Source organism: Perca flavescens, chromosome 9 (assembly GCF_004354835.1).
Source record: "Perca flavescens isolate YP-PL-M2 chromosome 9, PFLA_1.0, whole genome shotgun sequence".
In the NCBI taxonomy this organism is placed as follows: Eukaryota; Metazoa; Chordata; class Actinopteri; order Perciformes; family Percidae; genus Perca; species Perca flavescens.
Window position 1 is genome coordinate 14160093 of NC_041339.1, and position 72089 is coordinate 14232181.

A 72089-nucleotide genomic window follows, 5' to 3' on the forward strand; every position below is an offset into this window, starting at 1 on the left:
TGGCCAAAACATGGGGGTTAGCAAACCCTCCAAGGGCACAGTACTGTAAGGCAAGACAAATAACTTATTATTTTCCAGGCTTGTACAAGGCTTTATCGCATGAGTTCTCCTGAACCATTCCAAAATGGAGAGGGATTATCACAAAACATTGCATTAAAATCTCCTTTCTCCCCTCTCCCTTGTTATTTCATTTTCCATCTAAAATGAATCTGTGCCCAGCCAGGCTCAAACACAACATTAAAGACCTCATGCTATTCTAACAGAAAACGCCAACCCCCTCCTCCCTCTCCCTCCTTTTTTTCCCCCTCTGTGCCTTTATAACCCCCCCCCCTCATAAGAGTACACTCTGCTCTGTAGGCAATGGCACTCTCTGCTAAGCTACCCATACAAAATAGATAGGCTTCTATCCCTCTATTTAGACTAAGGAAATAGCTGTGACCTTAAACACACCAAAATTCAACCCCAAATCCTCATTGTAAAATGTGAAAAGACTGTTAGCAGAGCCATGAATGCAGAAAGCATTTATATTTTATTTATATAATGTATTATAATCTATCATTTAAATTATTATATATTTAATATTTGAGTACATTCAAATGTACCTCATTCTTCTATCAAATATATCAATGATACTTCTAGAATAAATGTTTAGTAAATTTCCTTTTTCAAACATTATGGGTCACTTTTGGAACGCATATCACAGGAACAATCAGATCACCAAAAAAACTGTGTCAACCAACTCTGAGAAGCATAAGCAAACACCAAGACAGAATAACAAATGGATTTACTTCCAGGTAGCCAAGTGATGTAAAACCTTTCAAAGTGTCTTCAACCCTCAACACCCCTGCCATTATTCTCATGCCTCCAGACATGACACCGTCCACAATCTAAAACAAACCCCCCACAGAGCTTAATTTAGTCCATTTAATGAAATACAGATGTAGTGTATAGTTTCATTAACAAGTGTCTTAGTGATGAAATTGGTCCATGTTTTTCCTTAGACCTCACAGTACATCTTTCCATATCTGTCCCTGCTCCAGGCACCTATTAAGAGCAAACATATTCAAGAAAGGTCATGGAATAATGGCACTTCTAACATACTGAAAATATAATATACTGCAAGCCGTAATGAATGTTGCATTAGTGTAGGAAATCAATCCATTTGAAAGGCTCTCTCGGGCAGGGATTAAGGGGGAAGAAGCGGAGACGGAATAACACCGAGGTGAGTTTGTTGTGTGGACACTAACCTGCAGCAGAGCGTGGCCTTGTCGGCATCTGAGATTGTCAATCTCCTTGGAAAACCAACAGAAAAAGAGGAACAGAGAGAGGAAGGCAGTTCTCCTCATCCTGAAGTCAAGGCCCATAGCGCCTGTCAGTAGCAGTTGAGCTGCTGCATCTTTTATGAGGAAAGCCCTGTTGCTTATTACAATATTTACAGACGTTTAAAGATTGCGAAGCAAGTGTTGTTGCTGCATTAGCTTGGCTCAGTGGCCTTCGCTCACTAGCCCTGACAGACGATTTTATTCTAGATTTGTTCAATCGAACCACTGCACACAACTGCCAGGGGTTTTTCTTGTGTCTCTGTGTTCACGTATGGAATAAATTCCTCCTTTTATGAAACTCTTTAATGTCATTAACAACCATGCAACGCTTACACTGGCACAAAGCCTAAGCTCTGCCGATGTCTGCTAAATCAGTAATATCATCACAGAGAGTGTTGTGTATGTGCCGTCCATGTCACTTCTACAGCTCTGTTTATAGTCTGTAAGTGAATTTATCCCATCTGTTTCCCCAGGGGGGATGCTGTCCTACAGCAGTGCCGTGATCTTTGACACTTTCCATAAGGCACACGCAATATGGAGACACGTAGATGCACTCTCACTTCCATCATGTCAAAGAGGAGAGAGACGCTTCAACAAACCAGAGCTTAGTTTCATCAATGCTACTGTCTTTCAGCTACCAGCTCACATAGGAAAACTATGAGTCTCATATTAATACCATACCATTTTGGTTTGATGTCTCAACTACATCTGTTTCCTTCATCTTCTCTTTTTTTTTTTTTTTTTTTTATTGGGAGGGCAACCCACAGAGAAACGTTATCTATCAGACTAGCTCTGAGGGAGGAAAAAAAAATACAAACTTGAATACATATTTCATTAGATTATTCTTTGATTTAATGTGCTTCTGCTTGGCTGGCGTCTACAGTAATATCTCTGGTCCATTTATAAATGCATTAACACAATGACACCCGACACTAGCCTAATATTGATACCCGGGCTGAGTTGGCCTATCAGACTGAAGCAGCGTAGGGATTGTTTTGTCTGTCTGTCTGTCTGCTTGCTGTGCCGAATCACACCTGCAGTAAAGAAAGAAAACAAATCTTCCTTTTCCTCATCTCTCGTTTGAGCTCATGTTACTTCACTGCACGTGGGAAGATTAGTCAATCTCAATCAAACTCATGGGATACAATCTGTCCAGACAAACAATTCAACAAAAATCTCCACGGAAACAGATTCAGCATTGCTCCGAGTGCTTTGCATGTATACGTCCACTTTTGCAAAGTAGAACTATCCATTTGAACACAAAAATGAAGAAAAAATACTAGACAAACAGCAAGCTAAAAATAAGTGTACAGATTAAAGCTTCGGTTCTGCATATATGCATGTGCATAGACGTGCAAGTGTGTGTTTTGCATGTGCTATAAGTGGAAGCTAATTAGAGCCAAAGGGAGAAGTTTTCACAGTCTGTGATAAATTCAACATCAGGAAATCCTCTACCTATTAATACCAATTGGGCGACAATAATTGGCAGGCCATCGGCAGCGTGTGCAGAATTAATCATTTGAAGAGCCAGACTAGACTGAATTTTTAATTGGCGGAGGCAGCCACTGTTTAGGGAGGCAACCAGCTGATCACCCAAGAGACTGCTGCTTCAGACAATGCACATTTGCTAATCCTCTTGAGTCAAGTTATTATGGCCATGCATTATTATCACGCTTTACAAACTAATTCCATGTTTTCCCTCATGGATTACCAAGAGGGGGAAAAATAGTTGCATAAGAAAAGAGGAAAATAATCAACACACAAAGCGCAATGTGGATGAAATGAAAATCAAAATGACAGAATAAGTGCAGTGACTACAAATGCACAACACTTAGAATGATGACAAAAATGTGTGTGTGTTTATTCCTCTGTCCATCAATGTATTTGTCAGTCTGATTGTGGCTCTTTGAGGATGTTGTTCCAGAGTTTCCATCAGGATCCGTACTCATAATCCTTTTTCTGCTTAATAATATGATTAACTATAAAATAACCTCATCAGAGATCATTGACATATTAGGGTTTGATTATGTATTGTTAATTGTGTGGCCTGGATTCATTACATTTTAAGCCTAATGAAATGGCCCTAAAACATAATGACTGAACAGTACTTAAATGAATTTGTTGTTTGTAAATTAATGAATACACATAAACAGATTTACTTTGAGAAGAACATTTAAGATTAAGCGTCTATAGGTTTTACTCAGATCGGAGAGATAACCTTATCTACTTGCATTTAAACAAGCTAACGTTTTGGATTTTTGGCTGTTTATCAAATGGCAAAAAAAACTTGTGATTGACATACAATGCAATACATATGCAATAGATACAAGTTCACAGCATTGTGTTACACACTTTTATAAAACATTGGATTTCACTTTGTTCCACAGCTCTTGAATTTAACACCCGGGCATACGTGGTGTGATGTATATCTATAATCATAATAATTGCTGATAGTTATTATGATAATACAAGAAAACAGACAAAAAACTTTTCAAATGTAAAAAACTCTTAATAGGTGAGCAAATAATTCAATATATTTAGTATTAGCAGTGCTAATGCTACTGCTAATACTAAACTACTGAATGTATTCCATAGCTGTAATTGTGCCATAATGTTTCACTTAAATTATACACAGATCTATCAAAGCTCTATTTTCTGTCTATGGAAATACGTCTAAGAGCCTAAATTGTCTTTTCCCTGTCAACATGATCAGGCGACAATCACTCAAGAGCTAAATACTGCAAACAAAGTTGTTAAAAAAAGAGCTAAATACTGCAATCATTATGCAACACAGGGCAATGGTATTTTAGTATATGTATGCACACACATGCACACGCAACCACATACTGATGAATGCCAAATGAGTGCTACACTGAAGAAATGTCTTCCCTTCTACATACTGACAATTAAGAGCGTTAGCCATCTAGCATGAGGCTTCATGAAATATGTTGCTAATATAAACTATGATAGCATAATCTAATGGTACATGAAACCTTCATAAACCTAAACATAACATTTTTTTCATCCAAATATGATCACAGAGATTCTGCACACTATTTTAGATCACCAGCTAATTGCAACATGAACATACACATCAAAAATAAAAACCTATACATCTATTTCCTTAACTTTAATATTTAATCTTATTTAAAGGTATTCGTTATTGTTGCAATACTGTGTCTTCTAAAACTGCAATCAATTCCAGAATGTCAGTCATATTAATGAATAGTATAGGGCAAAAAAACAAAACAAATATCAATCTATTTTTGATACAGCCTCAATACAAGGGCTTTGTGACATGCAGACAACCTTTGTTATGTTAACACATCAAATATGTTTTGATGGTGATTCGATATGTCATAGAAGACATTGTTTGCAATGTTTGCAAATGGCATTTACATTACTGTCACAGATTGTCAATGGTATTTTCTAAATGTCACTGCAATCAAAGGCTTATCTCCTGTACTAACATCCCTCAAACATAAACAAGTGCAAAATGGGGAATGCAAAAGTGGGGGAATTGAATTTGGAAAGAGGCTTTTATTTTTACCACAACTGTGACAAAATGACAGTCATGTTGTTTGGTCTGTGACATGACATCTATAGGGCAGTTTTAGAAAAAGAATAGTGTGTCACAACTCTTGTTGGACAGTGTTGGTTTTTCCTCTCTTTGAATCATGAATGTGGTGTTGTATAAGCTATGTTAAAACTTATGATTACAATGGAAATAATAATTATGATACTGGTCACAGTCATTATTATCATGGAAGCGTAAATGTCACTGTGATTGCTTCAGCAATATACAGCCCTCTCGAGAGGTTAAAATGTGCAACCTGGTTGAGTGCAAAAACAAACGTAATCAACAAAAGGAAAGTTGGTTGTCAATGATGATGAAGATGAAGATGATGATGATGATGATGATGATGATGATGATGATGATGATGATGATGATGATGATGGCGATGATGACGTCTGCACTGCGTGCATGGACTGTGATTGTGTGTGTGTGTGTGTGTGTGGGGGGGGAGACCACATATTGTGAAATGTTTTTCCCACCCAGGCAGTGATCTACACGCACATCCTTGATAACTAACTTCATTACGGAAGGTGGAAGTTGTCACAGTGTGCAGTGAGCTGAGTGGATGTACACCCTCCCGCCTCCCTCAGCCTTCCATTTCAGCACAGGCAGCGCAGCATCACTCTCTCTCTCTCTCTCTCTCTATCTGGCGACATCCGTCATCTTGCGACAGTTCTTGCGCCCTTTGGAGACATTTGTATCGAACTGATTTCACTGGGTTTGCACGCAGCCCCATTCGCACATGGGGAGATGTTAAAAGAAAGCGTACGGGATGAATAAATGATGCCGCCCTCCGCAAAAAGACGGGACTGGCTGGCAAGGGAAGGCTCTTTAAAAATGCATCCTTTCCAAGCGCCTCTGCCCCACTTAAGAGCGTGTTAAGGAAACAGCAATAAAATACAGAACATGGCCAACACAGTTTGTCACCCTATCATTCGCGGTACTGCAAGCGCAAGCTTTTGCTTGTCCGTGTAATAAAGAAATATGGAAATACAAATGCTCTAAAATATTAGATATGAAGAACTTTATGAGCAAAGCACTCATAACTGGGACAAAATAGCAAACCTTATGAATGTTAGATGAAAGTAGGCTATGATGCACATGATGAATTGTTTACAATAGTAGACTAATATATGGATAAAGCATGATCAAATGTAAAAAAAATAAATAAAAAATAGCCTAAATAATAAAAAAATATTTTTTTCGCGTTTCCATTTCAACACAATTGAGATCAAAGGGTACAGGAAATAATAAGCTATTATTAATCTTTATATGGGCCTCGCAGCCATTTGAGGGGGCGACACGTTACCTTTGTGCATGCCGGTGTATCGGTCCTTGAGAACTGTCAGTTCGTGGATTTTCCCAAACTGTTCAAACAGGGGTTTCAGGTCTTTTTCTTCCAAGTTCCGCGGTATCTGCCCGATAAACAGCTTAATGGCATCTTGGTCTTTCATGTTGCCGCTCTCCGGATGAATTGAAATGGGTTCTGACCCGTTCATGGGTTTCGGAAATGTGATCTGAGGGTACTGGTGCTGATGTGGGATAAGTAGTAGTGGTTGTTGGCTCGGTGGTACCCCCGGTCCGGTGAAAACCAGGCTGGAGTAAGCGGGCTGGAGCTGCTGTGGATGGTGCTGCCTTCTTGTTTCAGTCTGAGTGAATCTGGCCATTCTGAGCTGGGAGCAGAGTGGATAATAATGACAACACACACACACACGAACACGCTCACTGTGAGAGAGCAAGCACTCAGCTGGAAACCAGGCTGACTTTCTATCCGACACAACACACACACACACACACACACACACACACACACACACACAGTACGAGGCAGGCAGAGGGGGGGTGATAGCGGCGGAATAAGCGCACAGGAGCGATATTAGACGCTCTGGAGCGGCACCCAGCGTTACTTATGAAGTACTTCATCTTAAGAGAGGCAGCGATGATTGGGCTCTGAGCAGCTTCTTCTTTTTTTTTTAACATGACTGAGCAAGTTTGTAAAACACTTTCCTTCTAAATAGTGGGGAAAGAAGGCAAAATAGCAACACCACGACAATGGAAAATATTCCTTAGGCCCTTCTCACAGCAGATACTTTGACGTGTCGTAGCAGGAACAACACAGGTGTGTGTGTAATGACACCAACAATGGCTTCTTTCTATCTAAGTGTCCCATTAGGCCATGACAGCTACCATTAGGTTTATTATTTACACCTGAGCATCATGTCTTTGATGTAGCAAATTGAAATGCTGACTAAAGTAAAATCTACAAAGTTGGATAAAAATAAATTGACACTTTTGTAGATACATGAAGTAAAATAACGCAATATTTCCCCCAGAAAAGAGGTGGAGAAAAGTCTTGCAATGTTAAAAAAAAGTATATCTTTGACTGTGCAGTTCTGCAAGTGGTAATCCATCAGTTCCCAAGTCTTAATGACACAAAGTGGCATTTGGGTGTTAAAATCCAACTATAAATGTATGAAATACAGAGGATTAGTCACACCGAAATTAGGCAACTTTCCAACTAAGGGTCTAGTAATTATCTTAACAACTGCTTTTTTTAAGATAAATTGAGGTTGGATGCTCATTTGTTTCTTGAAAATCACAACTTTCTGGCTTCATAGTTTGACACAATCTGCTTTAACTAATCTACGTAGCTGTGTTAGAAAAGGAGAGTGGTGAATACAGGCTTTTGCTCCCTCTCCTGGAAGTTTTTTTTTAGACCTGTTGCCAAGAACAGGTGGGTATGCATCCAACGGTTTAAAAAGTACAACAATATAATGTCCTTTCTTACCTCAAAGATACACTGTGCTTCTTTATTTTTTTTAAACTTGAGGTTTTACAGTACAAATACAGTACATGCCTCTGCTACTCTGAATGATAGAAAGTAAAGATACTGTAGGGGACCATGCATATTGTATAGTATATGCTGCTACAATTAACACATGCACTATTTCTAAGCGAATGGTATTGCTATCTGCAATCTGTCATTAGAATGAGTCAAGGGACCAGCAAACATTAACCACAATTAGCAGACTTACTGTAAGTACTTTTCAAATAGCAAGCAAGCTAATCCCCCAAGAGAGGGTTTATTTGCTTCATTTGCCTTCCCTTTGCAGACACTGTCAATAGCACTTAGATCCAAATCCATCATTAAAATAAAATTCTTATTTAACTGTTACTGAAAGGAAAACAACAGTGACAAAAGTGATACACAACAGGCAGCAGATTTTGACTTGCAAGTTAGCCACAAACCCCCCTTTAACTTGAACACATCCGCTGGACAGATTTCTAATTACAGCCTATTTAACAGTGGATTAAATAAAGTGATATACACTTGCTGTTGCTGCTGCTTCTCTTACTGGGAGGGGGGCAGTACCACAGGGGTCCCCTCCCAGAACTTTGACTTACAAATGGCTGCATCTCTGTGTGAAGAGAGACTCGCCTTCAGCTGCCTCCGTTGCTCTGAATTCAGCAGTACACCTGTAAAGCAAGGAGAGGCTCACACCCAAAGGGCCTTGGAGTGCAGATTGTCAACAAAGTTCAAGGTTGAGAAGTTTGGAGAAAGACACAGGCTTTCCAGAGTCGATTGCTGTTTTCACTGGGAGGGAAGTGAGGATAATTTCAGCTCTATTGAACTCATGCTCATAATATTTCTTTCTGCAAAGCTCAATAAGTGCAAAGAGTAGAAGGAAAGACATCAGCAGGCAGGGGTACACACTGACAATACCAGTCAATAAAACAGTGGGTGGTGGCTACACAGACACAGGGCATTTTTTATTATAAACTTGCTCTTCAATGTAATTCTTTGAAACAGTAGGTCCCAGAGTGCCGTGCGAGATGCAGTTGCTCAAACTGTTTGTTTTCGATTTTGCGCTCCCAAGTCGCTTATCCTGTTATGCTGAATGTGGCCGGCCATCTGCATGGGAGTTGGCAGGGACAGGAGTCAAAGTAGATGTGCTTGGCGGAAGGCTCAGCATGTTAGCCCTCTTACATCTGTATTGAGAAAACAAACAGGGACGCAGTGCAGCTCATATTGAATAAGAGCGCTGAGCTGTCATGGCGCCGGCTCACTGGACTCTGAGGGAGGTTGAGTGGCTATTTTTAGGGATGTGGTCAACACAGGGGGAGGGGTATTGAGAACTTCCACTTCATGGTTTTTTTATTGACCAATGCCATTAGTGTTTCGCCAAGCTGAAGGCAGAGACAAGAAATCAATAAAGGTCACACTATTAGTGCAAACTAAAAGTTACATACAATTTAACTGGCTGGCGTTTATTTTGCTGCTTGTTAACCAGTCTGGACCCTGAGAGGGAAGCAGACTGGCTTGATCTGTTCAGCTTGGGAAGTCTGGAAGGCCCAGAGGGAGACAAAGGCAGCTATGGGAGTCATTTTGCATTCTGTGTGCACTTGTAGACATACAGTCAAGACAGGCAGGCAGGCAGACACGCTCACACACACACACACACACACACACACACACACACACACACACACACACACACACACACACACACACACACACACATACTTCCTAATTACCCAAATTCAACATTACTCTCCACATCCAGTTACTCACTTGCATATTGTGCAAACACAGCCATGCACATAGGCACAACTAGCATGCAGTGAATATGAGCACACACAATTTAACTTGCCATATGCCATCCAGAAGTTGAAGTCTGTGAGTGAATGAGGAACTTAACAAAACAATATGTGCAACACTTTGCTGTTATGGGGAAGCTTCTTCTCTGCTTGGCCTGGCATGGTGAAGTTCCGAAAGTGTAGCTGAGGTTTAATAAGCGGTAAGAGTTGGAGGTGTCCCCTGGTGCCTAATTCACCATTGCACTCTGGTTATGCATTGCAAAGCATGCTCGTTTGACTGTAAAGCATTGTTCAAGAAAATTAGGGTGTGATGTGATGATGGCATATCACACTTGAGACTTGAGTTTTATGGACCACTGACTTAACAGGCTGATGAGATGTGGTAAGAGCAGGCTGAACTGGGGAGTTATTGTGCCGCAGCTTTCTCTTTAGGCCTTCCCTGGTCTGAAAGAAGTGTAGAGCTCTTCGGTATTGATCAGAGCTTTTCCACTAGATAACACTCCAGCTTTTCTTACCTGATACTGGTCCTTTTAAAGGAATACAGTGTGTGTGATATACATTATGTATAGATGTTCTCTTTGTGGAGTGTAAATAATCAACAGACATGTGAATTTAAAAGCACAGAAACTATTTAAGCATTTGAACACCCCATTCTCACATTTTTAATTCCTATTAGAACAGGGAATAGGGAAGATAACTGGCTCTTGCATTTGGGCTCACTGTAACTAGTTGTCTTCTCCATGTCTTGTTTACATATGAAGCAGGTTGAGGTGCTATAAAAATGATAAAAATAAAAATGCTCAATCCACAGCGAAATGCATACAGCCCATATTCATAAACTATACCGAGCCGTGAGGACTTCCGTACGGTTGTGATGTCACAACCATATTATATATAGGTAGAAAGTGCAGCCACAGTGTCCGTTACAGTCATTCCCTGGCTGCAATGTCAGTGTAGAGATGCTGAGAGGGATGACCCGGAAATGCTGACCAATTAAAGCAGACTGGGCTTTTTTGGGAGGGGGCTTAAAGAGACAGGCGCTAAAATGGCGTGTTTCAGACTGAGAGGGAATACAAGTATATTCATGCACACAGTATAAGAAAAATAATGTGTTTTTGAACATTAAAAAGCATGAAAACATGTTCTAGTAGAAACCCCAAATACAAGTATAAACCTGAAAATTATGGGACCTTTAATAAGCATGTGCTAAACTATGATTACACTGTGTAAGTAAGATTTTGAATGCTGTACATTTACTTGTAACAGAGTATTTATAGCTGGTGGTATTGCTACTTTTACTTCCCTAAAAGATCTGAGTACTTCTTCCACCACTGCTGATTAGGCTCAAACTTTGACCCATAATTGTGGGTGTGGCTAGCAGGTTATTCTCGGTCCACGGAGGGCCGCGAGGCAGACAATTGCCTCAGGGGTTGCAGGACAAGAGAAAAGCAGGAATGATTGGAAATAATGAGCCAATTTTGACATATTGAAAATTAATTTTATTATCCAAAAACAGCCTCTAAAAGAATCCCACGCTGTGATTGTTGCAGTTTTGTTGTACAACAGAGAAATGGTCAGCCTGAAGAGCAATCTTGTCTTTCTCGCTAATCTAAGTCACTGCTGTGATCTGAGATGAAGACTGCTGCGGTTTCAATATTAATACAATTATCTCCAGAAACACATCATCACATCAACAGACTACACAATGTGCACACTCCTGTGCCCCTCCCTGCATCCCTGGCTCAGTCTTGTGCATTTTGTAGAATTAATATGTCTTCCTATCATGCAAAGGTATATGGCTGAACAGAAGATACAGAAAAGTGTGAGGATGTGTTCAGGTTGGTATGTGTTTAAAACCATCAAACAAAATGATCCAGGTTCCGACAGCAAAATCTGCATATATATCTGGCCAAAATGAATATAAATCAGTGCTAGAATAGTGGAAAGCACACAATACAAACAACAGTCAATAGCCTACTATAATCTCCACTGTAACAAAATTACATGCAAAAAGGTTGCATTAAAAATGAATTGCTGACATTAGGAGAAACTCATAAGAGGTAAAAACAGGAGGGTATACATCAAAAGGGCATCACTATCTTAGCATTATGCTGAAACCCTGATGAAATATAAATTTCAACTAAACACAGATTTAAAGAAAATGGTTTCCTTGATGATCTTTTGATTATATTGATTATTTGGGAACTGCATCGCTTTAGTCCCACCACACAGCAATATAACAGCACATCCGCATTTATACGGAAATATCTGTGCTCTTGATCCAAGGTTTTATTTGTACTTACATTTGCTAACCACCAGATGGAAGCTGTGTTCTACTTGGATTTCCCCTTCCAATCCTAACGCTCATATAAGGACACCCGTGTCTAAATGATTTACTAAACTGTAATATATTATTTCCAGTTCCCCTAAAGCTGTGTCTTGAATCTCACATTCCATGCCACATTTAATAATCCATATCGACAGAAATCATTCTCATACAGAAAGTGCCAGCCAAACAAGCAGAGCTTAGCAGATAGCTCTGGATATTTGGCCTCCTTAGTCAGCTGCTTATCTCTCTGCTTTGGCACAGTGTATGCGTGTTAATAAAAGCAGCTGTTGCGGGAAACTTTTAAATACCAAAGTACATGTGTAGAAAGACCTCTATTATAATAGTATCGGTGTAAGAAGTGTTAGTATTCAATTGCATAAGCAGTTGTGAAGTGTGTTTGGATCTGGTGAGTTTGGGCATATTGAGATGAGGCTGTTTCAGGGCCACTGAACAGCTGCTGTATTCAGGCCTCAAGGAGATACAGCACTCCTCCCACACATATGTCAATGTCTGACTGCATGTTTTTGCAGATTCATTATTTCTGTACAATCTATGGGTCATTCAGGAAATTGTATTTGTGACTAACCCATTTCAACCCATTGGTCACAATTGTGACCGAAAAAAATATATATATTTATAAGCCTCTAAAAATGTTACTGGAGAATTTCCCAATACTCTTTCAGTAAATATTGAAATAATAGAGTGTTTCAATGAAATGTGTGCAGTGTCAAATGTTTTGAGTAAATTGTCACATGACCAGAGCTGTTTACTTCCTGGTTGCACCTTGAAAAGAGGATGGCTGCCTCAAAGCTCAAAATAAAAGGTTAGTAAAGTATGTTAAAATAAACATAGGAAAAATATTTTTTGTACACATGCTCTTTAAGTTGTCTAGTTATGATATATACATTTGTAATTATTCAAATGTGTTTGGTGTGTTTGCAGAATGAGTAAACATGTTAACGGTCACAATAGTGACCGGTGGGATAGAATGTTGTATCTAGATGCACACATACTTCTACACAAACAAAAGTCTTGTCTTATCTTACCTAAATTTTTTCTTTACTTTAAGTGAAGTCCTTGACATGTTGGATCTAGTGATTGTGATAGTGATGAGTCGGATGTGGCCTATGACGGGGAGATGGGCCATTTGCCAGCCAGGATTTTAAATGCTACCCTCCCTCCCCCCACCAGCCCTCCCTTACCACAGAACATGGAGAGTACAGGGCCTCTATAAGGCGTACCAGGCAACCAAAAGAGCCAACCTCTTCTTCACTACCGTCTACTGTTGAAGAGCCAAGCTCTTCTAGCCACCAAAGAGATAAGACTGAAGAGCCTCCAACGTCCTCACACCACCAGACTGGCCAGTCTGAGGAACCTTCAAAGTCTTCTAGCCGCCAGAGAAGCAAGTCCAGTAAAACCTCAAGGTCCTCTAACTGCCAGAATTGTGGGTCTGACGAACCTTCTAGCGGGTCTTCTAGCCACCAGAGGGGACAGCCAGAATGGCCATGGGCACAGCCATAGGTGGTAAAAAATAAAGACAGAGTGTTCAAACGATCAAAGAGGCCGACCAACGTTAGCTTTCCTGAATACAAAGTATACAGCCCAAATGCTGCTGAATGTGTCAAACAGGGCTGTCCTGATCCAATGGATGTTTTCCTCCTAATGTATCCGCCCACCCTAAGAGAGATCAACGTTAAAAAGTCCAACCTCTACTCCACCCAGACCAAGGCCAGGCAACTGAATATGAATATGGAGGAACTCCTTACATTCTATGGGATCTTACTGGCATCTGGCTACAGCACTGTTCCAAGAAGGCGTATGCACTGGTCGCTTGACATTGATGTACATAATGAATGCATTTCAAATGCAATGCGGAGGAATCATTTTGACGAGATCATGGCCTCAGTACATTTTGTTGACAACACAAAGATCACAGAGGACCCATTTTTCAAGGTCAGGCCCATCTTCACCGAGCTCAACAAATCGTACAAAGTCATGTCATATCCAGACTGGCTGGCTGTGGATGAAAGCATGATACAATATTATGGCCACCATGGATGCAAGCACAAGTACAATTTAAAATGTTTTATTTTAGTTACAAATAAATGTTTCAATACATGTTATGCTAAAGTAATGCTGTTGCAAGTTGTATTCAAATAAATACAAAATGTCTCAGTGTTCATACTGTATCAGTGTGGAAAGTCCCAAGTTCTTGATGTAGTAAGTATTCTGTATTCTGTTTCAGTGATTGCTGTCAGAATACCCTTATTTTAATAAAAAAACAATTTGAGCAACCTTTAATTGAGAATACACATATTATCCCACCGGTCACAATTGTGACCGATAATAAAACAAACTTTTTCATCTACTTTTCTCCATTTAAAAAAATAAATAATTCTTGATTATTTGAAAGGGTTGCTAATAACACATGATTTGCATATTTGCATGTCTGGGGAAAATTTGGGCTTAAATGGGCTAATTCCTGCATGAATGACACATGAATACAGTGTTGCCTTGCCTTGAGTACTTTACTTTAACAGGATTTAGAAAGCACATTTCCCTGAAAAGAAAACAACATGCTACCACCTAGAGCAGTGGTTCCCAACCTTTTTTCCTTGGCGCCCCCCTACTCATGTCTAAGAAAAGCTGTGCCCCGAAACCGAAGTTGAGGTAACTCTCGAGATAGAGCCTTAGTTTCTTTTTTGATACAGAGGAGTTATCAGCACTGTTACGTTTCTCCACCATGTTTCATTCATAAAATAGTGATGCCGTGGTGGCAGGAAAGACGAGGATACAACAAAATATTTAGTTTTCTTACAGACTTTTGTATACATTATATATTCTAGTGTATTATCATAATTTGTTTAACGTGCAAATATTTTTTTTTTTTACCTCAACCTTAAACCAGATAAAGACTTGCGCCCCCCCGTGATCTTTGTCGCCCCCCCTGGGGGTGCCCGGACCCCAGGTTGGGAACCATTGACCTAGAGCATTCAATACACTGATTCCCTCAATAATGTTTTCTGCAATGATGTTTCTTCAACTGTCCCTAGTTTGAGGCTGCGTGTGTATTTAAGTGCATTGTATGTAGAGGTCTTTACATTTTGTACATTGCAATGTACATACATTAGGAGGACAAAACTATGAAGCAGCTGCAACTTGCACTTGTTGCTTGTGACTTTGTGCATCCTTTGTGCTCATTTCTTTTTTTTGAGCCAGAAACATTGCAAGTGAGAAATGGACTTCACTCTGACTTAGCGTAACACAGGATTGTAACAAAACTCTGAACACAGCAGACTTGATAATGTAAGATGGTGTTTCATGAGCACAACTTTGTCCTTTTTATCATGTAGGCGGCATACAGTGTCTTCAACTACTAACAGACCTTAATATTAAAATGTGCTACAGTCTACATATTGCATCAAAACAACAAAACCAGATGTAATTTTGAGCTGAAGCTCTGCCGTGGCTGATTTCCAGACATTACCATTCAGATGGGAGAAGAAGTCCCTGCAGCATGTGTGCGGGCCAGCCCTAAAGCAAGGACTGCTCTCTGCATGGGGCAGACTATCTCCTGTAAGATGACATGTTTGAAGCGATGGTAAACTTGATAGCAGATGCTATTGAAAAGCCTCTGATGTCACACAAAATATCAAATAATTCAAAAGAAAAAACAAATCACCATTCAATTTTATTTCTTGAAGGAGGTGCATACAAACCAATGAGTATTCCGTGTATATGCAAATGATATCAAGAAGGCCAAAACAATGTCAACACAATATCACTTGCGCATGGCTGAGGTTGCTAGGCGACAGTGGCTGGTTAACAACAGTGAAAAGAGTAGTTTTAACAACCTGGAAAAGCTGAAAATACTGTGAAGCTGCCTCGCTATGTTAAAACAGTGAATTTAAACGCCAACAGAGCATGAAGGCACATGAAAGATGGGACCAATCGCAACCCACTGAACTGCGTAAATGAAAAGACCTGTGAGTCACAACGCTGCTTACTGGCACGGATGAAGAAAACTGAAGTTATTTATTTCATCTACACCTGCTCTGGGTCAAAATTGGTCAAAACGTCTGTGAGAAATGCCTTTCAGTAAGATAATATCATTAGTAATGCCAAATGGCTGGTTAAAGCGGCATTAATGACCACAGCACTATAGTTCTGTTACACCAGCTTCTGGCTAACATGAGCATCCGAATGGATGCGTGTTTCTGATACCTAATAAACTCCAATATTCACTTAGCTTTTAGCTTTGGTTTAATTCCCAGCTCATTTGGGCGTTTTAGCTGTCTAGATGACTCTCTTCGCCCCTTGTCTATTAGCTTTAGCTGATCCATTTTTCACTGCACAGAGTTCAACCAGATTGTCTGAGTGTAACTGGCTCGGAAAGAGAAGAGCTCAAGTTAAAGTAAGTGACTGCTGAATGCTTTGACTTGCTGTCTGCAGCAGGTTTCAGCCACAAATGTCTGCAGGCATGGCTCAATTATGCCCTAGGGAGCATTATAGGAACATCAAACAGGGCTTGAAATGATAAGAGACTACTCCATTCATCTATCATTTTCTGAGGAGTTAATCTTGTTCATGGTGGCAGGGGGCTGGAGCCTATCCCAGCACACATTGGCCACACAGGACTGATACAAACAAACAATCACATTCACACCCTCAACACAAGTGTAATTTTGTGTTTCAGATTGACCTCACCTGCATCTCTTTTGACTGTGCGAGGAAACCAGATCACCCAGAGGGAATGCAGACACAGCTAGAAACATGGCCTAAGTTACTCTTACTTTGAGTTTTTTATTCTAACCAGCTCTTCTTAATATCCAGGAAGAATCTATGAAAGCTATGTTGTTGTATTCCACAATTTCTTTTTTTTCCTACGCATGAAATGGAATCTAATAAATAAGCCACTTAAAAACAAATAAAGCTACATAAATAAAGCAATTTGAAGGTGTAGAATGGGCATCTCAATTTTTTTAAATGATTTTTATAATGATGTGTTCCCATCGGATTACTGTGCTGGAGTTGTTTATGCTCAAGTAAATGTGATTTCTTTTGGCCAGAGCCTGATGCATTGCCATGGTCACTGATATAATGCTATAAACTGTGATATGTGTGATATGAGTAGTTTATATGGCCGGTGCACGGACCACACAATCACTAACTTGTCATTTATTGTGATTGTGTAAGCTGATACTGTTTAATGCCACCTGAAACTAGCAACCCAAGTGCGTCTGCATGAAACACATCCCAGTGAATGTGTAGTGGTAGACAAACGCAAGGCTGTGGATTGTCGTTTGTGAAAGACAAGCTCTTGTTAAAGAGAGCTAAAGTCCCAACTCATGGTTTAGATTCTACTTTATACTTACTATGCTATTTACTTATAAGAGCAAATAGCATATTTGGAAAGTTTAAACCAGCAGAGCTTTGCTACCTTTACTTGATAAGTGATTTTAACAATTTAATGATTTGTCTTTGATTAATTACCTGTTGATCAAATGACTGACTAATGTAATCAGTGCTACTGGCAAGTAGTGCTTAACATAAGGTCCTAGAAACTTATTGTCAGCGATTCCTGCAGCGGATTTTTTCTACTGTATCAAAAAATGCCCTTTTCTTCTTCTTTCTCCGATGTATAAAGCCTCCGACAACGGTCTCGCTTAAAAAAACATGACATCATACAGATTTCAGATCAGAGTTATTCACACAGCCTTGATGTCGACCTTAACTCACCCAAGGGAGTAAATGCAAATGAGCCTATTGTCACATTGCTGATCTGATATGCTAATAACTCTCAGACCCAGACCTTGAATGGTACTTTGTGTGCTTGGTAGAGGAAGTATTAGCTGCCTCTGTGGTATATGTTGAACAGAATTTTTTTTTTTCCTCCTTTATTTGACTTGATTTGACAAAATTTCTTGATAAAAGGCATATAGCGATATGTGAAAGCCAAATGCTTCCTCAAGATCCTTTTTTAGAGCAGTTTAGAATGAAAGAGAAGAGAGACAACACATTGTATGAATACATGGTATGATAAAAGCTATTCTAATGGTTGTAAACAGAGATACAAGCACCAGTACTAATGTAGCAACAGCACAGTACACTCATTATCATTATCATGTACCAATGAAAATCTATACGAGTTAAACATACCCATGTTCAAGTTCCACAGTAAAAATGTCAGGTTTTACACAGCCACCAAATATCACATCTGTCAGCCAAGCTATAGTGCCATAGCCAGATTATATTCCATATTATATTAGGGTGGGGATTCACATTTGTTATATGTCAGGGGAAATTAGTGTTTTGTGGGATTTTTATTTTAAATTATGCATGCAATCTGTGGGGTCTAGCAGTGTTACAGCTCTTGTCAGACTGGCATTTACTGTAATGATTGACATTTGGCAAATCTCAGTACGGTGTCGTTTTCCAAAGTTTATTAGCATATTTTTCAGGATTACGGGGTTTGTGCCCTGTGTGAAACAAAAAGACAACTGTTATTTTGAAATTAACCAAAGTTTTAAGGACCATGGATAGTCCCCATTTTAGTAGTTTTACTTGAATCAGTTTAAGCCAATCCCTGATGTATTACTAAGCCTAAGTATTTTTGTTGCCTAAACGCAACTAGTTCCGTTTCCCAACGTTTACTACATGTCTAAAACTGCACCCGTTACATTAAATAGAACGGTCACATGAATATGGTCACATGATTAAACCACCACCATGCACACTACTGGTCAAGTTTTAGAACACCCCAATTGTTTTTGTTTTTTATTGAAATTTTAGCAGTTCAAGTCCAATGAATAGCTTGAAATGGTACAAAGGTAAGTGGTGAACTGCCTGAAGTTAAAAAAAAGCAAAGTTACCCAAAACTGAAAAATAATGTACATTTCAGAATTTAACAAAAATGCCTTTTTCCGGGAACAAGAAATGGGTTAACAATGTAAAGCTGTTCTGCAGCAATGGAGGTTGATCAAGCTTTGAAAGTTGGTGCTACCATTTCCCACAGGTGTTCCAACTTGTCTGGATTACTTACTGTACAACCCCCTCTGTTTGTATAAAAGTATTGTTGGAACACACTGTGGTACCGTACCCTCGTGAGCATTATTTGAACAGTATTGTATTGCAGAAAGTAGTGTGTTGCCATAAAAATGGCAGAAAAAAAGGCAATTAACAATGGAAGAGAGACAGACCATCATAACACTTAAGATTGTGGTCTTTCCTACAGAGAAATTGTGAAGAAAGTCAAGGTGTCAGTGAGTACAGTATTCTTCACCATCAAAAGGCACTTAGAAACTGGGGGAAACTCTGACAGGAAGAGGTCTGGCAGACCCAAAGCCACAACAGCTTGTGTGATAGGCGGCTCACAGGACAACAGCTTCAAGCACAGCTTAATAGTGGTCGTAATAAGCAAGTCTCAGTTTCAACTGTAAAGAGAAGACTTGGAGCTGCAGGTTTGATAGGTCGAGTTGCAGCACGAAAGCCATTGCTAAGACGTCAGAATAAGAAAAAGAGGCTTGCCTGGGCCAAGAAACATCGTCAATGGACTACTGAAGACTGGAAGAAGGTGCTACGGACTGATGAATAAAAATTTTAAATCTTCGATTTCAGGATTTTTGTACGCCATTGAGTAGGCGAAAGGATGGTTCCTCAGTGTGTGACATCAACTGTCAAACATGGAGGAGGAAGCATGATGGTCTGGGGCTGTTTTCCTGGATCCAACGTCGGTGATTTGTACAAAGTGAAAGGCACCCTGAACCAAAACGGCTACCACAGAAAGAATGCCACGAGTGTGTTCAGCTGTTATATCTGCCAAAGGGGGCTACTTTGATGAGTCAAAAATGTAGAATACATTTTGGTTTATAAATTGATTCAATGATTTCTTTTTTAACTTAAATTGTTCATTTATTCTATTCTTTCATTTCAGAGTACAATAAGACATTGAACTGCATGAATTTCAATAAAAACCTGGAAAAATTGGGGTGTTCTAAAACTTATGACCGGTATGTGTATGTGTCATTTTGAGAGTGAAATTGACCTATTATGTTGTTTAGGTATGAGGATGTGTAGGAATTAGGGCTGTCAAAATTAACGCGTTAATTTTTGCGTTAATTTTTTAATATTTAACTTGTTAAAAAAAATTAACAAAATTAACGCAGCTGTGTTTGTTTACTTCATGTGGCGGCTGAGAAACGTAATACGTCTACAAAACAGCAGGTGGCGCTACTCTGTATTGTTGCCCAAGTAATGAAAACCGGCAGCTGATTGGACGAACGCGTCACATGGGTTTGTTTTCTCCAGATATTGAGAGCCAGACTGTCATGGCGGCCGTTCAGAATACGATATCATATTGTACTAAAATAGTTCACTGAAACATGTTTCTGAAAACATTTTAAGCGAGAAATAGGTCGTGCAGTTGCTGAATCTGTCTTCATTTCAGCTCAACAAAGGTCAGTTTAGAAGATTTTCGTCAGATTTTGAGAGACTAGTCACCTCATCCTGCTCGCCATTTCCGGGTGAGTCCCGACCATTGACTGCCCTGCCGCCGACTGAACATAGGCTCGTTGGAGATGAACTGCGCCTTGTCTGTAAAGTAGACGAGAGTAGGCGACAGCAGCCGGGGACGGTGACAAAAATCTGCTCTCAAGTCAGACAGTTTCTAGCCGTTTCCAGCAGCCTTCAGCAGGACTAAGCCAAATTGTTGCTGCTGTTGTTCTGAAAGATATTAAACATTCTGAACTTAGCAGAACCTTTCCTTGTTTGTTTTTTTCTTCATATTTGCAAAGTTAAGTGATTTAGCATTTAAATATCCATTATTACAAGCTTCAGTCTCAATTTAAAAAAGCGATTAATTGCGATTAATTACAGCAAATTGTGCAATTAATTAGTTAATTTTTTTTAATCGATTGACAGCCCTAGTAGGAATATATTTTTTTCTGGCCAAAATGAAAGCCGATTGTTGCCATTCATGGAGTCGTGTCGCTAGCATACCAAAAGCCTTCATTTCTTTTACATTTAGTACAGCATTTCATGAATAGTATGCAACACATTTTTCTTTGAAACAATCATGGCTGCATTTCAAAATTAAAACAAATGCCTCTCTTTGTGTAATGAAAAGTCTATCACAGCATGAGTGAGACTCCTGGAGCAAACACACAGGGAGTCAGTGACAAACACACACAAACAGTGAGAAATAAGTGGGAAGAAGACACACTGGTGGTGGCACCACAGGAAACACATCTGTCTCTGTCTAGACAATGCTGTTAATGACCAGGGACCATGAAACTCACTCTGTGTTTGTATCGAAAGTTTCCTTTCACAGAGCTGCTTTTCACAGAGCCAATGCTTTCAGAAACAGCTTGGAGGAGTAATTATAGAGCTTTTGCCCTTTGGAACCTTCCTCCATCAGATAATGAAGCAATAACAATTACATAATGCTTCTTTTATGAAAACCCAATAGACTAGTCCCGGCAAGACGCACTGACTGTGTGCTATGTCAGCTGACAGCTACCTTATCATACCAGACAAATCTCAGCGATCATGCCTCCTCCACCACAGCCTCCACCTCCTCTGGCTCTGCTCCTTTTTATCCTCCTTGCTATGGTTGTACTGCATACACATATGGGACAATTGTTAGCTATGCTCCCTCCTCACGTTATTTATCACGTGATATGCTGTGCTGCCGCAGCAGGGAGCCTTCCCAACAGCACATCCATGCCGCCAAGTCAAATAAACTTATTATCATCTCTAACTACAATGCATGACATCAGTAACTCTGATCTAATGATCGCATGACTGATCAAATGATGATTACAGGCGGTGATCTCATCCCACCTTTCTACATGGCAGTGAGCTCAGAGAGAATGGGTGTTATAGATTTTGGTAGAAGGGAAAGAAGCGGTGATTCTGACATACTTTGTGCTGCACAGGCAAGATTTTGATCTTTACGCTAAAACTTTTACAGCACTCCAGCAATTGATTGCTGGTGGTCACGCTGGTGAAGGGATTTTCATACTGGTGAGAAGCTCTGGGATTTTCAAGGAACAGTTTGACTGATTTAAAAAAAATATATATATATATTTCCATCTCTACAACTGTACATGGATGCACCCTTTTCAATCAATCTGCCTTTTCGTGTGCATAGCCGCAACAAACATTTGAAAGAAAAATGTATAAATACAAAAATTTCGTAAATCTTTTCAGGTGATGACAAATTTGTTGATGGCCAACATACATTCTGTACATGAAAACTGCATTAGTTAATAAAAATAAATAAATAAATCTCTATCCTCAGAACACACTGCTGCTCCTCATTTTGTATGTTGTCTTGTTCTATTTTATCTGTTTTGTCTTCTTTCTTTCAGTCTGCATCGACATCAACATGAAAAAATAATAGCGTCCTACATCTATAACAACATCGCTGATATGGATGTTTTTGTGCTTTCAGGTTTCCTCTGTGATGCATTCATTTATGTGTGTACTTGTTTAAGTGTACTCTGAAGAAAATAATTATAGCCTCAAACAAATTACATAGTTTATAAAGAGAACATATAGAGAAGGGGGAAAGTGTTTCTGTGTAATTTGTTTTCATCTACTACTTTGCAGTTCGCTCTTTTTTTAAGCCACCTTAGAGGCTGAATAGAGCTTTAAAAGGCCTCAGGTCACTTCTAATCAATTACACTTAGTCTACAAATAAATGATTCCCTTATTAAACAGTTTGCTCAAGGACTGTCATAACATGCCAATATGCAAACTGTGTAATTATTTATTTCATTGTTTATTTACTTTACAAAAAGTTAACTAATATGATTTGAGCCACCCACATAAGTGTGTGTAATCTAATAAACAGTGCTGTTGCAAATCGGTTGAAATGCTTTTATTGTACAATATTTTTAAAACTTTAGTTTTTTAGACCCTGGCCATTGTATGCCGCTTGTGTTATAAATATATGCCAAAGGTCAGAACTTTCCTTCAGTCAATAAGCTATCAAAAAAAAAATAAGAGGAAAAGATAGAACAGACTTTGACCCTCATGGTGTTTTACATATTACTGGAGACTTAATGTCCTCCGTCTCCAGATAGACCAACTTGTGAAGTTCCTTATTTGTGTACTCTTGGCTACCACTCAGATTATATCTCTTTGTAGCCAATGGGGACAAAGCAAGCTATAGTTGGCTGGGTGTGCTAGGTTGGAGTTTAAACTTTGGACCAGAGAAGAAGAGCTGAGAGATACAGTGGAAGCTATTTAGGAACAGAGACAAAACTACTCAACAACAAAGTAAATTGGATATTTTTGCTGGATCGCTGTTTTCTTGGGGGGCTTTTTTTGGTGTTGCACCCAAGCGAGGGAGCTATGGAGCACTACCCAGATCAGGTAAATTACCAAATATGAACCTTTTCCTTGCATTGTAATTTGCCAGTTATACGTGATTGGGGGAATTTAATCTACAGAGAAATGCCTGCTTTACAATGCCATTGAAAGGACATAATTATCATCAGACATAGTTATCACAGTAAAATGGTTACAGAGACTGACAGATATCGAGGCAGATTGGGAGAACATGTCGTACTGTACAGTGTGCTCAGAGAGGATCACAGTGTTAGCGTGGCAGTAAAAATCCGTTCCCAGCTGAGGCTGTAGGCCTTTATGAAACCTTCATATTGTTGTTATCTTTGCTTCTAAAAGCATGAAAGACAGAGCGTTGTAATTAAATGTCATGATCTCTTTTCAGGGTTGGGATGGCATTGAGCTTCTCGATTGGCTGTTTGATCAAAATGATGGGATTCTCCGTCATGAGGAAACAGGACGCCATGGCAACCATCACACCTGGCCAGTCCAGGACCCAAATGTGCGTGAGACTGTGGGATCTCTAATGTCACTCACACATGCGACAAATAGCTGTTTGCCTTGCGAGTGTATTGTATAGTTCCCTTTTTTTGACCTGCTCTGTAGGTCTTTGTCTGTTTTTAAAAGACTGTCCTGTCTCTCGCCATGTTGTCATCTCACACAGACAGACTAATGATAGCACTTAGGTTGTTTTTTTCACCCAGCAGATGCTGCAGCCCACCGAACAGGCAGACAATGACTTCATCCACGCCCTCCTGAGTGGAAGAGATTCTGAGTCAGGCTCGCCTCTCTGGTCCCCTTCTCCCAGTGACAGTGGGATCAGTGAAGACCCTCCCTCAGATCAGATGGACAGCCCTCAGCGCCCCGAGAGCCCCCCCGGGGACGCTCAGTATTTCAGCAAGAGACCACAAACCAAGGCAGACCTTGAAGCCAATGTCTCCACTGACTTCAGTGAGTCACAAATATCTACATCATTTTTTTTCGATTTCTTGTTTCGTCTGTAAATTGTCAGCAACTTTGGGAAAAATGCTTGTTACAAGTTAGAGTCGAAAGAGATATCGTCAAATGTCTTGTTTCATCTGACCAACAGTCCAAAACCCAAATACATTCAATCATAGAGAAGTAAAAAAACAGAAAATGAATTTTTTCTCTTTTCCATCAAAAATTACAGTTAATTGATTATCAAAATTCTTGCTAATTTGTTTTAATCAGATAATAACATACTTATTTAATTCTGACTACACTATATTACAGCAACTAGTGTTTCCAGCCTCGGGTGTGAGCAGAGAATGATCAATGACAAAAAGAAATTGTTTTTGTCGCAATATCTACATGAAACCTGGTTCTCCTGTGTCACAGAAGATAAAGTAGGATTATTTGTGACTGTGTACAAGAGTGTTGGGAATGATCAAATACCTAGTTGGTATTTGCTAACATTAAGGCTCCAAATGTAATTTTTCGTGGTCTTTGTTTGCATGTGCTTTATGTGTATATGTGTGTCTGTGTGGATGCAGATGTCTGGGAGCCCGGATTACCAACGGGCGGGATGAAGATTACACAATTTCCTTCTGATGTACATAGGCCCCAGCTGTCATCCGGCTTCCCGCTAACAGTTAAGGATCTGCTTCTGTCTGGCCCTCCAGAGCCCGTAAGTGTATCATTGTTGTGATGGGAGTTTGTGATGGTGGGGGTGGTACAGTAGTGGTAGGTGGGAGAGCGATAGCGTCGTATGGGTGTTTGTGTAGGCCTATCTTCCTTCCGCTGCTTGAGTCATATACAGGCCTGTTGTTTATCTTTTGTGTGTGTGTGTGTGTGTGTGTGTGTGTGTGTGTGTGTGTGTGTGTGTGTGTGTAACTGACTACACTTTCTGAAATGATGGGTTCCCATAGGGGTGAAGCCTTTTGGAAATGCAAATAAAATATCTATTTTAAAACGTTTATTTAAAGAAAGGTTTGCTGATAATGCCAAACCTTCTCAGCAGCACTCAGTTTTTTATGCTGATACAGATAAGAGGAATATACAGAAACATTTAAGTTTAAAAAATTTCTTGAACCTCCACATAATTTATTAGTTCCTTTGTGTTTTTTTGAGATATGACCTTAAAGTGTGGAGAGATTACTAATTGCATTTTGTGAAGAGAAAGTATTATGTTGCACCATCATTACAGCGCTTACACTGCACCACCGTGCTGTGCCGCCCCATGTTGCACCCTATTAAACAAAATGGGTCACAATTATTTCATTCTCAAAGAAACTATTCCTAAAAGTGGATGCTATCAAGTGAACACACCAGATTACCACAAGCAGAATAATGTGTTTGTGCTCCTAAAAACTTGAGGGTGTGCAGTGGTGTGGGTTTTATCCCACTCCAAGTTTGCTGCCCAGTTTATAAAGATGAAGGAGAGAGTGGCAGAATGCAACGTAGATTCTCACACCATAATTGCTTTGAGGTAGCCATGAAATGAAAGTGATGAAGGTGGCCTGATAGTCTGCGCTCATTTTACTACTTCCTGTGAGGCTCTAGGGGAGAGGAGGAAGAAGAGGAGGTTTGGGGGCAGAGAGAAAATTTAATCACACAGCAGAGATTATGTTTTAAATATTAGTATTCATATCCCACCACTAGGCCCCACACCCATCCCAACAGTCCATTCAAGAGTTGATTCTCAATGAAGATGAGAAGAAACTTTTGGCAAAGGAAGGGGTGAATCTGCCCAGCCAGCTACCTCTTACAAAGGTAAACTGCTATTACAACACGTCCACAATGAAAATAATTATTACAATTATTGTAGAGGCTCAAAGTGAAAATGTTCATTCCTCTGGCAATCTAGTTCGAAGAAAGGATTCTGAAGAAAATACGCAGAAAGATTCGCAATAAGCAGTCTGCTCAGGAAAGCAGGAAGAAGAAGAAGGAGTATATTGATGGGCTGGAGAGCAGGTAAAAATCACATTTATGCAAGAGTAACAAGGGAAAAGATGATAACATATTCAATATGCTAACCATTTTCTGAAGCAAACTTTAAATGCCCTTGGTCGGTTCATTTTAGTACATTATGAAAGTCACCCTGGGCATCCTGATGTGCCAGCTGAGCCATGTAACCATGACTCCCTGGTTTGATTTTGACCTTTGTCATAGGTTAACCTTGCTCCTCAAATTTGCTGTCTCTCTCTGTTATGGGCTGTCACAGACATGCTGAAACTACAGTATTTTTCAGTTTGCAGAGACCCAAAACTTGCAAATATGCAATCCATTCTATCATCAATATGTTATCATTTGTAAACAGGGAAATACATGTGAGTATTGAGAGTTAAGTGCTGAACAGGGGGGAAGCTAATCTAAAACATATGGAACTGATATATGTGTCAGTAATGCAAAGTGGATGCAATCATTTTGTAAACATTGGACTGCACTAGATGTGCAAAATCATTTGTATTTATATCACTTCCCTAATGAGAGAGGCAATAAAATGCTCCCTGAACTTGTTGCCTTCCATGCTTTGAAAATATATATTGCTTAATATATATAAAAACTTTATATACTGTGTATTATCTCCTCCAGGATGGCTGCCTGCAATGCACAAAACCACGAACTGCAGAGGAAGGTGTCCCAGCTGCAGAAATGCAACATGTGAGAGACTTTCAAATAGGACTTCTCTTTCTGTTTCCTGATGAATGAAATTTCTTCCACTCAAAAACTGCCTTTAGCATCTCCCTCTTGTTCTACAATACCCTAGCTAATCCAATTATTTCTGTCTGTCTTTTCCATTTTTATTCTTTCCCTTTTTTCTTTTCTCTTTGCATTTTCTTTTTCCCAATCCTCTCCACAGGTCACTAATGGAACAGTTGCGCAGACTGCAGGCTATGGTCATGAATACATCTAACAAGCCAGCCCAGACTGGGACATGTGTACTGGTACGGATGTCCTCTGTGTGTTTCGGCCAGAATAGCAAACGCAGTCCATATGACTCATTGTTAAAAAAATCACCATCATAGCAAACCAAATAGCAACAACTGTTATAGCGGTATTAACCATCGAGAAAGGCCAATCTAGATATGTGCACAATGAACACAACAGTACAAAGGACATATAAAAGGCACAGTCGCCTATTCCCCTGTCTGTACAGAAGCCATTTATTGCCTTTGATCACTCCAATCGTATAAAGTGCAAGACCATAGGCAACACGAGTGGAGAAAGAATTTTAAAAATCTAACTGTTTCCTGTGAGCGCTGCATAGAAAGCCTATTCACAGAAGGGGAATATCCAAACCACTAGCCATACAATGTTCAACAATGTAGAACCAGTGGTGGAAGAAGTAGGCTATTGAGATCCTTTACTTAAGTAAAAGTACTAATACCACACTATAAAAAATACTCTGTTACAAGTAAAAGCTCTGAATTGAAAATTATACTTAAGTGAAAGTATGTAAGTATCATCAGGAAAATGTATTTGAAGTAAATGGACTCAATGCAGAAAAACTCACATTTTAGAAACTGGAAACGATCCAAACAGTTCTGTCAATCAACTAAGTGTTGAATCAGCTTATCAAGTCCCCCGTACTGTAGGCCATTCTATTTTTGGGTAGTTTAATTTGTAATAAAACATCTTATTTTATAAACTACATGGGTTTTGTGTGCAAAAATCTTAATTTGTAAAGTAACTAAAGCTGTCGGATTAATGTAGTGGAGTAAAAAGTACAATATTTCTCTCTGAAATGCAGTGGAGTAGAAGTAGAAAGTGGCATGAAAAGAAAAGACTCATGTAAACTACAAGTACGTCAAATTTGTACTTAAGTAGACTACTTGAGTAAATGTACTTAATTACATCCCAGCACTGTGTAGAACACATTTGCAAGCACCTTTCTTTATCTAACTCTTTTTTTCTCCATTGCTTGTGTTTTTAATCACATTCTCAGGTGCTTCTGCTGTCCTTCTCACTAATCCTGTTCCCCAACCTCAAGCCCTTCTCTGATACCCAGGTCAGCCAAGGAGACTTCAGTCCTGTCAGAGGTGAGTTACCTTCAGCACCAAATAGCTTGTGTTCACTAATCCAGCACCTCTCTGTCACATCTGAGCTGTTAGAACTGCAGTCTCACCCGCTGCTGAAAGGGTTCTCACCTGCAAAGCCTCACAGCCAGCTCCGCCTGGCTGGGGATTTGCTTTTCTACTCAAAATGTAAAGGGTAGAGACAGTGCACAGAGAACCAATGCCGTGTATTATCATTACAGTTGTTAAACTGTTGCTCTGTCAACAGCTTGTGATGAATTACCATTACCATTATTAGATTTATTGGCACAAACCCCCAAAATGTCAATTTTTTATTATGAGGCAAGGTCATGCATTGCAGAGCACCGAGGTGTAATTTGTTACCATAAGCTGTTTGACAGCTTCAAAAAAAAAAAAAAAAACAGTTGATGCTGCACTTTCCCTGAGTGCTAAAGGCGATGTTACGCGTTTTTTAGTCTTTAATGTCTTTTGGATTTGTTGTGCTCACAACACACTAAGGCAAATTGACCAAGCTGACGAAAACTTGTTTACTACAGTGCAAGCATATGGAAAACATGGTAATAAATATGCAGAGCTGCACGTCCACAGAGGCTTGAACTTGCTAATCTTTTCTCTGTGTCTTATTTTCACACAGTCCAGTCACGGTCCCTGCAGAACCTACAGGCTTCCCGTGTGCTTCATGTCACTGAATCCCCATTCTCTGCTGAGGACGTATCAGAGCCTGAGCACTGGCAATCCCCAGGAGACCGGGGAATTGAAGACATTACTGCCATGATGGAAAAGCTTGGAGTGAACCAAGGGTCTCTAAACAGCAGTCAGGAAGAAAGAATGGGTCATTTCCATGTAGACCCAATCACTGGTCACATCGCTACTCTGACCTTGGATCCCCACCGTTCTGCCAGGCTGCGACCACATGCTGATGACATGTAAAAGAAAGGAATAAATGATCCCTTCATGAATTGCCCAAATCGTCCTCCTCCTACAAGTGGAGCAGGAAACTATTTTGGGCTGCTGTTGGTTTTAATTATTCCTGTTTTGCCTTTCATATATAGCCTATATTCAGTCTGTATGACTTTTCCTTATTTGTGATAATGTTTTATATTGGTATATGGATTTGAATCGTACACTGAAATTGCCTGTCAAGATGAATTGTGTATCCTTTGCCTGGCTGTACTCAATGCCATTATGAATTAGTGTGTTTGACACTGTCAAAAAATGGGAAGAAAAGTGATGATGTGTACAGTTTTGATCTCAATAGATAATTTGTAAAATATTACAAGGGATTTTTAAAACTTGTTTTCTATAAGAAATTGATTGGAACTGTTTAGAATAATTAATAAGAATAATAAGAATAAAACGTCAAAACGAGATCAGTGGGCTCAAAATGCTGTGGATTCATTAAGCTTTAATGATTAAAAAGCCACTCAAAGCACACGGTGAAACATTTCCCCTGACAGTGCCTGAAAAGCTATGAGCCAATGTCTAGAAAAGCCATTTCTCAAAGGGCAGGTACAGTAGGTTTGATGTCAATAGAGACTGAGAGAGAGAGAGAGACGGCAGAAAACTGGGCCAAAGGTGGGACAGATGACCTCTTATCTCATGACTCAGACTTCTTACCCAATAATTGACATGTTGATATGTATTTACCCAGTGAAGACAGGCTGTTGCTTGAATCCACAGCCCTCACCCTGACTGGCTTGTGGGCGTAGAGAACACACTGATTGGATGAAAGCGTTTTTCATCCTCACTACCACTTGGAACCAGAATTTCTGGTTGACATTTTTCTGTGGTCAGCTAGACTTAACTTCAAGGGAAGACTGGACCGGAGATTCAGTTCTCAGATTAAATGAGCCACTGGAGAAACTGACTGGTCACTCTTTAACTGAACAGAATAATAAAAAATAAAAGGATAAACCACATAAAAACAAATTCCATCAACATCCCTGGCAGGTGGATTTCTAATAGCATTCCTTGAAGGCACGGCAAACACACATGTTATTGTGACATTGGCCTTTAAAGAGACATAACATTTCAAAATTCTGCAATTTTAAACACCTTAAAAACACAGGAAACCTTTTTAAAATGGAAAGCTTTTTAAGAATAGATCCATGTTTCAAAATTGACCGAAATGCCATACATCAAAGGGAATTTTACAACCCCCACAATACCTTATTAGCTCTTCAATGGACCTTTTTCACAGCAGATAATTTGACTTGTCATAGTAGGAAAAGCACAACTAAAATTGACATAGACAGTATATAATGGACCAACAGACCGCGTTGCTCAGGACAGAGACCAGTGAAGGATATTAGAAGCACTTTTCCGGTGATTGCCAGCTTTACTGCGCAGTCTCCAACTGAGAGAGACAGCGTAAATGTGACGTGTCTGAAAGTTGTAAGTCTTCTGGTAGCTGTGCCAAGAGAAATCTCAATCATTCCCAATCTTCCAATTCCCAAGAAGGAGAGTGTAGGTATATGTAAGGAGATAACATGGGCACAGGCTAATTATTGCTAACTAAAATGCTAGTTAACATCAGTAATTAATCCTAAACAGCTCATGTAAGTCGAAACTGCCTGCAAGCTTATCCTGTACTATACGGTAATTCCTCTACTATGTGACACAATCGTTAGCCTGTTTTTACAAAAACGTCTGCTACGGAGCCATAACATGAGGTACAAGGTAATGGAGCCTTTTATAGATTGTTGTGTTTCTTTAGAACTAAACAATGGACAAACAGAGACTTTAAACGCTTGAGATGTAAAGTTATTCGCTGTCAAGTGGCGCCAAAATGAATGCTAGTCAGTGGAATGCTAACAGGAGGTGATGGCCAGGTAGCAACAAAATGTCGCCATAGAAGGTTCGAGTTCTGAAGCGAAGCTTACCCCCTTGGAAATTGATAACCTTAACGATGGCTCAGTTCCATCAAGTGTCCCAGTAAGCTATTTCAGTGAGTCAGCATGCACAATACCAGGGCCTCTCCTAAGTGGAATGCAGCCATCATTAATCAGTCCCTCCAGAAAAACGTGATCATGCAATCGCATAATTCAATGCATAATCAGCCAAAGTCCGCATATTTATGCACTTTTGCCGCATGAATTCCTGATTTCCCAGCAAAATATGCGGGGCTTGCATGATTTCATAATCCCCGCATTTTCGTTGCAAAAAAATCACATATATCTTAGCAGAAAGTTGAAATTTTTGTGTTTACTTCACACAAGAGCAGCCATTTCCCCCTGTTGCCATGGGAACGTTATGAAGTGACGTAATTACGCGACATGAACGTCACAACATGTTTGCTGTGAAACAGGTCTATATTCCCCTCATGGAGCTGACTCACTGTGAAACTTTACACCTGTGTCGATGCAATATGACAATGTTTTCCAAGTGTTTGACATCTCAATTAAGTGCTTACTACTGAGGAAACTCATCATTGTTTATATAGAGATCTGCCATCGCCCCCAACATAATTTTTCTGTTGAAATTGAATTCTCGTATTTTCTTTTATGTGTGATTAATGAAGGATTTGGCCATAGGGTTTCATTGCACCAATCACTGCAAAACCAATTAATTGTCACCATTCAGTTTATTAATAGCTGACACTGCTCTGGGCTTGTGTCAGATTTTTTGATTTGCATACTAACAAGTATCAACCGTCTGCAGAGGATAGGATTGTGTATTCTATAAAACAACAAATTTAAAGTTAACCATATCTTAATTAGATTAAATCTCATTTAATCTAATTAAGATATGATAGATAAGATAAGATACAATATATATAAATGAATATAAATAGTTATATATGCAAGTAATAATCACATTTCACATGCTTATAATCACACAATGTGTTGTGCTGGTCGTCTCGTTGTCTCTTACCTCTGACCTCCATCTGTCCTCCTTAATCAGGGTGAAAGTATCTGGACCAACAGCGTCTCCAATAAGCACCAATCTCTTTGATTAACCGAATACCTAGGGGGCCGGGAGGCCTCTGCAAATGGCTCCCGCTGAGTTTGTTAGCCATAAAAGGAATGAGTTTTCAATCTACAAAATGGGCTTTACCTTTCAAGGTGTGACACTACTACTTGTGAACGTACTACTTCCTTTTTTGTTGAAGATTCCTGAGCACCTCCACATTTTCTTATTAACAAATGTGTTTTCCAACTTAAAAGGAATAAAGATGGAGTTAAAACATCTAACAACATACTTTAGTTCTGTTTAGGTGTAGTGTGATGTGCTCCTCTGCTGCAGCAACACTAGTCTGACAACTTTCAGGCTAATAAGACTCCAGCTGCCTCAGGGCTGGACTGGGACAAAAAAATAATCCTGGCATTTTTGGCCCAGGTGGCCCACACCCATCGTGATTGGTCAGACACATTCCCTGCAGACAGTACTCTTAAAATATGCGTGCATTCTATGATATGAGTTGCCTAATGTTCTGCGTTTTGGATACTTCAAGAGGGGTCTCGAGACTTATCTGTTGATCTTACATTTAAAGGTCCCATGACATGGTGCTCTTTGGATGCTTTTATATAGGCCTTAGTGGTCCCCTAATACTGTATCTGAAGTCTCTTTCCCAAAATTCTACAGCCACTAGAGCCAGTCTCACAATGAACTTTCCTTAGTATGTGCCATTTCTGAGAGAGGGGTGGAGGGGAGGGGGGGTGGCCTTGACCAACTGCCACTTTGCTCGTTTGAAAGCCACAATGTCTCTCTCTCGTGGGTGGGCCAAATTCTCTGGGTGGGCAAAGCAGAGAAAGGGGAGGTAACTTTGCTCCTTATGACCTCATAAGGAGCAAGATTCCAGATCGGCCCATTTGACCTTTCATTTTCTCAAAGGCAGAGCAGGATACCCAGGGCTCGGTTTACACCTATCGCCATTTCTTGCCACTGGGGGACCAGAGGCAGGCTGGGGGAACGCATATTAACGTTAAAAAACCTCATAAAGTGAAATTTTCATGCCATGGGACCTTTAAATAATAAATTAATCCTTAGTAATCCTTAGAGTTATGATTTGTATATTTATGGTATTTTTTTATTTTTTTTATCATTGATATTTTATATTGTATTGCCATTATTGTTATTATTATTATTTTGCTTAATATTGGCTTAGAAACTTTTAAAAACTGTTTAAAAACTATTTACTGTTAATTGTAACTATTGTAAGATTCATATTTTATCACTTTGGACAAAGGTGTCTGCTAAATACAATAACCATAACCATAACCCTTCCCAAAAGCTACAATAAAGCTGAGAGTAGTATATGCCCTGGAAAAGAGCACCAATACAAGAGAAGCAGTGTACTCACTCACTTTTGTTTGACGACCTGGATGCCACACACAATGTCCATACTCAAGTGCATGTAATTTCCAAAGACGAAGAGTTTAAAGTATAATTTCAAATTATTTAATAACATTTAAGTATACAAGTATTGTCAGTAAAGTCAGTCAAAATGTTGCCTTGGCCCACACCAATGAACAAGAAAGATTTAATCTAACATGGTAACCTTTAAAAGACTGAGAAACAGAGAGAAATGTCAGCTAAATTTAGGTATAATTAATTTGGCTTAAATGTCTGGGCAATGTAGAGAGACAGCTGTATACATTCTATACATGAGCCTAGTAGAACAGGCTGCATAGATCACACAGACTTTTCAGCTACCCAACAGGCCAACCGCTAGCATTTTCAATGTAAGCTTAAGCAGTTCAATTAATCAATCAATCAAAATGTATTTGTATAGCGCTTTACAACAACCAGCAGGTATCCAAAGTGCTTCACATCAGGAACTAAGAATAGAACAACATATCTTGCAATAAGAAGAATGAAACGTAGAAAACAGTAGAATCATAAAAAGGTTACATAGAAACAGGAAGAGGAAATTGTCACACCACTACTGAGTATTAAAAGCCCTTCTAAACAGGTAGGTTTTGAGTTTAGACCTGAAAAGAGCAACATCTGTAGTTGTGCGAATATCAGGGGGTAACTTATTCCAGAGTCTTGGGGCAGCAACCGCAAAAGCCTCATCACCCCATCGTTTGTACCTTGACCTTGGCACTTCTAAAACCAGTTGGTTAGAAGACCGCAAGGACCGACTGTGCTCACGCAGGGTTAAAATCTCCGGGGCCAGGCCATTAAGGGGCTTAAAAACAAACAATAAAATCTTAAAATCTATTCTAAAACGCACAGGGAGCCAATGTAGGGTGTAAAGAACGGGAGTGATGTGTGCACGTCTAAATGTATTTGTTAAAAACCGAGCAACAGCATTTTGCACAAGTTGAAGGCGTGAGATGGAGGTTTGATTCAAAGAGAGCATTACAGTAATCCAACCTTGAACTAATAAAAGCATGGATCGCCTTTTCTAGATCATGCCTGTTAAGGAATGGCTTAACTTTAGCTAGGAGACGGAGCTGGAAAAAGCTCATTCTAACAACATTGCTGATTTGTTTGTCAAATTTCATGTTGCATTCAAAAGTAACCCCCAAATTTCTGACAGCTGGCTTAAAGTATGAAGCCAGTGCTCCCAAACTCAAAGATGGACCGTTAGGACACCTGACAGCCACTAACTTTAATGTTAGGCCAAACTGCTTGTTGTTGTTATGACGTGAGGCGCACATAATGGCCATTTACAGTAGCCATCGTGATGTCAAAATGACGTAGATCTTGCCGGCGAACCCAGATTTATAGTGCGCGAGCAGAGGTCGCGCACCACTCTTTTGTTTTCAGCGGCGCGCGACAAGGCGGAAACAGGAAGCCTGTTAATTTGCCTACTCCTTACCATGTCGTCAACTACTCTCTCTTCCATCTTTTCCTCACTCGCTCCCATCGCCCTGTCATGGTCACTCTCCTCCTCCTCAGCTTCTTGCCTGTCATGATGCTGTTTCTGTTTCTCCTCTGTATAGCCAGCCAGCCACCTCTCCTCCTTCCTCTACTTCAGGTATTGCTGATGTTGAAGCAGCTACTCCACAAGCCATAAAAGCCTTAAATCATTAAAAATAAGCTTGTCGTCCAGCTGGCCTGATCATACCCAAGGGTGTATAGTGTATTGTAGTGTGTGATGTATATTCTTCATGTTATGTCTGTCGTGTCTGATGTAAGGACCATTTGTTTGTATCACATGTCTGATGTCTTGTCATAAAGTGCCTTGTGATTGTGCCGCAAACCCAACTGCCCCACGGGGACAATAAAGTTATCTACTACTACTACTACAGCCCCAAACACGTCAGAAATTTTGGCACATTTTGAGGCATCCGCCTGTAGATTCTTAATATTTTTCTCCTGTAATTTCTCTGCACCTCCCTGGTTGTTTGTCCATTTTAACGTGGATGCTAAACTTCCAGCATAAGCATAACTATTACAGCTCGGGCCGGGAGTGGGGAAGGGGGTTCCTTTATTTGATTGGGTCAGGCCAGTGCAAATAAAGAAAATTAACCAATAGGCTGCTGTCAGTTCTTTATGGGCCGGCATGCCCAAAAAAAAGAAGGAAAAAAAAAGCTTAGAAATTATATCGGCAATTCAGCCCAAAAGTGCGTCAGCCCACCAGGAAAATGCCCGGTGTGCCAGATGACCAGTCCAGCCCTGAGCTGCATATTTTCAAATAAAATATTAAAGGGGACCTATTATTTATTGTTTTCAGGTCCATACTTGTATTTTGTGTTTCTACTAGAACATGTTTACATGCTCACGGACATGGGTCAATTTCAATGTGAATTTCACACAACCAGGGATGCTAACAACCGAGGTGGGACAAATTATGTCAATATCTGAATTGTCATGACCAGGGATCAACCCGTGTTGACTGGTTTGAATTGACAAAAGAGGGGCTGAACACAGGTCAGATAACCCTGACCTGGTTCATTGGTGTGAAAGAGGTATAAGACGCTCTGTTAAAGCGCCTGTCCCTTTAAGCCCCCCCTCCTAAAAAAAATCCAGTCTGCTTGGTCAGGGATTGGTCAGCGTTTCTAGATCTTCACATCTGTGCTTTGCTCTTGCTGTCTTTGTACCTTCCATTACAGCCAGCCTGTTGCTGAGCCAGGTACTGACTGCAACTTAGTATAAAAAAAAAACTACCAACAAAGGCATCTAAAGATAAACCTAGCCAACTAAACATATTCCAGCAGAAAAGTGATATGAAATTGGGGAGAAATTAACAATCAGCAGACAAGATTACAGCTTTCCCTGACATTAGCATGTAGCTACATGTGGCAGTGTATGTAATGTCAACACTGTAGTAGCATGCCTGCATGGAGCAGATGACCATATATAGAAAACTGGCTCGGTATGATGTCATACCAATTCAAGAGTGGAAAAAACTGTTGAAACCAGAGCAGTGTGAAATCTGAGGTTTTGGCTCACAGGGATTTCTTTTAAATATGTTTACCTCATAATTTGAAGCTCTGGCCACATTTGATATGAACATCCAACATTGTAACGTTATAGAAATGACGAAAAAGCATAATAGGTCTCCTTTAAAAGATTTGTGTACACACACTGGTTGTCTCTCCCTAGAATTGTACCATACAGTAGGCTACACAATTTAATCTCTAACATCAAGCAATATATGTGTATAAAACGTCACTATATTGTAGCTGCAGGATAAGATTTTCCTCAGACGAGTTTCTTTTGTTAAGAACTTACAAACGTATATATTAACCTTTGTAGTTTGAAGGATTATTGTAGAGCTGGTACTACTACCCATTTTTCTGCGGTCTCGTAATGCCACTTATTTCCATCTTTTCTATATACTGTCAGCTGTCCAAATATCAGCTCTGGACAACTTCTCTGACACTTGACCCCAGGCACACATCAGCACAGGAAATTATCAGTGACATCGCCCCGGCATAGATTAACTGTCTGATAATGAAGGTCTCTGTGAATTACATTAACTGGTTACCCAGAAACTAGGGGTGTCCCCGACTAAGGATTTACACATTCGAATCAGAATTGACGAATCTTTCTATAGTTGACTGATAGTCGAATCATCTGTGTGTGTGTGTGTGTGTGTGTGTGTGTGTGTGTGTGTGTGTGTGTGTGTGTGTGTGTGTGTGTGAATGGGTTGGGAGGGGCACAACACTAGTCAGCAGGAGGATAACATGTAAACCGCAGGCGCGTATGGACGCGTATTTCGCATCCGCCGCATGCATAACCGTCTCTATTTTGGGAACTGTGTATCCTGGCTCAAGTGTGCGCATTAATTCTTTATAACCTTCACCGTCCACAACATTCACTGGCCTCATTGTGAAGCGAAATAAACTCTGCAATTTTGTCTGGTATTTCTCTTTTCCTTTTCTTGGGCAATGGCGGTCTCAAATCTAGATTTCTTTGAGTTAGTTTTGGCGCAGCTCCGGTACTACTACTACTACTACTACTACTACTACTACTACTACTACTACTACTAGATGAACTGCTGTTGTCAGTCTGATACTGTGGGTGGATCTAGAAAAAGACTAACATATTTTAAGTCCCAACATATGATATTGCTATTCGTAAATTAAAAGCGCCATTATATATGAAAAAGTGAAACGTCTTTATTGGTAATAAACTTACCCGTTTTAAGTGGAAAGCCATGTTTGTTGATGACGAGTGGTAGGACATGAGCTGTTGGCACAACTTGCATTTTACTTTTTTTGTATCATCTTTTACCATTTGAAAGTGCATCCACACTTTAGATTTTCATTTTACAGACATTGTTAAGTAACGTTAATCTCCTCGTCTGATGCTCCTCGTCTGTCGCGGATCAGGGAAAGTGAAACTTAAATCTTTCACAGGGGTGGTTGGATTTACACACACACACACGTAAAACATATTTATTGAACTTTTCTTTCTTTCTTTTCACGTTTTTTTTTTTACAGCATTATCATAATTAAAGGCTGTATATAACTTAATATAACCGTACAAAACCAGTAGTTCTGTGTGAAATTAGACATTGAGCACCCCCATATTGCCAAAATGGTATGATCCTCGTTTCATAATAACACCCGCAAAGATCCGACTGTGAGATTGGTGGTCGAATCAGGCTCCGCATATCGATGCATCGAATCTTCGACTATTCAGGGTCACCCCTACCAGAAACACATAGGCTACAATTGATCTTAGCGAGTGTGCCTTCAATTCACGTTATTCATTCATAAAGTAAGCATAATCGGTTTGCAACAGTTTATAGTAAGGGCGTATTACTCAATATGAGTGACTAGTTTGTGAATCAGACAAAGAGTTCTTGCACGAGTTAATAAAATATGCAGACACCAGACATTTGTGTAGCTCTACACGGATAAGGAAATGAGTCATACATTAGTCTGTGGTTGTGACTTAATATCTTTGCACATAATGATTTAGCATTGATTAATTGTGTGAACTAGATTTAATTTAGGTATGAATTAAATGGTGGGATTAAACGGGCCACGTGTGCAGTTTCCGAGCACAGAAACTGATCAGCCAGTATGAATCTACCTTAGAGCAGGTTACATTTATTGTTCACAAGCATGGAGATTTGCCTTTGGCTTCTTCTTCCAGTACAATAATGTAATACAATACAGATAAAAACACAATGTATGAATAAAGTAATTGCCGTAAGAAATATACTGTATTTCCTGGCCAGAAGATATGACACTACAAGCTTTTGTTCTCTCTTTATTCTCTTCATCTATAGGTGTGGTGTTGTTGTTGCCACATCACATTGTGTGGCAAACTACTGCAGACAGACACTTTGTTGACTCATCTAAAACCATAAGGATGATAAGGTAAATCAAGTTAATTGCTTTGTGCCCATTCAAGTAAATTAATGAGGATGGGGTTCTTGATATGCCATTTATTAATTTGTGCACTTAATTTGTGGTCATTTTTGTGCAAAGTGAATGTTTGCAGCCTTTAAAAAAATAGCATGAAAAACGTTTAGCATGATCCAGATCTGTGGGTGAAGATCTGGCTCATGTAGAACCGTTTTAATTAGAAAAAAACAACTAAGAGCTGCAAACAGCACAACAGAAAGTACATATTTCTCTCTTGTTTGTCTGTTTAAATTACCTCCGTGTTGTAAGCTGTGTAAACAGACTGGCCTTGGTAAAACAGGCTGTCAGATCTAGCTTGACAGTCTGACAAATTAACTTTCACTAAGCAAGTATCCAAGGATGAACCAAATACAAGTCATTACCAAAATAAATAAATCACAACTGTCTCAACAACAGTTGTGCCAGAAATAGCATCAGCATTCCGCCATTTTTGGAGAATTTCTCCATAGACAGTTGGTGCAGCAGTTTCTTGCTCATGTTTTGTTGAAAAAGATCAAATTACCCCTGACAGCAGTTTTTTTTTTTTTTTACCAAGGCAGGAATTGTAGCCTACAAAAAAGCAGTTAGCTGGTGTAACTGGCTTGGATGGAGAAATCTAAATACATTCTGAAGGCACAGATGTCTAAAAGTCACTTCAATTAATTCTGCCTTTAATCACTATGTCTAAGTGTAGGCAGGGTGAGTACTGTAAAATGTTAACAGAGCAGACACCTCTCTGTAATTAGGAAGCATTTTAAAACAGCTTTGGATCCAGTCACCTTATGAGGAGACACCCCAGGTAAAACCATACATTTTTCAATTTTGAGTTTTTGGGCTATTATACTTCCAAAGCATGTCTTCTTTCAGACTACTGGGAAAGAAACATCCAAAATACACATTTAGGTGTTTATCTTACTACACCTTGTGTAATTACACCTGCAAATTTCTCCTAAATTCAGCAAAAGTTAGGATTAGATAATGCCTCATTTGCAAATTTGAACATACAATTTCATAAAATTTTTAATCCAAATGTGTAATATGTGTCTTAATGTAAGTAAATAACTGGGTAAGTTTTATGTTGATATCTGTTAGTTATTTTTTTTTACCCTATCACCTGTAATGTCTTGCAAAATGTGTGATATTTCATAATCCATATCTTTAAAGGAACATGCCGACTTATTGGGAATTTAGCTTATTCACTGTAACCCCCAAAGTTAGACAAGTCAATACATACCCTTCTCATCTCCATGCGTGCTGTAAGGCTGTCTGACGGCTCCAACGGCATCAGGCCAGCACAGAACATGCAGGTGAATGGTTCCAGTAATCCTACTGCTCCGAATAAGTGACAAAATAACTCCAACATGTTCCTATTTACATGTTGTGATTTATAGAGTCACAGCGTGTACAAAAAACAACGTAACATGAGACACAGCCATCTTCTAACTGTAAACAAACCGGGAACTATATTCTCAGGTGGAAGAATATAGTACTTGGGCGGAGTGATATTCTTGCAGCAAGCCTGTCTGAGAATATAGTTCCCGGTTTGTTTACTGTTAGAAGATGGCTGTGTCTCATGTTACGTTGTTTTTTGTACACGCTGTGACTATACAAATCACAACATGTAAATAGGAAAATGTTGGCGTTATTTTGTCACTTTTGTCCCAATTCGGAGCAGTAGTAGTTGGAACCAGTTACCTGCAGGATCTGTGCTGGGCTAAGCTAATGTTGGAACTGTCAGACAGTGTTACAGCACGCACGAAGATGAGAAGGGTATGTATCGACTTGTCTTACTCTGGGGGTTACGGTGAATAAGCTAAATTCCCAATAAGTCGGCATGTTCCTTTAAAGGCCGTTTTTTCGAAATGGGTTTTTCTCATACTCTGAGTCAGAAATCTTCACTTCAGTAACACTTACATGCACCAAACCTTCCAGTTTCACTCCTATCTATATTCTGAAGGTTTTTACAGAGGGGTTTGTTCAGGTATCATTCATAGCCTAATTTATGTAACATTTTATTACCTAAAAACTGAATTACTGAATTTTTTATGACTGTTGACACCATATTCTGATTTATGCAGTGATAAAAGGAGATATCCAAAATCCCCTCTGTAAAACCCTTTGACTCTAATATGTCAACAAAATAAAAGAATTTGGAACCTGGTTTTATCCAATGTTCAGATTTCTGCTCCGGAAGTGAATGCAAATCAGCGCATGTTTAACAAGATAATGCTTAATTTCCATTTATAAACATAAAATTCCAGAAAAATATTTGTATGGTAATTTCTTATAATATAATAATTTGTTCTTTTCACCTGCAGTGTCTCCCCTTATGAAGATTTTTGGCAATTTAGATGTTATGTATAGTGTTGTAATGTAACCAAGTACAAATACTGTACTTAAGTAGAATTTTCACGTGTCTGTACTTTACTTTGTTATTTATATTTCCGGAAACTTTTACTTTTACTCCACTACATTTCCTAAATAAAATGTATACTTTTACTCCACTACATTTCCCCTAAGCATCTTAGTTACTCGTTACTACAAAATAAAATCAGAAGAAATTTGTTACATTGGAAAAAAGCAGGTTTGGCAAATCATTGCTCCAAAATTGCCAAGATAATGCACTTGCCATTCCAGTTAGTGACGTTAATGCCTGTTTTTTGCCAAGCGGTAAAAAACAAAACAAACATAGGCCAAATCTAAAGAAGAGGAGGAGGAAGCATAATGCCTGACAGTGTCATGGAAGCACCTGGTGCAGGCTCTGCCGCCAACATAACAGATGATGACCACCCCGACGACAACGTTACACACCTTTGGCTATGAAGTTCATAATCAAAGTTTTTTTTTACTTTTACTTCCAATACTTAAGTACATTTAATATCAGAACATTACTTTTGATACTTAAGTACAGTAAATATCAGATACTTTTCCTCAAGTAATATTCTAAAAGGAGACTTTAACTTCTACCAAAGTCATTGTCTGGCAAGATACATGTACTTTTACTCAAGTATTGCTTTCAAGTACTTTATACAAGACTGGTAATGTATAATTGGTACACTATTAAACACAAACACTATTTATAGCTCTTCCCTCCTAAGCAGAGTAATATATATTTGAACTGGTTGGTATAACATTAATAATAATAATAAATTAAAGCTGCAACCAGCGATGACGGGCCCTCGCTTCTTGCCCCGGGGGGTACTGGGAAATGCAACATCACATGTAGACCAAGACAAGTTTCATGTAAATCGCAAAACTTTTGCCAAAATAGAACCGTTCATGTTTCCACACCCACCTACTGGAAGTTGTTCCTCCATAACTTGCGCATTGTGTTAGCTATCAAAATTCTTTTGATAACTTTTAGTCATGAGGGTCAACCGAGTCTATATCCAAGTTTTCGTGCAGATTGGACTCACGGCCCAGGAGGAGTAAGACAAAGTATGTTTCCCATATATCGCGATGTGAATAATTAATAAAAAAAAATTCTAACAGCGCCATCTAATGGCCGATGCACTATAAATTTGGCGTGGATGCTCAAACCCCTATACGGAACAACTTTGTCATATTTGGTGTCAATCGGGAATAAATCTTGTTAAAAATACGCAACTTCCTGTTTCAACAGCCCCCTGCAGGAAGTTGGTCCTCTGTAACTTGCGCATTGTGTTATCTATCGAAATTCTTTTGATATATTTTTGTCATGAGGGTCCAATATGGGTATTACATCTGGTGAAGATCGGAGCAACTATGTCAAAGTTAAGGCCTTCTACGCATTAGGGGACGCTATGGAGCCCGCTTACAGGTATGGGCCAAATCGCTGTACAGTCTCGCAAAGCTCCCAGGTGTTTATGTGGGCGCCAATTTTTGTGAGTTTTCGTATATATTGAGGCCGTCAAAAATGTGCCCAAGGGCTAAAACCAATTAGGGGAGCAACCATACCACTCCCAGGCCTAAATGTGTATTTAGATGAAAGAGTTTAATATTCTGAAAATGGCTGCAAAATTTTGAGATTTTTCGTGCATCCTAAAGTCCTCAAACAAGTATTTGTATAATGAAGATTTTTGCACGAAAACCAAGATTTGGGAATTTTTGAATTTTGTAATTTTTTCTAAAAATAGCTCCATGGAGTTCAAGATGAGACCTATGTTCCCTCAAAAGTTGGTTTATTAACTTCTTACTTTTTTCGGAATTAAGGCGCACGTTAGGGGGCGCTATGGAGCCTCCTGGCAACACCCAAGGCCAAGCACTACAGGACTTTGCAATTTTCACCAGTTGTGACATGTGTGCAATTTTTTGTGAGTTTTCGTGCATGCTAACGTCCTCAAAAATGCGACAAAGGACTCGGAAAAATAATAATCTGATGAAAAACAATAAGTTCCTTCGCACTTTCAGTGCAAGGCACCGTTGGCAAGGCACCGTTGGGGCCTTGCACTTTCGTGCACGGGCCCTAATGAGACTCCTGCAATTTTAGTTCCTGAAAGGCTGATTTGATTTGTATCAACATGTCAAAAGTGTGTAACGTCTATCTGCAACTTATACATTTTTTTTTTCCTTCTCCCAGTTCCTAATGGGATTTGGAAGGGGTAGGGTTGACCATAGTTGTAATCTACTGGTTCTTCAATTTAGTAAGGCACCTGCTATTTATTGCAATGTTACACCAATTTATGTGGGCTATTATTTATAATTATTGCCCATTTAAAGATGATCTGGTAAGTAGACCACCCAGATAAGCATGGTTAAGCAGCATGGTGGCCCAATGGTTAGCACTGTGGCCTCACAGCAAGAAGGTTCTGTGTTCGAATCCAGGTCGTTCTGGGGCCTTTCTGTGTGGAGTTTGCATGTTCTCCCCATGTTTGCGTGGGTTTCCTCCGGGTGCTCCGGTTTCCCCCACCATCAAAAACATGTACTAGGTTCTCCAGTCAGTGCCCTTGATCAAGGAACTGGCTCAGATCTGGAGTTGGTCCCTGGGCGCTGATATTGGCTGCTCACTTGAGGGATGGGTTAAACGCACACGTAAACTACATGTACGTGTATGTGACAAATAAAGTACCTTTAGATAGAGGAATTAAGTTTTCCTGTGGGCAAATTAATCATTACATACAAAACAGACTATACCTCAGTCCAGTCAGCTCAGATGCAGCACAATAAGCATTTGGAGGGTATAGTTGGTGGTAGTCTATATCCACGATTTTCCACATCCGGGATTACTCAGGTGATGCCGGAAATTCCTGCAGTATGTCTTTACAGCCGGATGTCAGTTACTTTCCGCTTTTCTTTGTGTTGGATTTATGAGGACTATGGTTAACTGCTCCTCAGATCTCTGCAGGATAAATCCAGACAGGTAGCTAGACTATCTGTCCAATCTGAGTTTTTTTTTGAACGTACACGTGTTCCACCAAAAGAAGTTCCTTCCCGAGGCTATTTTTCAGCGGCACCGTGGCTCCATCCGGTGCTTAGCACCTCCCAAGACAATTTTGATTGGTTTAAAGAAATGCCAATAAACCAGAGTTTTTCTCCCATCCCAGAATGCTGTGTGAACTAGCCAGACCCTCGTCTGCAGCGCTGTGGAGGGAGGTCTGGCAATGTGAGACTAAGTGAGGGGTGGTGAGGGTGAGTCAACACACAAACACACACACCGTGCAAAAAAATAAAGGCTTCCTTAACCGGGCACTGTGTCACAGCTGGTGGTGGCTCCACTTGACACCAAGATTGAAACTAAAAAAGCTTCATAAATAACAAATGGAGCAGTAACACTTTATAATAATGGTACATGAATTATCATGAATTCATGCATGACTTAATGCATGAAAAAGCATGAATTCATCCATGTAGTACTTCATGAACTATCAGTAACGTACAAGGATTAATAGTATATCATGCATGACTTAATGCAGGAACAATATGTTAATTAATTCATAAATTAAGGTATTTGAATCATCATGACTTCTGATTTATTAATGATGTTCATGTCTTCATGTCCTTCAGCGACTATGGAAAATCATCAAGTTCATCTGGAGGAGGGGAAAAGTGGTGCAGCAGTGGAGACATGCAGAGGGTTTTTGAATTCCTAAGGAGGAGGACTCAAGCAACATTGAGCAGTTCAGGGTCATCTCACTGCTCAGTGTGGAGGGAAAGATATTTTTCAGGATCGTCGCCCGACACATGACGGAGTTCCTGCTACAGAATGAGTACATTGACATCGCTGTACAGAAAGGTGGGATCGCGAAAGTACCAGGCTGCATTGTGCATAAAGGAGTTATCACCCAGCTAATCCAGGAGGCTCAAGAAGGCGACGGCGATCAGGCAGTGCTGTGGCTCTACCTTGTCAACGCCTATGGGTCAATACCACTCAAGCTGGTGGAAAACTCATTGACTCTACACCATGTTCCAGACAAAATCACGGACCTCTTTCTGAACTATTCTGTTTCAATTTGAGACCTCTGGATTAACAACATCATTTCATAGGCTGGAAAAAGGAATAATCGCTGGGTACACTATCTCAGTGATCTTGTTCGCCTTAGCCATGAATATGCTAGTTAAGTCAGCAGAAGTGGATTGCAAAGGCCAACTTACCCGATGTGTGACCACAAGATCCATACTGGGCTGCAGATGGATCCTCCAAGGCCCCAAACACCTCATCAGGTGGGACAGAATGGACTTTAAACCAGCTAAGTCCCGATCCCTTGTTGTGAGAAAGGGAAACATAACCGACAAGTTCCGTTTCTCCCTGGTAGGAGTCCAAATTCCATCAATCACGAGAAGCCAGTTAAGAGCCTAAGAAAAGTCTTTAACAGCACATTTAGGGACACAGCCACACTTCAAAGAGTTGAAAGAAAAAGTTGCACGCCTGGATTGCTGCAGTGGACAAGTCAGGGCTGCAAGCCTGGATTTACTAGCATGGCATTCTGCTGCGACTTCTCTGGCCACTGCTGGTTTACTACGTCCCCCTAACCTCCGTCAACTCACCACCTCCTGCGAAAAAATTTAAAATAAAACCCAAACAGTTTAAAAAAAAAACAGAGTGTGGTCAGGCATGTTTTTTAAAATTTTATTTTATATAACTTTATTTTAGGCGTTTTCAATATACAGGTCAGGCATGTTTTTAAGATGATAATTAAGAGGCTAAAGAAAAGGAATTAGTCTTTAGACAGGTATTAAAGGGCAACAATTATATAGCTTTTTCAGGATTATACTTGAATTTTGTGTTTGTTCTAGAACATGTTTACCTGCTTTAATGTTAAAAATAAAAAACTAGGGCTGTCAAACGATTACATTTTTTAATTGCGATTAATCGCTGAATTTCTATAGTTAATCGCGATTAATCTCATGTTTTATCACACGATAAACATATTAACAATGGAAAGCAATTCTTACCAGTGTATCTTGACGGGGAATCAAAATAATGCAAAGAAAGTTATTTTATGATGTTGACTTTAAGATTTGTATTAGTTTTTATTTATTTAGTTTCAGTTATTTCAGTGTTCTGAGACCATATCTTATGGTGATATTGCCCTTGAAATAAATTTGAATTGAATTTACTGTAAACAAAAGAAGAAAAAAGAAAAAAAAAGAAGGGTACTAAACAACAGTCAGGAACTTGTTTATTGTTAAGGCCATGGTCAAAATTAAAGATTTAATAATAGTGTAATAACTATAACAATTACTTATTTCACCAGTAAATTGCTGTTAAAAGACAAAAACAACCACCAGATGGGAAAATGGTATTTTACAATTACTTTGAATGCACCACGAGGCTACCTGTTTTAAGTGAACGCACCGTCTGTGTTGTTTAATTCCGACAAAGGCAGCTGTTGCGCTGCAGAGCAGACTGTTATGTCCTGGTGTTGGAATCCTCTACAGTGAAATACAGTCACACTTTACACTGTTTAACGTTAGCTGTCAGTATTTTAACTGTGTTTAATCCAGCTGCTAGCTAAAGGTAGGCTAACGTTACTTGCTGTCAGGTGTAGTGTAAAGTCAGGCACTGAAATGAGGCACCGAAATTTTCGTTCTTATTTGGTCTCGTTACTATATATAGTGTGCAGTAACTTCTAAATAATTGTGATTACTCACTGACGTCCAGTGATCACCGGTTGATGAGACAGTGTTTGCACTTTGGTTTCAATAACAGGTCGGCGAGTATCCATCCATCCATCTTCGTCCACTTATCCGGTGTCGGGTCGCGGGGGGAGCAGCTCCAGCAGGGGACCCCAAACTTCCCTTTCCCGAGCAACATTAACCAGTTCCGACTGGGGGATCCCGAGGCGTTCCCAGGCCAGGTTGGAGATATAATCCCTCCACCTAGTCCTGGGTCTTCCCCGAGGCCTCCTCCCAGCTGGACGTGCCTGGAACACCTCCCTAGGGAGGCACCCAGGGGGCATCCTTACCAGATGCCCGAACCACCTTAACTGGCTCCTTTCGACACGAAGGAGCAGCGGCTCTACTCCGAGCTCCTCATGGATGACTGAGCTTCTCACCCTATCTCTAAGGGAGACGCCAGCCACCCTCCTGAGGAAACCCATTTCGGCCGTTTGTACCCTGGATCTCGTTCTTTCGGTCATGACCCAGCCTTCATGACCATAGGTGAGGGTAGGAACGAAAACTGACCGGTAGATCGAGAGCTTTGCCTTCTGGCTCAGCTCTCTTTTCGTCACAACGGTGTGATAAATTGAATGTAATACCGCACCCGCTGCGCCGATTCTCGACCAATCTCCCGCTCCATTGTCCCCTCACTCGCGAACAAAACCCCAAGGTACTTGAACTCCTTCACTTGGGGTAAGGACTCATTCCCTACCTGGAGTAGGCACTCCATTGGTTTCCTGCTGAGAACCATGGCCTCAGATTTAGAGGTGCTGATCCTCATCCCAACTGCTTCACACTCGGCTGCAAACCGATCTAGTGAGTGCTGAAGGTCACAGGCCGATGATGCCATCAGGACCACATTATCTGCAAAGAGCAGCAATGAGATCCCCAGCCCACCGAACTGCAACCCCTCTCCACCCCGACTACGCCTTGATATCCTGTCCATAAATGTTACAAACAGGATTGGTGACAAAGCGCAGCCCTGGCGGAGGCCAACCCTCACCTGAAACGAGTCTGACTTACTGCCGAGAACCCGGACACAGCTCTCGTTTTGGTTGTACAGAGATTGGATGGGAGAGACACCCTCACCCCATACTCCCGCAGCACCTCCCACAGTATCTCCCGGGGGACCCGGTCATACGCCTTTTCCAGATCCACAAAACACATGTAGACCGGTTGGGCATACTCCCAGGCTCCCTCCAGGATCCTTGCAATCTGGTCCGTTGTTCCACGACCAGGACGGAATCCGCATTGTTCCTCCTCAACCCGAGGTTGGACTATCGGCCGAACCCTCCTTTCCAGCACCTTGGAGTAGACTTTACCAGGGAGGCTGAGAAGTGTGATACCCCTGTAATTGGCACACACCCTTTGGTCCCCCTTTTTAAAAAGGGGAACCACCACCCCGGTCTGCCACTCCTTTGGCACCGTCCCAGACTTCCACGCAATGTTGAAGAGGCGTGTCAACCAGGACAGCCCCTCCACACCCAGAGCCTTGAGCATTTCTGGATGGATCTCATCAATCCCTGGGGCTTTGCCTCTGTGGAGTTGTTTGACTACATCAGTGACCTCCGCCTGGGAAATTGACAATGATCCCCCATCATCCTCCAGCTCTGCCTCTAACATAGAGGGCGTATTAGTCGGATTCAGGAGTTCCTCAAAGTGCTCCTTCCACCGCCCTATTACCTCCTCAGTTGAGGTCAACAGTGTCCCATCCTTACTGTACACAGCTTGGTTCCCCGCTTCCCCCTCCTGAGGTGGCGAACAGTTTTCCAGAAGCACCTTGGTGCCGACCGAAAGTCCTTTTCCATGTCTTCTCCAAACTTCTCCCACACCCGCTGCTTTGCCTCTTTCACGGCAGAGGCTGCAGCCCTTCGGGCCCTTCGGTACCCTGCAACCGCCTCCGGAGTCCTGTGGGATAACATATCCCGGAAAGACTCCTTCTTCAGTTGGACGGCTTCCCTGACCACCGTTGTCCACCACGGTGTTCGTAGGTTACCGCCCCTTGAGGCACCTAAGACCCTAAGACCACAGCTCCTCGCCGCAGCTTCAGCAAGGGAAACTTTGAACATTGTCCACTCGGGTTCAATGCCCCCAGCCTCCACATGCACGAAAAGCTCCGCCGGAGGTGTGAGTTGAAAGTCTGTCGGACAGGGGCCTCCTCCAGACTTTCCCAATTTACCCGCACTACCCGTTTGGGCTTACCAGGTCTGTCCAGAGTCTTCCCCCACCCCCTGACCCAACTCACCACCAGATGGTGATCAGTTGACAGCTCCGCCCCTCTCTTCACCCAAGTGTCCAAAACACACGGCCTCAGATCAGATGAAACGATTATAAAATCGATCATTGACCTTTGGTCTAGGGTGCTCTGGTACCAAGTACACTTATGAGCATCCCTATGTTCAAACATGATATTTGTTATAGACAATCCATGACTAGCACAGAAGTCCAACAACAAACAACCACTCTGGTTTAGATCAGGGAGGCCGTTCCTCCCAATCACGCCTCTCCATGTGTCTCCATCATTGCCCACGTGCGCTTTGAACAATGGAGTCCCCCACTGGAGCCCCATACAGGACTCCAGTCAAGGTCTCCAAGAAGGCCGAATGCTCCGAACTCCTGTTTGGTGCATATGCACAAACAACAGTCAGAGTTTTCCCCCCCACAACCGGCAGGCGTAGGGAGGCAACCCTCTCGTCCCACCGGGGTAAACTCCAACGTGGGGCGCCAGCCGGGGCTTGTGAGTATCCCCACACCCGCCCGGCGCCTCACACCCTGGGCAACTCCGGAGAAGAAAAGAGTCCAACCCCTATCCAGGAGTATGGTTCCAGAACCGAGACTATGCGTAGAGGTAAGCCCCACCAGATCTAACCGGTAGCGCTCCACCTCCCGCACCAGTTCCGGCTCCTTCCCCCACAGAGAGGGGACGTTCCACGTCCCCAGAGCCAGCGTCTGCTGCCCGGGTCTGGTCCGTCGAGGCCCCTGACCTTCACTGCCACCCGTGTGACAACGCACCCGACCCCAGTGGTGATTCGGCGAGTACCACTCTCCAAAATAGTGCTTTCCTGAGCCCACTAGCATCAACCTGAGTCACGTTAATGCCGTGTTCTATTTACCTCGGAACTTGGAAGCCCGAACTGGGAATGACGTCATACCCGAGTTGAATGCGTTCTATTTAAAAGTCGGATTTTCATTGTTTCCATTAGCTCTAGCCCGGTTAGCTATTGTTAGCAACCAGATGATAGCAATGCATTACGCCGTTTTTTTTGCATGCAAACAGCGTAACAACATAAGTTCTTATAACTTTATGTTACTGCAGCTTTCAAAACTGTTGATACAGGGGGCAGCCATGTTGGATTTTGAACTCGGGCTACTGCGAGGTTGTACAAGTTCCGAGCTCATAAATACAAGGTCAGGGGGCGTGTTTCTGACTTTGACCTCGTTAAATAAGAGTTCCGAGGTAAATAGAACGCGGCATAACTCTACTATGCTTAGCTCGTAGGTGGTAGCTCAAGCTTGACGTGCTTCGGTGATATTTTAATTTGGCTTTACACAATGTGGATATGGCTTTTGACTTGTCTACGAGCCGTCCTGGAGTTTTGGAAAATAAAAAGCGCCATTCAGAATTGTGTTACTGTTGCATTTCTCCATCATGCCTGCAGCCTGCAGCAGTAGGATGTGTTAGGAGCAGTGTTGGGGAACTTCCTTTGAAAAAGTAGTGTTTGCTCGTTACTCGTTACTTCTTAAAAAAGTAATCTGTTACTTTACTTAGTTACCCCCTATGGAAAGTAACTTTTTACTTTACTCGTTACTTTTACGTTACTTTTAAAAGCAGTTGTCTCTGGCAGAGACTGAAGTTAATTATACAAAACCTATCTTTGACCATAAAGCCAATCTATGATTTATCAGTGAAGTGTCTGAACTACTCTGAATCTATTCACACCTGACTAAGCTTCCTGGCTGGCAGGATTCTACTTCACAGTACGCACAAAAACTGCCCACCCGCTAGTAGGCTCCCACTCACACAAATACATAGTTTACGTAGTGAGTGAACAAGAGAGAGATTGATTCATTTTATTTATTTTTTTGTACAAACGTTAACGTTACACACACACACACACACACACACAGAAACACCTTCACGCATACATTCTCACGCAATGTTTATACTTTCACACATCAAAATAAAGCGGTTATATCTGTGGCGAATTTTCAGGCTTAGGCCTACTCCATTACAGATTTGAGTGCTTAGAACATTAAACTAAGAATGCTGTCAGTGCTTGCGGAGGTTTAAGGGTTGTTAAGGTGTCAAGAACTGGGTCGCAACGTATTAAAACAGTGCAGATTATTTTTTTCGTCCAGTCATATCTTTTTAGTTTGCTCAAAAACGTACAGGGGGGATTTCATACGGACAAGATAAGTGATTTCAAAAAACTTAAGGTAAGAGGGTAATACCCCCAGTAATATTTGTTATAGTCTGTGGACAACTGTTTCTACCGTTATTCTGAAGTCTACATGGCCTTCGCTGTTTGGAAATATAACATCAGCTTCAACAAGGTGGCACAGCATGTTTTTGTTGATGCCAGTTTCAAGCCAACAAGAACTGAAGGGGAATTTATTTTGATTACAACTGTGGTTTTTGCAGCACATCATGTGGAAGCATGTACATTATAATTTGAACAGAAAACCAACCACAGCTAGTTATTATAACAAGCTGCAAAGTAAATCAGTTCTGAGCCAGAAAACATTTTATGTCTGTGTCAGGGATTTATAAATGTTGCAGCTTGTTTGTAATGAAATTTTATTTTTGATATATTTACTTCTAGTGATTGAGCTGAGAATTCCTGCATAACTCCATTCACTCTTCTGAATGAAAAAAACAACTTCATGATTAGGAGCAAATACAAATCTTCACAATTCTCTCTCTTTGATCGTATTTATAATCAAAGTCTTTTATAAATAAAGTAAATATAAGCATAAATTAAAAAAGTGCAATATAGTGCAATATAGCCTACATAATATTATTATTAACAGTAATAGTATAGTACTTGCAGTAGTAGTATTTGCAATAACATCTTTATTTTCAGTGTGTTCCTTTTAACAACGCAGTTTATTGTCATGGTGTATTATAACAGACGCTCCCGACCTCGTTTCGTTTCTCTTTTAAAAAGTTGCAACTGCTGGGGAATTTGTGAAAAGCACATCTGATACACTATATCACTATATACATTACACGGAATGCGCAAGTCACAGCGCAGTATGCTGCTCTTTTCCAAAAGCCTCCAGTAACATTGAGCGTTTTCATCAGATGTGTAAAGTGAGAACATCAAACCCAGCACAGTGTGTGATAATCTGAAGTCGGAATCCAGCACATGCAGGCGTCCTCCTTACATCTTTACATATTTTACGCGCACCATTGTTTCCACGTCTTTAAGCGGTCCAATAATCTGACTGGTGGAGGAGATGAGCGTCGACCGCGCGACTGAGCGCTGCGCGTTCCCGTGGAACCTATAAACCGACGTGGCGCGCAGAGCTGAGTAGTCGTGGAGAGAGGAGAGGAGGATACTCGTGGCAGTGGATGGCATATTCACTGCAGTGGGAGATAACCTGACACAGATACATCAGGAATGCTCAAAATGCCATCACCGCAAACTTTTTTTATCTCTCTTTTGTAACACATAGCTGTCCAACTTTGATGTCCAAGGTAACATGTGAGCAAGAGAGTCCAGCCATGCAGCTGAATGAGACTGGAGTTCTAACACTGGCTCCAGAGCCATGTGAGCAGCAGATACTACTGGAGGACAACACTGGAAACCCTAGCGGCGGTTCCACCAGCAACCTGTCGCTGCACTGCTGGCTGCAGCTCCTCACCAAGGAATCTATCATGGATTTTCCAGGAGACAACGCCAGTTTAGTGGTGCGTGTGATGATAGCGTGTGTCTACTCCATAGTCTGTGCACTCGGGCTGGTAGGAAACTCACTGGCTCTGTATCTGCTGCACTCACGTTACAGGCAGAAGCAATCGTCCATCAACTGCTTTGTGATGGGACTGGCTATCACAGACCTCCAGTTTGTTCTGACTTTACCTTTCTGGGCGGTGGACACAGCCCTGGACTTCCGATGGCCGTTTGGCCGTGTGATGTGCAAAATCATCAGCTCTGTCACCACCATGAACATGTATGCCAGCGTATACTTCCTCACCGCTATGAGCGTGGCACGTTATTACTCTATCTGCTCCGCGCTGAAGATGCACAGCCGACGGGCGGCAGCCACTAGAGCCAAGTGGACCAGCCTGGGCATATGGGCTGTCTCTCTGCTGGCCACTCTGCCTCATGCCATCTACTCTAGCAGCGTCCAGGTGTCAGATGAGGAGCTGTGCCTGGTGCGCTTCCCGGACTCAGGCAACTGGGATCCACAGTTTCTTTTGGGACTCTACCAGCTGCAAAAGGTCCTGCTGGGCTTCCTTATTCCTCTGATCATAATTACTGTCTGCTACCTGCTCCTAGTCCGCCTAATCCTCAGCCGACGAATCACAGGAGCAGGGGGCCCAGAGGTTGAGCAGGGCCGGCAAAAGCGTCGCTCCAAAGTGACCAAATCCATTGTCATCGTGGTTTTGTCTTTCTTTCTGTGCTGGCTTCCCAATCAGGCCCTGACACTGTGGGGAGTGCTAATAAAGTTTGACCTTGTTCCCTTCAGCAAGGCCTTCTACAATGCGCAGGCTTACGCCTTCCCCCTGACTGTGTGTTTGGCACACACCAACAGCTGCCTCAACCCCGTGCTCTACTGCTTGATTCGCCAAGAGTTTCGGGCAGGACTCAAGGAACTTCTCCTTAACGCCACGCCATCCTTCAGCAGCCTGACTCATCTGCTGCATCGCAGGGCCAAAGTGGCTGAGGCACCGCCTGCGCTGGTGCTGGTCCAGATGGATGTCTGATGTGGATGACTAAGGCGCACTGTGGCAGAGGATCTGAAGGAGTGAATGACTAACTCACAAAGTAAATAAGTGAAAATTGCCTATCGATCTGGAGTTATCTCAACCCTGTCACCAAATCCCTTTGGTTTTTGAAAACAACATAATCATAACGGACTACCCGGTGGGATGTGCCCCACTTTCACTGCGTGCTCCAGTATTCACTCGGCAAATTTTTTTTTGACTTGTTATACACTGACTCTCTTGCGCGGCACAGTATCTGTCTCTCTCTTTCTCTGCCTCCGACAGGCAATCCGTGTACTGCTCTCTGGTAATGTGTCTGTATAGATGTCAATCATAAATGAGATTTAAATAGTTGCAGCCCTCAGACACTCTGAAATTAGCTCAACCCCGAATGACATTTGCCACGGCACTGGCATCAAGAGTGGGATCAACCATTCTGTACGCTCACAGTGAATGAGAACTTCTCTGATCAAACTCTCAGACTGTGAATTGACAAGGGATTTACTCCCAGAAAACAAGAGGAATCATGACCAAGATGTTAATATTATTATAATTAATAGAATATGAATAATGAGGGCGTTCCCAGTGCTGTGTTTATATTTGTTCTATGGTGCAATGGTGTACATTGCACCATACAGTAAAAGCAGATTGGGAATAAAATGAAACCTAACCAAATTATTTAAAAAGTAGGCTCATATTGAATAGTAGTATTTACTATGTCTAAAAAACAATAAAAGAGCCAAGTCATTGAAAAGCTTAACAGTATGTGTTTGTTAAAAATTGAGAAAATGGCAAGGTCAAACACTGTACAACATGTGTGCAATTTATTCAGGAGCAAAAAATAGCACAATAGTTACTTGCTGCATTGTCTTGTGGAAAAGGTTCCTACTTGAACTTGTGAAAAAATAAAAGGCAAAGAAATTGATACAAGCTACAAGCACTTAAATCAAATTCCTGTTGACAGCATGACATAATATGTCAAAGGGTTCAGTAGAAGGAGTGTATAGTTAGTGAGATGAGTCCTGAGGATCAGTTCAGGTGATTCAGATGAGATTCATACCCCTGTGCAATGACTTTTACGCTGCTCGCATGTGAGCTGAGCTCATATACTACATTGCATACACACATATACAATGGAAACATGTATGCTCACTATTTCCTACACTCACACATGCAAAATATATATATATCTGGGTGCAGTTGTATCATAGCAGTAGATATGTCAGTTTAAACAACATCATGAATAATTTAGAATTTACATTACAAATGCAGATTTGTATATAGTTGCAACATATTCAAACCAGGCCATTTATACAAATTAAAGCATTTCACCATGGACAGTTCACGGATGTCAACACCAGCCTTTTCTTCTCTGTGAAATTAAACAGTTACGTTTGTTGAAGGAGCCTGTAACCGAGTAAAGCTGACGTGATAATGTGATCTTCTGTGAATGTGATGTGTCCCTGTATTCTGTCACGACTGTCACCATAATCATGATATTTTACAGAAGAAATGTGTTCATTTGATGTTTCAATGGAATGTTTCAAATAAGTACCGATTAAATTAAAAGCCCTCGAACTGCTTGGAATAATTTGGCAATTATAATTCTGAGCATACACATGGGGAGAAGAATGAAAAGAATTTTTTTGTAAAACAACCCTACAGTGATAGACAGAGACTCACTCCTCTGTTCTTTTATTAATGAGATTTCATTTTCTCATTCTGTGTTTGCACAGCACCTCTTCACTCACTAACAACATCAGCATTGCACTGCACAAACTAACCTATGAACAAAGGTGCTGTTAACAATATGTTTTCTTAATCATCTCTGAGAATTAATTAATTAATGGAGTGAAAATATAACCAAAACATAATTATTTAAAAAAACATTATGGGGTGATATTTATTTGGTCCAAAAAAATGCCCCAGGGCCCCAGAGTCATTGTTTGTGAATTGATTTGTCGTTATTTTTAATAAATTGTACATTTGTGTCAGAATATGCCCCAACTAAATAAAGTATGAAATGACAAGAACATTAAGGGTCCTGTATTAAAACCTAATCTGTGCTCATTCTTGAATGATTATTATTATATAAAATTACCATAAACTAACAGACAAACAGCAAACCTCAGACAGTAATCCAGCTAAAAAGCACTGATTTGTTTCTGGGGCTCTAGGGAAAATATTATTAATCTGCCATGGGTGGTCTACTGTGCGTGCTGTTCTTAAAGGTAACCTGGTACATACACAGTGCACAAAGAGTAGGAGGTGGGCAGTCAGCAGGAGACAACAGCTCATTTTAACAGCCCCAGGGCCCCCTAGTGGGTTAATCTGGCACTGCTGATTCTCCATGAAAAACCAATGGTATCAACCACTGACTTATCTTTATACACTTGGTTAATTGTTTTCACTCTTAGCTGTGGAGGATCGCTTTTGTAATTACCCGTACCTGCACAACTGAGATTTGTAGCTTCAGCACATGCATCCTGTAAACCCTGCTGCAATTCCAATAACAACTGGCAGGACCTCTGGCCAACAGCCAAATGGCCCGCGATGAAAACTCAGCATGCAAAGCTCATAAAAATGATAATGAACAAGTACCATGTAGAGAAAAAACTGTTAAGCATTTATGTGCTATCCTTCTCAGGTATACTATCCCCAGATAGCAGCCCAAAACAGAAAAGAGAATACATAGTTTGATTTTTTTTCTATACTGTAATTACAGCTGACCTATATTTTTGCCTATCCACTGTGTGTGCGTGTGCGTGTGTGCATGCGGGCGTGCATGCGTGCGTGTGTGCGTGTGTGAAAATTTACACAGTACTCTCTGCTCTCCGCAGCTCAGTTTGCCCACAGAATACAACTTCCTTGTAATATAAATAAATGAACTGAGGAAGAGACAGATGTGTATATTACAGGAGTTATACCAGTGCAAGCAATAGATTTCCATTAAAAGTAAATAGATGTTTCGTTAAAGTCAACACCTGAGAATAAATGTAGCTCATACTTCCAAACCCTCTAACAATAAACAGGGAAATAATACCAGTAGGGCATGGCATGGAGGACTGGCTGACTCACAGTGAAGCTAACGCAGCAGAAAGACTTTGAGCTCTTATTTTATTACAGTACTGTCAGGGTTATCTTTTATATTACGCCATGCTTTGGCTGTAATTCAAAGAACTGAGTAATGTCCTTAGTGAGTTAGAGTTCATAGTGAAGTAAAGGGTCATATTTATTTTTCTCACTTTCTCCCAAGTTTGTGATTGGAACCAAATGTCACACATAAAGGTGTCCTGCTGTAACAGGAGTTCATGGAGCTTTAACAGTAAGCTAATAGACTTAACAGCTTAACTACCATTCATGTTCGGCAGCTTGATCAATACACATCCGAGTTTCCCCTGGGACAGGAAGTGGTTGTAGAAGGTTGCGCGACACTTGCATCTCTAGAATATTTAATTGTCTCTCATTAGCGATGCACGGTCGCAGACTTGGGTTGACTTTTTCCAAACATTGATTGAATTTGTGTTATGGTTACATAAATTCCATCAAAAGCTCCTGAGGTAAAAGAGACACCATACAGCTAAATCGATTATCTATACATGTTGGGCAGCTCATAAGAGACAAAGCAAGGCAAGTTTTTTGCAACGCATCTTTCACCATCAAGTCAATTTAAAGCATGAGATAAACAAAAGAAACACATGGCAATATAAAAAGAGGATATAAAATACCTACGATTTTATGTTATAGATCTGAGAGCTTGGGTTACCATATATGCAGGAGATGTGGGGTGCTTAAGAGTACTTAGAAAGCAGCACAGGAGGAGCACATTGGAGAATTGGAGAAAATGCCTGAAAACAACCACATCCACTAATTAATCACTAATTAATTAGTCACTTTATTATACTGTTTTTTCTCTCTTTATTTCTCATTATTTTAATCATTCCCTTTTCTTTGTACCTCCTTGTCTCTTAATTACTATAATCAATTTCCCCTATCTATTAATTAAAATCACACTTTAATCCTCTTTTAAATCCTCTTTTAAACAACCTCTTAAATGAGAATCTTATAAATAAAAAAACTTTCCTCTTTTTTTTTCACAAACTCACCAGGGCACAATTTACTTGGGTCATATAACAAATAAATCATTCAAAGCAGCACCTTTCAGTTCCAAGATATTTTTCGCAGGTTGAAGGGGAACAGTCTCCGTGAGTGGCCCCATTTATTTCTGGTCATATCCAGTTGCAAAGTCATGCCTATATCTTCAAAAGACCATCATGGAATTCAATTTACTCTCCCAAAGTAACAGAATGTGCTTATCTCTCTGACTATTAACTATGACTGTTATATAAACATTTAAAATGTGAGTTGTCATGCACACGCCACCAACTAGGCCAGAGTGTGGAACAACTGGAGCATGCGCAGTAAGCGCGGCCATTTTCTTTGGGCTACACACGGACAGTCCACCCTGACCGTCGCAGACATGGGCAGATGTATGCCACACGGACCGAGACAGACCACTGTCCCGAAAAGTATAAATTCTGCTTAAGAGTGTTCAGCCACGCTTGTAGCTCTGTGAATCTGTACTGAGATATAGCGGTGCTTTAAGCTAGATGCTAACATCAGCATACTAACCACACCCATAATGCTAACATGCCCACAATGAAAATGCTAACACTCTGGTGCTATCCAGGTGTATCTTTACCATGATTGTCATCTTGGTTTAGCTTTTTGGCTGATGGTAATGTCATTAATTTTGCAGGTTTTTTGGTCATGAACCAAAGAATTTAACAATTAAAAATGTTGGCCTGGTGATGACGTGAGATTAAAAGTTAAAGAATGATCAAAGTTATTACAATTCATCCTTAGAGGAACATTAACATCTGTACCAAATCGTATGGCATTTCATCCAATAGTTGTTGGGACATTTCACTTAAAACAACAAATGTATACCTCATGGTGTTCCCAAATAGTGATATGTTGAGAGGTTTCGTAAAATAAGTGAAAACTTTGAGCTGCTGGAAAAGTCAGGGGATCACCAAAGCCAGTTGGTTTCATCATCTGGGGACAATGAATGTCTGTACAAAATGTAATGGCAATCCATGTGATAGTTGTCTTTAATAGATACTTTAGTGTGGACCAAAGTGGTGGGTAGACAGACCAACATTGCTGTAGAGATAAAATGAGTTGAAGCTTTTTGATTGATGCTGAACTTTGACCTTTGCAATATTCCAGTGACCTGCGCTCATTTCACAAAAAGTCTTTTCGGGTTACTTGCATCAGCTCCAGGGATGAAATCAACCTCATCGGCTGCTGCGGTCTTGCTGACCTTTCCCTGTTGATGATGATCTCGCCCAGGCTAAAGGAACATAGATTAGCTAAAATACCAGCCGGTGTTTCAACCTTTATCTGTTGTCCCTTTGCCATGTAATGAAACACAGGTCATGACATAGAAAGCTAACGGGACAGATTCTGTCATCCATATCTGGGGCCATTATTATTACACACACCAGGCTAAGCTCAGAAGGCAGGTGGATTAAGCACAGATCAACCTCATATGCGTGGAGGTGGTTGTCAGCTGTGAAACACCAATGTTCATTTTTGACACCTTGTCATTTTGTAATGCTGTTTGTATTTGTATGTAACAGATGATGAAAGCGATTACTTTGCTTTCATCTGTTTTTATATTTTATTATTTGTACATGTTAGGTGTCCTTAAGTGTCGAGAAAGGCGCCCATAAATAAAATGTATTATTATTATTATGATGATGAAGAAGAAATATAATTAGATTAATATATTTCTAGATACGCTACTGGCATGACTCTATAGATGGCAGTGTCGCAAGTCGGTCCAACACTTTGGTCCAGATTGAAATATCTCAACAACTATTGGATAGAGTCCAAAACAAATTGGTACAGACATCCATGACACTTTCTTAGGATGAAGTGTAATAACTTTGGTGATCCTTTGGCATTTCCTCTAGCGCCATCATCAGGTCAAATTTTCAGTTGGCCTAATACTTTGGTCTCTGACCAAATACCTGCGAAACACTCCCATCTGCCTCAGCTGTACTTTGTGTTTAGAACTAAGTAGCAAATGCTAGCATGATAACACTCCAAACTACAACATGGATGAAAAAGGTGAACATTACACCTGCTCAACATAAATATGTTAGTGTAGTGGTGTGGGCAGTAAGCTTTGCATCCTGTTGGCTCTTGAACGCACCTCAATTAGACCAAATTAGCTCCACCCAGACCAAACCCCCTCGTTAGCACCTGTATCATCATGGCTGCCTCTTGGCTTTGTCTCTGCCTGTTGGTTGCCACATGAGACCAGCTCCGTGACTTTTAATTGTGTTTAAACGGTTTATGCTTTCAAGGTGTTTTCAAATACTGAGTTGTAGGGTTGGGCATCGTTTGGATTTTAACGATTCTGATTCCAATTCCGATTCTTCCTTTCGATTCCGGTTCTTAGCAATTCTCAATTCCGATTCTTTGAGGGGTGGAGTTGAAACGGGTCACATGCTTATTTCACAAATAAGAGGAAAGTTTTATTTTGATTCAATGGTGGTTTGCAGTTTTACAGCTTTTTCAACGTAAAATAAAGCCACACTAGAGCACCGCTTACTGTGCTCCATGGCTGCAACACAACAAGCGCCTGGTCGCTACAGAAACCAAAACTTGCGCATGTTAAATTTGGAAGGGATGATCGGATTTGAAACCAAATCCTCCAAACGATTCCAAAACGATTCCAATAAAGAAACGATTCCGATGGAATCGTAATTTTTGAAACGATTCCGATTAAGAATCGGTTCTCGATGCCCAACCCTACTGAGTTGTATATTTTGCAGCAGTCTGTCTGACTGTTGTCTGCCTGGGCCTGGAAGGGATTCCAAGCTCCTCCTGCCTGGAGTGCTGTAATGAACTTAATATAATCTTCTGTCTGAAATGTAGGTTGTAGGACACTCTCCCTGTTTGGTTTGGTTTGGTTTGCTTGTATTTTAGGTTATCAACTGGTTTATTGATTTTGTTAAATTGTTATTTTGGCTTTCCAGTGGAGCTAGTAGCCAGCTTGTGGTGGAGGCTAGGCACATTAGTGTGGTTCCCTTCACAGATTGTAGTGATAACAGCACGGTGACATGATTTGTGGTGACACAATTTTCAGCGAACCGGTTTGCAGTGACTATCGATTGCAGTGGGCACATGCGGTGGCTAATGTAAATCTAATGTAAGTCGAAACTGCCTGCTAGCTTCTTCTGTACTGTACGGTAATTCCTCTACTATGCGACAGTAAGTCACGTGGTTATGACACAATCCTTAGCCTATTTTTATAAAAACGTCTGCTACGGAGCCATAAAGTGAGATACAAGGTAATGGAGCCTTTTATACATTGTCGTGTTTATTTAGAAATAAACAATGGACAAAAAGTCTTTAACCGCTTCAGATGTAAAGTTATTCGCTGTCAAAGTGATGTCAAAATGAATGTCAGTCAATGGAATGCTAACGGCGGGTGATCGTTCGGTAGCATCAAAATTGCACCATAGGAGGTTCGAGTTCTGAAGCGAAGCTTACCCACTTGGTTAGCATTCAAGCAAAGCTTCACAGAGGTGCTGGCATGGCTGCAGCTCTTAAGTGAGATTTATGCTTCTGTGGAGGCTCCACGCAGAGCTTTCGCCGTAGCCTATGTAAGAGGCCTAAGGTGTGTGTGTGTGTGTGTGTGTGTGTGTGTGTGTGTGTGTCTGTTAGTGAGAGTGACAGTGATTAGCTCCGGCGCGAGTAGTGACTCTAGAGGCATAGTGTGAGAAACAAAGGGTCTCCCCTGTGCTTTCTGTAATAGGAAAAGTTAACCCTCTCCTTGATTTCATGTATACAAAGGAGAACCCAGAACTGAGTAGGGGGAAATGCAACGCTACCAAGCCACAGGCAAACGGACCAATCAGTTGTTGCAGTCTGCGTTGTTGCAACATATAGTTAAATTTTTTGAGAGGTACAATTCAGGCTATGGCGTATGATCTGAATCTCCACTTACCGACACACTCACGGCTTCGATTTAACGCAGAAGCACAAATGGGCTTTTAGTCATTTAAAAGATGCAGACTTAAGAGTAAAGGATTCTTTTTTTATATTACAATAACCATGTCATCACAGTGTTCAAATGTCTTTAAAATGAGGACAAGGGATCACAATTACCAAGGCATTGTAGTTAATGATGATGACTGCCATCATAATCTTGCAACATCATCATAATCATCATGCACCACGGGTCACTGCTACCTCGCAGAGATAATGATATGGCTGCTCTTTCTACATCTGCAAATAAAAGTTGCTGCTTATGATGCAGAGCTGAAAACTTTGAAAAGTACCCTGCCACTAAAATATTCCTCAGGGCTGTGATCTATTCCGAGAACCATAAATAAGAATCTTCTAGACACTAAGGAACTGGGATTAAATCTCACTCCACACAGCTAAATTTTAAAAAGTTGCAGTCTTTTTGGTTCTGTGAAACTGCAGTAAATGTAAAATTACCACCCCACAGAAGACATCACTATTGTACCTGCCTAAAAAAACGCATACTTGTGCACTTAAAAGAAGTCAAATTTAATCTTTTAAGTACAAATACAAAAATTGTCAAATTAATGTATGTCCTGCAAAAGCCTGATTTTGCAACTGTACCTCTATCAGTAATAGTAATACATGTTATTTACTACTGAACATGTTAAGGGTCAAGGTCTGAATTTAATACTGGATTTACAGACAAACACACAGAGCACTTTGCAAGGTGTGAGCGCTGTTGACTGAACATTTGAAGGTTATCTTCAGTCTTTCTGAGAAGCATGTGTTCTTTGTCAAAGATGTTGACTACCTACTTTTGTGCATTCAGATTTGGAAATGGAAACCTACTGACCGATAAATGAATGTACAATATGTTCTCGCCACTCAATCCTATTTATTTACAGCATGATTTACTGAGGTGTTGACAGAATATTGAAATGTATCATTGCTCCTATCATTCAGACACAGATGTTGATTATGTTAATTATTTCATAAAATATATTAAAAAGAATTATTATGGAGACTTTGTGGAAGTTGTTCATTTCCAGATATATAACATAAGCTGTTTTGATATGAATCTGATAATAACCAATCTACTAATATGACCTTTAAATTGCTGCAATGTAATGTGTAAATGCTGCCAGTAACAAAACAAAATCACAAACCCCAGAATCATAAATATGAATTACTAAAATAATGAGCACATTTTCCCACTGATCATCCTAAACTTTGTCAGATGAGACATACGCATCTGAGCTTTAAAATTGAAAGATGAGGATTGGAGAGAGTTATGGAATTCATACTGGCGCAGTGTAAATCGAGCTTCCTAACCTTAACCCTAACATTTATTTTTCAGCCTTTCAAAAGACAACGGGACCCTCCGTGAGGTTTTCCATGAGGCTTTTTAAATAGAGAACGCTTCACAAGTCCGATTCCTCCAGAGACTCAAAGCACTCTCATGTAGGTCAGGCATTTTGTTGCTGTGAATCAAATTTCACAGCAGCACATATCTATCTGTCTGTTTTATCTATCTATCTATCTATCTATCTATCTATCTATCTATCTATCTATCTATCTATCTATCTATCTATGTATGTAAGTAGATATATATATATAGGTAAGTAGTGAGACAGATGTTATAGTCTCAAAAGAAAAAGCTTAAAAAAACCCTTACTGTTCCTTTCTGTTGGTGAAAGACAATGTAAAGCATATCTGTATACATCCTCATACCCTACAGGAAAACAACAAGGCAATTACATCAAGAGAAAATGATGGTAAAATTTAATAAAACAAACACATGCACACACTCAAACTAAAACATTTCAGGTGAATTAAAAATACAGCTTAATGGTTTTCAGTGGGCACATATGAGTCAACTCAGTTTGTCCTTGTTGTGGGTTTGTTTATCTCTTAAGAGAGACCTCACGGAGCACTGAGACAGCACCCAGAGAGAGCTCTGTTTTATCTTCAGTCACTGAGAGAAACCATCAACCAACTATGCTGTGCAATGCACTTCTGCATTTTAACTGGAGAGATCCCAAGCTCACTGGCTTGAGGGATAAAACAAGGTCACCCCAAAAGGCAAAAGGATTTTGATGTGGACTGAGATTACAAGAACAGGGGGAGATGTTCTTTTACAGAAATGTCAGTTACTGTATGATGTTTGACATTACTCACTCTAGCTGATTCTGTTTGCAGTGTTTCATTGAGCACTTGGATTTCTACATAATTATATCAACATTTAAATGTGAGGGATTGAATCACACATCAACAATTAATCAATTGAACTGTTTAATTTCTTGATTAATCATTTTATACATATAAAATCCGAAGAAGGTAAATTGCCCCAAATAAACATTTTCAAATTGGTGGTTTGTTTGACCAAGAGTCTAAAACCCAACTATATAGTATCATTGAAGCAGACCCAAAAAGCCAGCAAATATTCAGCACATTTGAGAATCTTTGGAATTTTAGCCTGAAAAATTACTTACAATGATTAACTAATTATCAATGCTATCATGTCAATAAAATCTCTGAGGAATGATTCCAGCCCCAGCAAGGTGTGCCTAATAAAGTGGCCGGTAAGTGTATATCTGTCTAGAGAGAGTTGTGTGAACTGTTTTTGTATGCTAATTAGTACAAGCAACAGAGGTCTAAGAAAGTTTAATGAGCAACTGTTTTGCATTTTATTACAGCAAGTCAACTCTGTAATTCCAGCGGGAGCGCTCATCCTTGTTAAATCTTTCTGTTTGGTGTTATGCTTTGAATTAAAGCATCCAATAAGTTTAAGAGTGTAAACATTCTCAACACATCCTTCACCTTCTGACAACAGTCAGTGTTCCGTAAAACACAAAAAGACAGAAACGTAACCGACCAGCATGACAGAGAAATATCCCTTGCCTCCTTCTCCCCCTCTGTCTGACCTGGACTATATGAAGACGTGGGAAATGACTTTCCCTTGCAAATGAGATTACACAAGATTACAGTAAAGCAGCATGATATAAAGTATGAAAAAGGAAAAAGAATGAAAGTAAGTATGAAAGAAAGAAAAGAGATAAAGCAGGCAGCAAGACTGCATGACTGATCAGGGAAATAATTTAGATTCACAGACAACAACAAACAGAAAGTAATTTTGTTCTGTGTTTGTAAGGTTAGTAATGACAACATTTAATTATCTCGTCTATTGTGTTGGGCTGTGTTCAAAAATTGAAATGCATGGTGCTTGGTAGCAACAGAGGAAGATTAAAGGTTATTTGAAATTTTCCCTATAGCAAAATGAAAGCATAGTTTATAGATTTGTGTACTTATTTTATTTGTATTCCCTTTCATTTTTTTTTTATCTCTGGTAAAACCGTCTTTTTGTTTAATAGTGTCTAGACTTAACATTATTGTATCTCTCCTCTGTAACCCATTGTTATTTTAAGATACGTTTTCTTTTAATTAAGGTTTACAATGCAATAAAAAGCAATCCTTCAAAGTTGGAACTGTATAGTCAATGGATAGCACTGACATCACAGTAGAACAGGAGAGTACTTTTTATTTTACACCCCAGTGTCACTTGACGTGAAATTGGTTGTGCATAGATCTGAAGTATTGCGTCTGGTCAGCTGGTGGTTCTACCTTTTTTGTAGAAAGTGACGTCTATGACTTCTGTTTAATCCGCAGTGTTCTTGTACTCTTATCTGCATAAATAATAAACTCAAAGTAAGGAATAAAACAAAGCCTCCATGTTCAGAATGTCATAAGTTTTACTGTAAGGCACCACACCCTAAGGCACCTTTTGTAAAGGGTTTGTAAGGTGTAACTAATGGTGTTTTAAGCCCCCAACCTCTCCTTCCAGGCAGCGCTGCCTGGAAGGCACCAGGATTAGGCAATGGTTATGGCTAGGGTTATGGTTAGGGTTAGGTGCCTTGAAGTCAACGGTCGCAGCGCTGCCTTGATGTCGATTAGGCAATGGTTATGGTTATGGTTATGGTTATGGTTAGGGTTATGGTTAGTGTAGTGGCACCTAGTTGCTTCTAATTCTTCTGTACCACCTTTTGAAGTCAGTCTAACTACAACCAGTATTTGAAACACGAGCAAACCATACGGTCTTCTTTTTAAAATGTTTACTTGTAAAAAACAAAAAACAAAAACAAAATTAAACATGGTACGCACGGTCAAAAAACTGTGTTCCTTCCAACATCTCTAACTTCAAAACTAAAACTAACTACGCTATGACGTAGCGCCATCCGACTGGAAGCCCAAAACACTAAAACTTCACTAGAACCAAACATTACCAAATTATGCATTCCAAACCAATACATTCCTATTAATTTTCATTAAACAGTTTTATACCATTTTAACTGTTTCTAAACAAACCTACCATTTAAGATGAACCAGTACCTATTTGGCTCTTACAGTTAGGGTTAAGGTTAGGTGCCTTGAAGTCAACGGTCGCAGCGCTGCCTGGAAGGAGACGTTGGGGGCTTAAAACACCATCAAGCGTAATAATACCATTCTTATCCATTAATAAATATAATCACTTTCTAACAAGACATCAATGCCGTTTTTGGCCCAGATGCTGCCAGAACACTTGTCCACTTAAGGATTCAGCCTGATTAATTATAGTATAGTATTATAGAGTTAGCAATAAAAGATAACGCAAGTGCCATGCTGGACGAGGATAAACACCAGTCAAAGGGATCTGATAATTGAGGGACAAACTATTTTACAACACAAGCTAAAACACACACACTACCAATCCCTCTCTTTTGTTCAAACTGAATCCCATCCCACCTCAATAAAAGTATGTATAGTGAATGTACAGTATAATTTTGTATTGCATTAGTGGTATTTCTTTAGTTTCATTTTGTGCACTTGGAAATGCAAAGATGGCTAATTGAAATAGCCTATTAAAGCATATTGCAGTATTTCTGATTCACTTATGTGACATACTGTAAAGTAGCACAATCCATACAATAAAGAAGTGCCCTTCCTTTTGTTGTAGTGGAATCTTGGTTAATGCTAATTAAATAAAGACAAATGTCTTCAGTGTTCTGGTAGAAGAGTTGATCCTGAGATGAATTGTCTTGGTTGTCAGATTAACTGTTGTGATGAGCTGCATGTCGGTAAAGAGAAATGTCTTAACTGACAACGTCAGAATGCTGCCATGTTGGACTGATGCCCTGTTAGTAGGGACCCTTAATCAACGACTGTCATGGTGTCCAGGGACATTACGTCTTATCAACAGCAGCGCTATAGATTTCCAGTGAGTCAACCTCTAGCTGGCACTCTACATGACATTATTTCTCACAACCCTTTATTTACCGCAGTTCAAGAATGATTCTTTACTTTAAATGCAAATGGAGTCATTACAGAAAGGAATCAAGGAGATAGAGCTACGATAGCCAGAATCAACATCCACTACTTGAAATTACCCTGGTGTTAGCAAGTTCTATTATCTGAAGAGAAGCCAATCATTTCATTTTCCTGAGTGCCTCCCATGGAAAAATTGCAATTTCTAAGCATGTACAACCTAGTATTAGAAAGATATTTTCAAGTCATAGAGAGTGCCTGGTAAGACTCTTATAGAATTGTTATTTAGCCTGTCAAGGATGGTGTTGGCTGCCTGGCTGCATGGGAGAAAATTGAACCCTCTGGTCATGGTAATGTTTGAACCCTGCTATCTTGTACACACTGCCTGAAATTACAGTCTGTTGACCAGAAGAACATATTTGTAATCATAGAAGAGAGATGCAGTGCCAAAAAAGAAACATGACTGGGCTCATGTGGAAAACAGTGAAAGCTAATTTAACAAACAGTCAAACGCAAGACAACTAATCAAAACCTACACCTAGATTTTTCAAACTACACACACAAAGAACAACTTCTTTACAGTGTGTCTCTGACTGTGTCTGAGATGTGTTGATTCAACGCTGATCTTTGTTGTGTAATGAGATGTGTTCTCTCCCTTCAGTTCCCATACGTCGCTTTGGGGTGAAAAATGTGAAAAATGAGGCAGTGAGGAATGTGGAAAACGTCCTCCGGCAGTTTGTTTACTGAGCTAAGAGGGGAGATTTGGACGCTGCCATCACTTCACACCACAAGGATCTGGAAGGCTTAAAATTCCCTGCAACGCTATTGGCATTTCTTCAGTTTTTAATTTGATTTAACGACATATCATGACAGAGAAACTGTTGACCCATTTTAGGCATAATACTTTCATTATGAAGGATTTTTAGATCTTTGACTAGCAGGTCAAAAATACATTTAATTTTTGTCTGAATAGTTGTGGCCTACTCTTCTGTCAGCTCACTTCAGAAACATATCCTTCATCTATTTGTTTTTAACCCTTTTTTATGAATATAAAGGATTGCATGTAGCAAACATATATAACTACATGCTCATTTCTCAAGGAAAATGTTTTTTTTTTCCTCAGGAAGAAGACTTCATATCTGCACACCAGTCATGCTTCTGATGGCTTGAGCTTTTTACATACTGCATGGTTTGATAACCAGTCCATCACATGGGAAATGCAACACAGGTGCCAGTAACACAAGCCTTCCATCCAAATGTGGCCAGTAAAATCACTGGAGTGAAATCATCCACTCAGAGACTCTCTCACTCATATTATATAGAGGCCAAGTCAAATGGAATTGAGCTGAATGGCTTTTGTTGCAGAGCTTTCACTGTGAAAGCTCAGCTTCAAAAGAGAGCAGACAGCATACAAATACGAAGCCTATAAAATAGTTTATCACATCACGATGATGGTTATTGGGGTTAAAAGATGTGTTAGTAAGCCATGCAGGAAAACACAACGTTATTATTGATGCAAAAACATGGTAAAATGTTGAAATGATGAAAGGTTTTTCTCCTCCTCCACAGTTAGAAATCATTAGCTTGTAACATTCAGTGCATCCCAGCTTTCACTGCACTTCATCTCAAAATAAGTGTTTGTGTACTCACTTTGTTTTTGTGCCCACTTTCCCTCAGCCCGCAACATTCTATTGAGACTATGATCAATGAAGACTTTATCTCTGCTGCCTGCACAATGGATTTCTGCCTTGGTGACTGTTAAACACTAAAGCAAGTCTTGAAATAAGCCTTCAGTTGGTATAGTGAGTAGCTTCAAATAGTCTGAAAAAGATCTGCTTTTAAAATCCAGTGTACAAACTAGTTTCACAGGAGCCACATTGTCTAAACGACACAATTTAATCAAATGAATAAAAAAAAATACGGCATAAAAAAACAAAAGGACCCAACTTTGCAAATAGCTGTGTTTAAAATAGTGCTAAAGTGAGAGTGCATTTTTTCCTTAAGGCTGCTTGTATGAAAGGACCCACTTACTGCGAGAGGACTGGATCACCAATTTCTCTAGCAATTCAAAGACATTGTTAGCATATTCTTACCTCGACTGGAATGGAGGCGAGGAAAATTGATGAGTGTGACCCGCTGCCTGATTTGCAAACAAATTGCTGCTGTTCTGAAAGTCTGTGGAGTTCAAATACATAGACAGCCAGTGAATGACAGACACTGTGTTCTCTTATTTTAATCTCTGAATCACTTTACTCTGTTTTAACCATTATAGAATGCATGTCCTTGTACATGGACAAACATTTGCTGTGCCTCCGTAATGCAGAAATAAATGGCGCTTGAATTTCATGCAGTCTAGCAAACTGAGGTTAAATTTCATAGAATTGCTTGGATAGCGACTTTCCTTTTTGCTTACAGTGTGATGGCAGGGAGAAACAGTGACAATAAAGCAAAGGGTATGATGACCAACTTTGCTCCTAACAATAAAGCTAAATTGTTAATATTCTCTCTATCATGTCCTGCATGAAATTGTCATTTAGCAGAAATAATGTCTATTAAGCTCTGTTCTTCAGGTTTCCTGCTTCAAAATTCTGACTCTGTTTTTAATTAAATTATTTCATAAACCAAATTGCCAAGACTGCCCACAGGGAAGGCTTCTTGCAAGTAGGTAAAGATAGATGTGAAAATATCATATAAATATTCAACCATAGAGATTATGTATAAAGTAGGTTGTGACTATACATCCAAAGCCCAAACATCATGTTAGTCGCAGTGCCACCTTCAGGGCAAACTTTGGCTATACTTATGTACAGTAAGTATTCTTTCATCAACCCAGTGTTGCCTTTGAGTATATCGGGTAACTGAGGACACTGTTAGTGCTTTCTTTTTCTTTTCCTTTTGTTTTTAAATTGGTTGCCACCTTGTCACAGGAGCCACATCCACACACGCACCACGCTGTAACATTTCTGAGATGCATCTTGCGACCAACAGAGAGAAGGAGGTAGGGCCCATTTGTCCCACACTTGTCAACAACAACATTGAGACCAATTATAAGAAACAGAAAACAATAATCTGCTTGTCAAGATGTGAAAATGAAAATGTAGTGTAGCCTATATGTGTCTGTGTATGCTTCTGTGCACATCAATGCAAACATGTTAAATGAATCACATCATTAGATAAAGAACTATGTGCTCTACATTTATATTGGCAGTCTGATAATAATCAGTCATTTTGTTCCATCATCCTTATTTTCAAAATAGTGGCCAAAAAGAAAGGAGAGAAAATGCCTCAGAGGATATTGTCCCACGTTGTTCAGATAGCTGTCTGGCTGGTAAACTTATTTTCATAGTATTAGAGATTGATAAAATTGTTATCTGCTTCATGATGATCTTCTTTTTCCATTGCTGTTAGATTAGATATCCATAAGATCATTTCTTATTGAGCGTCATATATAGACCATAAAAGACAATAGCATTTTACTTAAACTTGATGTTTTAGACATGATATCAGTGTTGCTCTCCAAGGGAATCAGAGAACATACACTTGTGTTTTGAAGACAAAATAGCTTTTACCTAAGTGGAGGTGCGTTCAGCAAATGTAAAGTTAAACAGATTCAATAATTTTCCTGATGTGTTCAGACAATTGAGAATGATAGCCAATAGTCAGGCCCAATACCAAAAAGTGCTACTGCAGGGCAAGGGTCAATGTATTTTCTTTGAAACAGAGGAAAAGGTTCTGAAGATAGATTGCCAAATCATCTTATTAGAGCAGATATTGCAAATTGAAATGGCGATGCAATTTTACTGTTCAGTTGTACTCTTGTGTAATTAACATGCAGGTGGCATTGCAAATAATCCCTCAGTCAGGCAGTCATCTTGAAAATAAAGACCCTTTAGGCTGCATAGAAAAAAAATAGCACTGAAACAGGTGGAATATGGGACTCAACAGCAATAACAGTAGCAAAGTTTATATCAGTGTAAAAAGTTAATTTGAAGACTTTTAAAAACATTGGGTCAAAGAAATGTGATGGCACAGCATACCATGACTTCGAAGCCCGTTTTAACGTTGACAAAAGCTGGCTTAAAGTCAGCATGTCAGCAGCTTTCAGTTCTGTGTAAATGGTTAACCCCAGCACTTCAATAAGCCGCCTAATGTCAGTGAAACAGGCTCCAAGCTGGCTTTTGGATTTTTTTTTTAAACGCCCTGTTGGCATTGTTTGCATCATGATGACACACTGTCAACACAATAAAATCAACACCTATGACTTCTTGACACTTCTATGACCTTAATCAAACTTCCCTCTCACATGACATATCGGTAACCTGCCCCATAAAACTGGACCTCACACTCATTGATGTGAGTGTCACTGTGATTTAGAGCAGCCTTCACCTTTGCCGCTATCAGAGGCATACTACCAGGAGTTGTACAGCTATAACTGAAAAATCTTTGTTCAAAGGAAAAGTTTCTAGAAAAGTTAATTGAATAAAGCCTTTTTGCTGGTGCTGCTGTCTAAAAAAAAAAGTCCTGGATCATTTGTCATTTTGAATTTTTGGGCTTGTTTTCAAAATGTCAGTGCCTATTTAAGCTTGTTACTTGTTAAAGCCCATGAATAAAAAAGAGCCAAGTGACAAAATACAAGCTGTCAACCATTGCCGCCTGCTGCCATTACCCGTATTCTCCCTCTGATCACACTTATGACAACTGGTAGTACATGCATGGCATAACAGCTGTTATATTCGCTCACCTCTCTCCACTCCTCTTTCTTGATCATCCCTTTCTCTATACATCTCTCTTTCTGA

General features: G+C 40.2%; 3 protein-coding genes across 3 annotated transcripts in view; 2 read left to right on the forward strand and 1 right to left on the reverse strand.

The window, feature by feature from the left end:
• celf5a (cugbp, Elav-like family member 5a) overlaps positions 1-6566 on the reverse strand; it is a 196629-nt gene extending 190063 nt beyond the window's left edge. The window contains exon 1 of the mRNA XM_028587205.1: positions 6209-6566. Coding sequence (XP_028443006.1) covers positions 6209-6566 — 358 coding nt within the window. The remainder of the gene's footprint in view (positions 1-6208) is intronic.
• A 16619-nt stretch (positions 6567-23185) lies between these two features.
• On the forward strand, positions 23186-29109 carry creb3l3a (cAMP responsive element binding protein 3-like 3a). The gene is made up of 10 exons (XM_028588564.1): positions 23186-23206; positions 23565-23681; positions 23887-24130; positions 24694-24827; positions 25802-25912; positions 26007-26113; positions 26735-26803; positions 27003-27087; positions 28089-28182; positions 28814-29109. The coding sequence occupies exons 1-10, from the start codon at positions 23186-23188 to the stop codon at positions 29107-29109; spliced, it is 1278 nt and encodes a 425-aa protein (XP_028444365.1).
• Positions 29110-45095: 15986 nt separating this feature from the next.
• Positions 45096-53946, forward strand: rxfp3.2b (relaxin family peptide receptor 3.2b). Its single transcript, XM_028587689.1, has 3 exons — positions 45096-45271; positions 45543-45663; positions 52717-53946. The coding sequence occupies exons 1-3, from the start codon at positions 45096-45098 to the stop codon at positions 53944-53946; spliced, it is 1527 nt and encodes a 508-aa protein (XP_028443490.1).
• Positions 53947-72089: the final 18143 nt, after the last annotated feature.

Excerpts from the sequence above, each read along its gene's own strand:
- rxfp3.2b (XM_028587689.1), top strand. The coding sequence starts at position 45,096 with ATGACGGAGTTCCTGCTACAGAATGAGTACATTGACATCGCTGTACAG. Across the intron at positions 45,272-45,542 it reads TACCTTGTCAACGCCTATGG|ATGGATCCTCCAAGGCCCCA; the intron begins GTCAATACCACT and ends ACTGGGCTGCAG. Across the intron at positions 45,664-52,716 it reads ACAAGTTCCGTTTCTCCCTG|GTAACATGTGAGCAAGAGAG; the intron begins GTAGGAGTCCAA and ends TTGATGTCCAAG.
- creb3l3a (XM_028588564.1), top strand. The coding sequence starts at position 23,186 with ATGGAGCACTACCCAGATCAG. Across the intron at positions 23,207-23,564 it reads TGGAGCACTACCCAGATCAG|GGTTGGGATGGCATTGAGCT; the intron begins GTAAATTACCAA and ends ATCTCTTTTCAG. Across the intron at positions 26,114-26,734 it reads ATTGATGGGCTGGAGAGCAG|GATGGCTGCCTGCAATGCAC; the intron begins GTAAAAATCACA and ends TATCTCCTCCAG.